At 34.5% G+C, this 72,089-nt stretch overlaps 1 protein-coding gene across 2 annotated transcripts; it reads left to right on the plus strand.

Moving 5' to 3' along the window:
- Positions 1-13,797: 13,797 nt before the first annotated feature.
- LOC114360198 (uncharacterized) lies at positions 13,798-38,695 on the plus strand. 2 transcript variants are annotated; one of them, XR_003656486.1, is made up of 3 exons: positions 13,798-14,012; positions 36,930-37,085; positions 37,611-38,695. XR_003656486.1 is itself a non-coding variant. In XM_028314803.1 (3 exons), exons 1-3 carry the CDS (start codon positions 13,934-13,936, stop codon positions 37,743-37,745), a joined length of 318 nt encoding a protein of 105 aa, XP_028170604.1. In that variant the 5' UTR covers positions 13,798-13,933; the 3' UTR covers positions 37,746-38,695. The 2 variants fall into 2 exon arrangements, 1 of the variants encoding a protein (XP_028170604.1); XM_028314803.1 differs by having other exon boundaries at positions 36,930-37,033.
- The last annotated feature ends 33,394 nt before the right edge of the window (positions 38,696-72,089 follow it).

Below are 72,089 nucleotides of genomic sequence, written 5' to 3' on the forward strand. Positions count from 1 at the left end.
GGTGTGTTTATTAGAGCAGTTTTTTATTTATTTACTTTTAAATTAATAAAATACCTTCTTAATGTACATTTTAATGGCTTTAACAGAACCTGTTTCAGAACGATAAAAAACTCTATATCACGCAATTCATATAAAATATGGTTTACAATAATAATTGCACAACGCCTCAAAATTCATTTAGTTACTCGTATGACCGCATTGTGAAAAAACTAGTTTGATTAATGGATTAATACAAATTAGTTACGAGTCAGCGATCGTAGGTAGCGTTGGATTAAGTTATGGTCGATTCTTGATTGGTTCAATCCAAGATATAATAACCATAAATTGGCGATTTTAAATAAAAAACACATACCATAATACACTCGGGACTAATCTTTGTGATAATCACATAAATAATGAAAACAACAGATGGTGTTCCCCTCTTACAACTTTTTCGTTCCGATTTCATATTTTACAACAATAAATTGTTTGGTCCGGAAAAAAGGTAAAAAACTACAGTCGGCTCCACAAAGAGAGATACAGTTGTTAATTCGAGAGGTGGTCAGGTGGTTTTTTAATTATTTGAGATAAATATATGATAGTACTTCATTAGGGGGCCTCAGGTAATTTTGGTCGTAATAAATAATTTGGAGCGACGCTTTGTAACGAGTGTGAGAGAACGTATAATGATAGCGCGTTTTGGGAGTTTAATCTAAGGTTTAGATGAAGATAATATGTGTACGGTGTGTAACGACATGCCTACATGCGTGCGTGAATCGTCATAGATTAAGAATTAATGGTGCAGATACGCATAATTAGGGAATTTCGTACTTGCGACGTTTTGGGCGACAGCTGTGTGATTTTCTAGATTAATTTTAGGCAATTTTACTTCTAAGTTTGGTATGAATTATATTTGTAAAGTTTAGGGACAAAGGTAGCAATGGAAATATAGACTTCTTCTGAGTAAAGGTCTGACAATGTTTACAAAAACATGGCTCTACAATAGACATTAGTCACAAACTACCGAAAGAATGAATGGAAAAATGAAAAAACATACTAATTTTTATGGGGTTTTAGTTATTAATATTCCACGATTCAAAAATAATATAATTAAAATGGCAAGAACGACACCCGCTCAGATTATCCTATTGATTAGAAGAATGTTAGAACACTGATTTATCGATTTAAAATATCAAAATTAAACTTAGTCAGCTTACAAAATAGGGTCAAAACAGTAAATACTAAGCTATTTTCGTTCACGATACAGATATTCGATATTTCAGGAACATTTATAGTCTTATTGTCGTGTTTAGAATACTTTATATGTAGAGACCTTGTAACCGTTGCAGTTTGGTACCACCAAGGTTGCACTCTACTACAAGGCCGATGCTATTAGATTTGAACCAAAGTTCTAAATGTTATCTCTGATCATAAAATTCCGATCTAGGTATTGTTGTCGCGTGGATCCCGTTTTACACTCTTAAGGGTGGAGTTTCGTAAAATCCGTTCTTAGTACCTACGTTCTAAATGGAAAATCCATGCAAAATTTGAGACTCTTAGCACTTGTAGTTTCTGAGATTTGGTGATGAACGAGTGAGTCAGTCATTCAGGCAATCATAATATAGATGTTATGGGTATACTTCGAGGACTATTTTAATATCGATTTATCAGATAATACTGTATAATGCCTATCATCATCATCATCATTTCAGCCACAGGACGTCCACTGCTGAACAAAGGCCTCCCCCAATCACTTCCACATCCACATAATGCCTGTTAAAATATTATGGCAAAAACTCGGCAATTCGATATCTAAGAATTTATCAATGTGGAGTAAACTCCAGTTAAAACTGATTTTGCATATTGTAGCGTAAACAATAAGATAATGATAATAAGCAAATCAAGTAACAAGTAGAGACAATTTAGCATATTTTTATAAAATGTACAGCTACAAGCTAAAGTTGCACCTTTCATCTTTCCTAAAATAAGGTCGGTAAAGAAAATTAATTTTACTTTTTGTAATACCAAACCAAGCTCTATCGTGACGATATTAAAATATGAATCTCAACCCCAGCCGTTAGTGTATCTTACGTATATCTAGGTGCATCATCGTAGTCAGAGATTTCATTAGAATAAGGGGTGAATTCCGATGGGGTGAGATGAAAATAAATGGGAGAAGTTCCGAGTTTCACATTTAATTGTTTAAAGTTTGCCCGTGGAATGGCAAGGAGACTCAGATAGTGGCTTATAATTTTATTTAGAAGAAAATCTCAGAATTCAGACACCTTTTTTATGTATTTATTCAGTTTTAAATCTTAAAAAAGGTAGGTAATTAAATATACAGATTTATTAAATTAATGCACTGAAAGTTGACTCAAGACTGGAAACATATTTTGTGTGTTATTATGTTATACATATCTTATAATATCCTATCTCTATTACTCTCATCTTAATCTTATACACAGGAATTATAAGTCTAGTAAAAATATAAATTTTTCATGTGATTTCTTAATAACTCCCAAAACATCACCTTATAATTGAATGATTTTTACAGAAATTCTATTACTAAACCGTGACCAGCTAATAAATAATTCCTAATTAACATACGAGTAGTAATTTTAACGCACATAAACAATGGTTTTACAGTTATTAACTATAACTTAGTATATATTACTTAGTTGGTTAATAACAGACGCCCGTCATTAATAGTTATAACAAAAGGTTATTCCTGTATTCCAACCATTTTTAATGGAATACCTGCTGTGATGGTTGTAATACAAAACGACACTTATGTATAAACAGACGTTAACATCTTGCTTAAAGCCAGTTAACTATGTAGTCGTAGGTATATTGGGATGTATGTTTAGTAGAGACAATTAACAAAGAAGATTACTATCATCAGAAGCCCAAGAATACTATTTATAATCAATTATGAAATATTTGAAGGAATTGTCAAGGTTATTACCATTTAAATATAGACATTGTCTTACTTAATCACGTTTTAAAAAATGTAGAGTCAAGAAATTAAAATATTCAATAGTTTACGTAGCGCCGTTTCAAATTCCAATACGTAGAGAAATGAAAATTGTCAAGATCAGTTTGCAACTCATTCCAAATAATATTAAGCTAGATTAGACGACAAAAATCAGCACCGATTTAAATTTTCTCAGGCCATCGCCGACTACGTATTTTAAACTCCCCTGCCCGATTAGGGTGCATCCTAAAAGCTTCCAAAACGATAACTCGGAACGCAGGAATGCGTCTGACTAACATAGGCTTGATGCTACGATTTTTTCTAGTTTAACCACGCTAACGCAACGGGTTAAAGTTCATTTTTGCACGTTTCGTCTCTGCGGTAGAGCTTGTTCGTTGTAGAAATGGTAGTGTCATGGCGCCTGTGACGTCACTCGGCCAATGAGCGCGCAGCGCTACGCGACGGTAGCGCCACAGACAAGATGGCCGACAGACACTCGCTGTCGCTTTGTTGTGTTTAGGCCTAAATGTCACAGATATTTTCGTAGTTCCGTGGTTATTGTAGCATTTTTGTAGTTTTTAAATGAAACAATGAATCTTTAACTATTTTTACGTTTATTCAACAACTTCTCTTTGATGAATTAACTGTAATTTGTGTAAATATTGCTCTCCAACGCCGGTTGATGTCAATAGGTAAGTGTATTTTTTATAAATACTTGAGTTTTTCATGTTTAAACAAAAATGTTTGGATTAAAACATGCTGGGTTAGCAAAGGAAGTTCAATTATATTTTTATTCACGGGCTTTTTTATTTGGTTTGGATTGATTAAGTGTTATGGTCAATTCTAGTTAGACTTTAGTAATTAAAAGTGCAGTTTAAGATAGTAACTATTTTGCTGATTGGATTCTCAGGTGTTTATTAAAACCTATTAGTTGGCTATAACTATAGACACGTACGGTGGTTTATTTTATCTTTATGATCAACGGTGAATAGATAGCATTTATCAGCGTTTACTTAGTAAGTTTTATGTATCTTAAATAGTTTCAGTAGTTTATAACGAGTCGCATATTATGCAAAATATGGGTAATTACATAGTAGAATGGTAATGTTTGCTGCTTGTTATAAATGTGTAATTAAACAATATGAAATATTACATTAACAGTTACCTACATTACTTGAGTAAAGTTGTAGGGCTATTTATAGTGTTTATTTAGGTACTAATCGATCATACTATGTATTTTAAATCTGTAATTTTGTACCAAACTTCATTAATGTAGAGTTTTTTTTATCATCTTCATAATCTAAGCTTTATTTCTGTAGAGGTATAAAATCAATAGCACCTATGGACATAGTATTATTTTTATTACAGACTTGACTTCATGATCTAACCGATTATTCGAATACTTGAGTTTATGATAAATCGTTCATTATTATTAAATTGTTTTGAAACCGAATATTACATTGTCTCAAGAACATTGGTGTCTCTACCTGTGGAGCTCATAAACAGCGACATTTAAAAACGATAATACCTTCTATCGCGTCGTATAAATTACCAATATCGCCCGTGCGTAACTCAAAACTCCAATTTATAACCTCTCTGGGAGCAATCACACCGCGTCGATTTACAACGTCCTCAGCGCCTGCGCACACAAACTTCAAAGGGCCTGAATCGCGCTGCTAAAATTCCACAGCATAATATGAGTTAACACATTGTATCTCCTTAACGCAAAATTTATTGGTTATGTGTTTGCCGCGAGAAAAATCCAAAGCATTAACCGAGACTTTTATAGTGCATGTAGACGTTTACAAGTAACAAAACCATCACTTAGTAGCTTATAACGTGTCGGAAGGTTATGCGCCTATATTTTAAGGAGATGACGTTGATAATTTCACGAAACATGCGGTAGAGCTTGAAATGGTAATTTAGTTATTAAATTGACTGAGTTCGTTGAATCCTTGACTGGTAGGACCACCCACGGCAGTAAATACCTACCTAATATACTTAAGTATTTTATTATTTCTAGGCCAAATTTAATTTCTTCACTGGTCAATTGTCATCTGCTGATAAATTTTTCTTTGTCTGTAGGTAGGTATGTTGGAATTGCTATAGAGTCTTCTTAAACCAGACACTCATTTATTGTATGTTGAAATCCTATTGGAATTTAACACAGGGTGTTTTTTCTTTGTGTGTTGCCAAATCAGTAGAATAGTCATAGTTTACACCACACTGATTTATGATTTTATGACTCTGTTTAAGAACATAGGTTTTTCAATAGATATATCAACAAATTTACAGGCATACAGGGTTTGGGAAACTTTTACTTAGCTAGTAATCGTTATACTAGTTACACGCAGCTGCACTAAATAAATTGATAATTAAAACTCTATGATGATCATCATTATCATCAACATACAGTCACTTCAAACTAAACACTGTATCTTATGCAGTTACAATAGGGGCGAGTTTGCAACAACATCTAATGTGCTGTGTTCTGTACATAAAATAACCGCAAAAACAAACAGATCTGATGTCAGACCTCGTTCTACACCATTAGGCTCAGGACCGATGACGTCGCCACACAATGCGACGTGGGCGGCGGTTCGGTTCCTCGCTCGAGCAGAACGTTACCCCCCAGAATAACTAATAGCATACATTTACATCGGAAGTCATTTTTTATGTAACATGGACGTGGTTTACATATTTTATTTGATTAACTCTATTAATGTCACTCACAAGATGTGGGATTGTGTGAAAATTTTATTGAATTATAATTCAACCTGGGAAGATTGTGTTGATCACACAAAATGATTTAAATTTGTTAAAGAGGCATTTGACAGCCGTTAAGACTACAAAGTCCAAATGCCGCGGGTTCACAATTTAATAATTCTTTGTACCATACAATTTCGTACATCTTAATGTCAGAATGCCATATTCTGTGCTTGATCTTAGTCACCTTAGAAGGGAAAATTTTGTATCATAAACATTAAAATTAAATTTGTGTACCAGTGTCTTAAAGGTCTCTACAATTTATTTGAATTTGTTAATTTTTGTACAAACTTTCATCATCCATTTTCTCAACAACTAACGCACATTACTATGAGGTCACGTTACTATTCACAAACATTACTATGAGGTCTCACAGTGCGTGTGAACTGTGGACGAACAGGGTGACACACGAACCAATCACAGAGCGCTGTTCAACGCTGTGCGTTCGATTTTACTGCACTTAAGCAAGCATCGTTTGTGAATACGGGCGTAAGATCCTTAGTATTTCAGGGTTTTCTCCTTTACTCTTCCTACCACTGGATAATAATTTCCCACAAATAACAGCCACTGATAACGATCGCCAGTAATCATTTAGAGAGCTCTCTCACGGACTAACGGTTTGAGTTATGGTGCGATATGGCTCCCTTACCGCTAGTTAGGCGCCACTACGCACATAGATACGATATGATGGACTGACGCCATCGGTGTAATTATGGTGTACGAAATGCCTTGAAACATTACAGGAAGTTTGTATAATATGTAGTATGCTAAAAGAAAAGAAAAGTCTTTTTTACGTGTTGATCTTTATAATCAGTAGGTAAATAGTTTATTTAGTTATTTATTTATTTAGGGATAATTAGGTACACTGCACAATATCAATTTAGGTTACAATATGTCGATTTATAGTCTAATATAAATTAATTAGGTCGTTTTAGAACTAAAGCAAGTGTAGATTATTCGAAGATCATGAAATATTTTATGGTTAATAGTGTTTTGTACAAATTAAAACTCAATCTTTAACTTTCTATAACTGCTCTATGCTTTTATGTTTGTTAAATTGAGCAAAATGTGTGTTCAACCGATAAAGCTAAAGTTGATTTTGACTTTATCTATTTCTATTTTTTTAAAATATCTAACTTTATCGACTAGCCTGCGACATCAAGTCTTCAAGAAGACTCAAGTATTCCAAAAAACAAATATGCCATGACCTTATTCTTTCACACATTCCAACATTGATAAGAACTTAAAAACAAGTGCCGTTCGCTTATCTATTCGATCCATCGATTACTCTACTATCTACTAATCACTCATTATCTATAATCAAGTCAATTGCACCATGTTCTATGTAAATAAGGTGCATTAACAGTGAAAGGTCTATATCGAACTGGCTAGTTGCAAATTGAATAAGAATTACTGTTTATTATTATTCGACCTATAAACGTATCTCAGTATTAATGAAGTATCAGAGCAGTAAACTGTGATTGTAGATAAGGCACGAAGTGTTAATTAAATTTCTGATAATATACAGGGTGGTTCCTTAAACAAATACTGCATAAGTGATCATGGCACGTGCAGAATGTAACGTTCGTTTACAATGTTTGTATTAAAAGTCTGACTAGTTAATATACTTCATTTATGACCGAAACAATGAGAATAATATTAAGAAGTAAAATCTACATTAACAGATGCTATAATTTCTAGAATAATTTGTCTTGATAGGCCAAAATACTTCAAAATGGAAGCAACATATAAGATCGTTGGTATCAATAAAGTGGCCATGATTTTTTGATTTGAAGAATTTGATTTTGAAAACGGATTTTCCAACCAAACCTTAATTTTTTGCAAAAGACGTAACTATTCCATTTAAATTAGGCATTATTGTGCAGATTAGAATAAACTTTGAATAGTTATAAATTGGCCGCCTTGCTTATAAACTTGCAAGGAATTTGAATTAGCATAGAGCGACTAGATCTAGAAGTAACTTTTCAAATAATGTTATGGCTCCAAAGAGATCATAATTTTGCAGTGTTATTGATGGTAGACTGAAAACTTTATGCCAATTTCTTATTTTCGTGATTATATAGGATCTACTAGCATTTAAACAAGCAAATAACTTGAAATTAAATGAAGGAGCCCAATGTGTACGTATATTTCAGTTTTCCCTTCTCAAATACATATAATGTAACAATTACTATCAATTATGTAGCAGTTAAGCAAGTTATTATAATTTCGTATTTATTTATTACTCAATTCTATTGACAGTCAAATTTTTTGTCTGACTATGAGTACTTGTTTAACCTCATTCTCTAAATCTATGAATATAACCTTGTACTATTGACAAAATCATCAAAAAACCAAAGGTCATCAAACAATACCTGTCACCAAAAATCATTTCCACATTAAACCAAAAACGATCGTCTACCAGAACTTGGCTTACAACTCCGTGCGCCCTCCCCGCACACACACTATCATGCGCCCATTATTGCTATTAGAAGTCACGGCAATAAATATAAATCATCGTTTTTTGCTGGGGTGTAGTCCCACCCCATTTTTTCTATTGTTAACCCCACCCCATCGGGTGAGCAGTTGTCCGCACTCTGGTAGAGGCCATCGGAGATAGCAGTGGATGTGTGGTTTCTGTTACGTATTTTTGGTGGCTGTTACAGTTCTTTATTGATATTTTATCTTGAATATATCTTGATGCATCTGAACAAACAATGACGATGATTTTTGTGAGTAGCTGAGGCATACAATTATTATAGATTCTCATTGTCTTCCCCTTTTTCTTTAGTAAAACCTTCATAGTTGTTTCAATAATTAAATTACTCACATTCTTTTCAGAAGTTACATGAAGGTGCTTGGTTTTTTCATAAAGATACTCATAATCTTTATTATTAAAGGCTTCACGAAAGGTTTGGAGTTTGTATGTTTCGTATTAGCTAGGATCATGAAATATTCTTATATTCTGTATTTTGTACATCTAATTATGTACAGTCAATTATTTCTAACTAACTACTAAGGCTCTCCTAAAGCTCTATTATAATAAACAGCCTTCCAAAGGGCGGTTTAATACCTATTTTTCGCAGAAAGTAGAGACGCATTTACAGTTACAACAAAACGAGAATTGAGATGAAAAACATTACATTTTCTCTAATTTCCCTGCGAAACATAAGCCTGCCCCGAATGGCTCCTGTTTCGTAGAGCGTTTGCTCAGGTAGCACCTACGTCCCGCACGGGATTGGCTTACTCTTGTTAGTTTAACAAAATTGCCAGCTAGCATTTTGGAGGGTAGCAATTTCATTGTTCTATTTAAGGAAGAAAATTGTAGGGAAACTTAAATATTTTCCTAATACAACTTTTGGGTCCAACCATGAATGCAAAAAACGCTTTTTACGAGTTTTAAGCTCAAACTGAGCTTCGATTTTAAAATGTATACTTTGACTAAGACTAACTGTAACGATATAAAAAAGAAACAATAATAAAGCCTTTAACTGCAGTTAACATGACATGTGTAATTTATTTTTTGACTCGAGTAGGTACTTACATTTCTTCCACTATTGACATCATGAAAATATCATATGCTCTATAATCATCACCATGTGGGTTTAAGATAGAAAATATATTTTTTAAGTCTAAATAAGACTTCTTTCTGTCCTTAGGATTAAACTCCAGACTTCTAATTAAAGTGCTTTATTTTTTCAGCGGTACCTACACTGAATTCCAAGTGCTTTGTTTAGAATTTAAATAGATCTACCTTCTATATCTTTGTAACGGTAATTACGTATATATAGAAGGTACTAGATATAATATTCTTTGCCCAAATTACCTCCAGGGTAATATCGGAGGCACCGCAGCCGCTATCTACGCCGCTCGGCCACATTTTCCGCACGCCCCGGGCCATATAAACTCAAACGATACGCTGTCTTTTTAAAATGAAATCGTTACTACCCCGGAAAAGGCAATTTTGGTCCAACTTAAACCTAAGAAGAACCCCGGGAACATATCCAATACTCATACTAAACAAAACCTATCCCGCACTGCCCGCTATAAACTCAGAAGGTCTGAGGTAGCCTAAATCCACAATGAACGCTGGAGCCCCGAGAAATTTAATAAAAGCGTCTGCCTGCAATACAAATACCGATTTAGATGAAGGTATAAAAGCATATTATTGCCTAGAACGTAGGTATACGTATTCATATCCTCGCGTTATGACATTAAGGAGGCTGATTTACGAAAATGACGAGGGAGGCGTTGCAAAATGCTAATTTCCAAGACACAGGAACAGGTGGCGCGGGCCGTGTCGCTGGTTAATATCGACTTTTTTCTCAGAGACCACACACAGGCTTGTGGAATAAAATTATCGGTTATCTTGTAGATCGGGCGGCGGGCGAGCCTAAGCAAACTATCAAAAAACATTACGGGGTGCAAATAACAACGATCACGGTATGTAATGAAAATCTTGCATCGGGATTAGTGTCTAGTGGTGAGGCGGCGCGCGCCGAGCGCCGAGGGCGGCAATCGATGGGAGCGCGCCCCGCCGCCCAGACTGGCAGACGCCCGGCCACGGCGACCCGGACCACACGTCCCGCCCGCGCCTCACCAGCCATCCTTCAATGTTTACACATCGGACACAAGAACAGCTGACCGGTAAGTCACGTGCTTTATCTTGCCGCGCTCGCCGCGATGCGACCTCTCCGCTCGAGCCCGGTGTAATGCTGTCGTAAATAACGAATATAATGCACCCTTGCGCCCTTTCACGTCACTCTATTCATTCCGAAACAGGCTCGGAATTCTTTAGTTATCTTTACGAGTGGTGGTCCGAGCTTTTGTAATTTATCCTTTATGTGCAACAATAGCCGGTGGACAAAAGCGGACGGTTGTCGTGCGAGGATAGTAAAAAATTAAAACCTGGCTCGCTACCGGCTCGGAGGTTCGCAAAAATAATTTTCGCAAACCAATCGTGTATTCCGCAAACTCTCATTGGTCTCCGGGAACAATAGAATGTTTCGCGACAATCCGACAAAAGGTAAGGTAGTTTGTGAGACAATTTCCCTCGTCCTCTGTTCGGAATTGTACATAATTTCCGCAGTTTTGCGAGGAGGCGTTTCGGTGGCGGAACTTATGTGCTATCAGTGTTACCCTTTTCGCTTTGAAAACCCAGGCGTGTTATAAATCGGTTGCTTTATTTTATAGGTGGTGTTCCCCGAGGAGCGGCGGGTCTGGCGTTACGGCAGCGGCGGGCTTTTAAGATATTGGAAGGGACCTCGATGTGGTGTGAAAATGCCACTTTTGACTCGTAAACTCTCCTATCTGATACCGCACTTTTTGAACACTTTACACTTTTACAAATTTAACTTTTTGCAAACACATTATATTTTTTGCACATTTCCAAATCATTCACTTGCAAATTAACAATTCAAAATGTAGAGTCACACACTTATCACAAACTTAGGTTTAGAAGAACATTTCTAACATTAATCTTTGGTGTTTCAGGTACTTCTTGCTGGTTGATTCTTCAAGCTGATGAAGTTGAAGAAAAGAAGAGAAGAGAAGATTACGCGTCGCCTTCTGTACGTATACTGAATGTATCCTGAGTGCCTCATTCTTTCCGGTATACCTTCAGTATACGTAACAGAAGATGACACTAGACATCGGGAGAAGATCGTCGGGAAGATTCTTGATTCCTTTTGATTGTTTTCTTCATTGTAACTTTTACCTGTGTGTAATTGCATTGTTTTAGGATAAGTAGTAATACCTGCTATATTTGTTAAAACTTTGATTCAATGAGAACTTGTTATCTTAATATGCTCTAATTATTTTCACATTGTTTAAATATTTCAGGTTAATAAGTTTACATTTTTGTAAATATTGTATTATAACATTACATGTTTTGTCAAATTCCTATTGCATATTTCACTATTTTAACTGTGTACTTTGTAATTTGTGACTTTATCTCAATCATATCCTACCTAATTAGGAAATTGTACTTATGTATATCATTATGTGTTTTATGAATTAATAAAGATACATAAACATTTGCTGTTTTAATAATAAAACCTTTAATAGTCACAAAAGTAACTAATTAGGTAGGCTAACTTACATCTTGCTCAAGTACTTAAAAAAACAGATTGCCTTAAGAAATTTTGCAGTATTTAAATAGTTGTTACTAAGAAAAAAGTATCGAAGATAATATTTTTTTAGCTTAGAACAGATTAAAGTTATGAATTAAATATTATTTTTTCTGCGAAACTAGCTAAAGACCCATAAATTACTCCACACATATAGAAAATTAACAGTGAGTTGTAATTTGTTTAAATTATTTTTTTATCTTTAAATGTTTGTAAGTACTACGTACATCAAGCTCACTATAACAATAGTACCTTATAAGAGAGAAAATCAATAATGTTACAGTAGTAAACTTTATGGTGAAGATTAATAATTACCAATATAACAAAGGCTAACGTTAATTTTGTCCATTATAATACTAATTGTAAAAAAATATAGAAATAAAATTGAGATAAATACTTTTAATTAATTTATGTCCAAACCTGTCATTACTTCATTAATACACCGAGATGGAGCTTTGAAATTATCGGAAAATACACGAAATAAGGTAAGATATGACTTTATCAAATCCCAAGAAGTAAAAAAATACTGGGTTCTATTCCCTGAGATTATGGTGAAAACTGCCAACTTATTCATTCCGATCAAAACCTTATAAAGATAAACCTAATTAGCAAAATTCTGTAAAATTATTAACTCTAATATGCACATACAGAGTACTTGGTAATATAATTTTCCATTTCTACAACATACACTGAGAAATTATCAAAAATATGAAATACCTACCCTTGACATAGATAGCCCTATGTAAAATATTATGGTATAGCGTAATTAATGATGGCATGAAATAAAAGTTATTGGTTCGATCCAAAACTTAAAGCACATAGTTAATAAAAAAAATGATGAAGTAATTTAGCCACAAATAATTAATATACAATTATTACCATAGTTAAAAACATACTCTTAGTTATTTTATTGGAGCTAAAGTAATGATGAATATAATTTAAATAGGCTTTTAGGAGTCTCTACATTTGGGTTAAGTTATATTTAAAAGTAGCAACAAGACGTCTAAAAAACCTATAATTAAAATCATCGTTATTAATAATTTCATTTTTTTATAATTTACCGTAAAATCAACGCCTCTAGAATTATTTTTTAATAAATCGATGACAGCGCCATCTCACAAAAATCCCATGAACTTGCTGCATACGTATGCTTTTAGCGAGCTTTGAGACGCAAGCACCCATGTAAAAGCTATCATACTATGAAAGTAGTATTATGGTAATATTATTGAAAAGATTATAATAAAAATAATGTTATGGCAGATAACTATTACATACATCAGCATTACATAGTATTTTGCTACGGAAGTGACTCTACATTGAAGTACTGCATACAAATGAATACAAAAAATATTAACCAATGAATATTTATTTTAAAAAGTATGATTACCAGTCAAATTATAGTAAGTAATTTGATTCTGAATTGTATTTTGCAACTGAATGATTTTTCATAATTACAAAAACTAAGTCTAAATCATGCAACTAAAAATAATGGTATCACAAAAAATGTGGTAAGTAGGTACCATTATTTTTATTGTGGTACCTAAGTACATAGTTGATTTTATTAATAAAAATAACATCTCAGAGTTACTTCACAAATTCAGTAACTCTGTAATTTATCATTTCAAGTAATGATTTAATTTCTGTACGACTTATAAAATATAACAGCCGAGCGGTAGTCTCCTAATTTTTTAAGGATTTATGAGTACTGCTGTCATAAAAGCCAAGGTTCAAAAAGGGTTTCGACACAAAAAGGGTATTGTTTCAAAGAGAAAGTTGCCATCCCTTCCGCGTTGAGGTGACCAGGAAGAATAGAAATTGGAACAAAAAAGAGAAAGTCATTGTAAAGGTAAAAATATATTCTGGCCAATCAGAGGGCTTAGAAGAAACTTTCTAATTTCGAATTGCATTTGGCCTAGCTATTTTTGTGACATTTGTTCAGCAGATCTGAAGATGTGAACTTATAAGTTTAAATATTGTGAAATATGTAGTTACTTTGAAATAATATGTGTTTGTGAGTGATGTGTTAACCTAGAGTAATATCTTAGGTCTGTTTTTCTAAATTACTGCGGATTTTGAAGAGAAGATAATGCGCAAAATATGCGTTGGTATCCATCACGTAACTCACATAAAGAAATCAATCTGTCTAATAAACCTCAGAGAAAAAGGTCAGTAATAAAATTTTCACAACCCATTCCGTCATAGGTTAAACTCCAATCGCCCCTCGAATGTAGGGTCGATACTCATCAGCGTCCATAAACCTGAAAAGTCTACTGTCTTTAGACATGACGTAATGCATACTAATAGACGAAATACAGCCTGCAGTCTGCACGTAGCCTAAACTGGGTCAGCGCAATTTAGTTTGCATAAAACTTAACACTAATTTACATAATTCCATACATCATCTCGGTTCTTGTTCGAAAATGCTTTCTAACTAGACAAAACGCAAACTCCAACAGTATTTTGCTAACCCTACAATGCTGGCATTCAGCCATCGTTGCACGAGATCGAAAATCACCCGACTACAGATCCAGCATCTGACCACTTAGGGAGTAAGCGAGATGAATATAACATTGATCGTGCGTCTGCGAGACTCCGGTATCGAGCGGGCCGTTGTCATGACAACAGACAATGGTTTTCGGGTGCATAATATTTTAGGCTGCGTCGGGGTGCGGACTGAGGGCGCGGGGGGAGGGTAGGTCGAGAGCGGCAGCCATCTTTAAAATTATATTTCCAGTTTGGACGTACTCCTTCGATTCCAGCGCTACTTTTTCCTTCCATGAAGGGATGTAGGATACGGTAAATTTTGGATATGCTACAGCAATATTGAAAAACTTTCTTTTGGTTTGGTGAACTTCTGAACATTGAATAAAGAACAATCTCAGTTTTAAAAGCTTTGCTTTGGGACCTTCTTTTGAATTCTAGAACTACATGAAATTGTCTCAATTTCGAGTGATTTTCATAGGGATATCTACTTGTATTAATTGTGATTGACTTTCAACTATCAATAGAAATAGAAAATCGATGATCATGAAAATTTGGCATAGCTCTGAGGTAGAGGACCTTCAAGGATGAAACATAATTTACCCAAGAATAATAAATTTTATTTTTATATCGTTCGTATTATCGTATTAGTAATACAAAAGAATACCTACATTTGTTTTTAATTAAAACCAAATAATTGCATCGCTTGATTAATATCAATTTAATTGACACAAACCAAAAGAGTGTCACGAGATAAGGCTATAAAACGTTATCGTTTTATCTGCAGCATCGGCGTTTACTGTGCGAGAGTGCCTCGTCTGCGGCTCGGATTCCCTCGTAAAGCCTCCGATTAATGGCCATCCTCCGACAGAGCCTCCACCTCGATTAAGCGATATTCTACTACCTACCTGCCCTTCAGTTATTCCACAAGAAATTCCGCCAACGCAATTTCAAAGAAAAATTTTAAAAGAAAAAGTTACATTGCGTCTTCCTAGTTGAATAATCTTACCTCTTACTTTGCTGGCACGCTCCAAGATTTCACATCTGAAACAAAAAGAATATTCATTTAAAAAATGAATCTCGCCGAATTGGTACGCGTAGAAGTTTTTTGATTTTATTCTGACATTGAAAAAATACACTCGGTTAGATTAAGGCTCCGGCTGAAAATTCTAGAAATGTTAAGGCAGCTCTACATAATTTTGGATGCAAAAGTCACCCAGTTAAAACAACACAAGGGTAAAGAATTTCATATTTGTCGTGTCTCACTCGACCCCTCTCACAACACCCCGTGATCTTTCCTCCGTCCAATTTAAACGTATTACATAACACATTAGGCGTATCTCATACAGATAGCGCCTCGTAAAATAAAAGCAAAGTGGCTTGGCAGCCCCGCTGCATTGGAGGGTTAGGCTAGCGCCGAGCCAAAAAATCTCTCAAATCTCAAACCTTGTGATACACAATTTCGTGCAGATTTGCATTTGTTACTGTATTTTGTGAAAATGCCAGATCCCGGCATCGAACTTCAAAGCGAGGCTGGCTCAGCTGTCTAGACGCCCCGACCACGGTCAAAGCCCGGGCAAAAGGGCAACACGAATTGAAAGAAAAATCGAACTCTTTGTTGTGATGCTATGACATTTTCTTCGCTTATTTTTTCGGCTGTAATGAGATCGCCTAACGTAATTTCATGCGACTGCTCCAAGGCAAATGGGGGAATTCAAATGGTTTGTGGCGAGACATTATTTTCTCTTGCTAAATTAATTTTAGGACGAATTCAGTCGTTCTTCTTTGACGGCTGCTTACAGCCGAGAAAGGATAATAAATTCCATATTTGGATTAAAATGTGCTTAGCTGTGTTTGCTATTCAAGGTTTAAGCTAATTAAAATAATAACAGCAGCTGCCTATGGAATTTAATTTACCTTCGTGTTCTTAATCATAAAGTATTATTTAAAAACTACTTATTAATAAGCGTCGCTGCTAGCGCAAATAGCCTTAACTTTCAATAAAAATGAAGTTTTATAAAGCCATGATAAGGCTAAAACACAATAAAAGATATGAATGCTCACGTATTTGCAGTCAGAAAACCTGTACATATGTAAACGTGGTAGGAAAAAATCAATATAATTTATTCAAAATGGGCCCCAACGTCGTTCCTTGCACGACCCCAGTCTGGGAAATATGTTCCGGATAATACTTCCCATAAGGAACACTTTAAAACACCTGATGCTACATTTTTGCTATTGTGGGGATGACGACTTGTGTTTTTTTTGTAACTTTACGTAATGTGAATTTAAAAGATTTCCCTTTTTAATTTAGTTACAAGTTTTCTGGTGGTCGCCACTCAAGAACTTTCCTGCCCCAGCGGCCGTCAGCTCTTCGAGCTATGTGCCCCGCCTACTGCCACTTGATTTTAGCGATTCTGCGGGCTATGTCAGTCACTCTGGTTCTCCTACGGATCTCCTCATTTCTGATTCGATCACGCAGGGAGCTGCTAGAAGCTGGATCGAGCTGAATCGAGCTGGAAGACGTAGCGTGGGCAGGCCTCCCACTAGGTGGACCGACGATCTGGTGAAGGTCGCGGGAAGTACCTGGATGCAAGCGGCGCAGGACCGGTCTTTGTGGAAATCCTTGGGGGAGGCCTCTGTCCAGCAGTGGACGTCTTTCGGCTGAAACGAACGAACGAACGAACAAGTTTTCTGAAGGTTCCTTATGATATTGTAGAGCTCTGTTCCCTTTTTTAATTTAAAATAAAATTAACTTCACTGACTAAAATGATATCATAGTAATCATCAAAAGCGTAATAGTCAAGTAACTACTAAAAGTAAGAGAATTTTTTGACCATATAATAACGATTTTCCATGTCGTTTATAACTTTAAATTTCGGCCTAAAGGCTGTAAAACAAGTAGCTCTATAATTACTAAGTTTCAGGCGCGCGTACTTATCTTGTTATAGATCGCAATAGCTATGTTACTGTTGGAATTTAAAGCATTTTTATAATTAGGCAATCATTATGTATAACAACCAGTCTGAGTTGAGGATATACAGACAGACCCTAGTTGAATACATAATTGTATAATATCATTATATCCATAACAATGAATATTGATTCTTTCATAAATCAATGTTTTATCGCCATATCATCACGTCATGCGCCGTTCCACATTCTGAACATAATCACTCCCTTTAATTAGATTTAATTAGCACCTGTTTTCAGCTATTAGCTTATTAGAATACTCTCCTTGTTTACCCGAGCGGTCTAATTATGGTAATCTCAAAATAAAGTTATGCGACACTTGTAAGGGACCGACCCCAGCGGACGACATTTAGCGCACTCACCCTCCGTCCCTTACAACTATAGGTATAGGTATTCATATAACCGAATATGTTTTTGATACGGGAACCGTCGGGATATCTAGCGGATTTGGTATTGTAATCCACGGAGCGGTAGTAAGTGACGTTTTGATAATTATCACGAGACGACGTCAATTAATGTTTGTTGTTGAGTTTTGGTTGTATTTTGAATGAAAAGGAGCTTAAAAATAGAGTCAAACTTAAGTTTGGGCAGACGTAAGATGGCAGCGTAATTTAACTTTTTTTTATCCATGACAAGGAAGGTATTTGACCGCAATCGCACCTGGTGAACTAAAAATTTCAAAACTGAACTGATCACAGAGTTCAATTAATTCTCGAAAGAGATTCATAGGTTGAGAGGCGTGATCAATACGGGCCTGAACATACATACGTTTTATATCTCAAAGTACCTAATATCGAGCATTGAGAGCTAAGATCCGATCAGACATCTAAAGTTAAAAGTCATGCAAACACGCATCAGAAGGTGAATTACCTACAGACAACAGCATATCAGATTTGACATTTTGTTGCATTTTAGCACCTATTCCAACTACATTTAAGACACTGCAGTGTTTAGCTTAATAAGCCGTTGTTTGTACATACAGTAGCCTCATGAGCTCCCCAAACAAAAACAAACCGGGACCACACATCGTAACGCAACGCACTTAATACTTTCATCCCGAATTAACATTTTGGAATAAACTCGCTTCTTAAAGCATTTATTACACGTGCAAATCTTTTCATAAATATTCATACTGTTGATAAGTTTATTCGCGCATTTCTCCTTGGAACGGGTTCATGACGGCTTAATAAGTTTACCGAATTTGTGTGTTTGGTGGAGGCTTAAGACGCGCCCATACTACCCGCAGTGCAATGGAAGTACACATGCTAATAAATTTCAGACATTTTATATGGACGTTCGACCTACAAGCGAGGAGCGCCCTCGAGTGTCGTGGTCCTCGCTCGAGTCTACGTGGGCCTTTACTTTTTCGCTGATAACCAAATACACATTTAGTACATAATAAAAAGATACATATTTGGACTTCGATCTCAGAATATAGGTACAGACCACCACAACAAACTGAAACCTGTAACATCTTCATGCCTTTGTTATAGGAGCTATTTTTCAAGAAAATGTAGGCAGTCTCTCAGTTGTCGACTGTACGATTTACCAGACATGAAATACTATCAGTTCAACTTCACCTTAACATTTTAAACGCAACTTTACAATAATCCACGGTGAATTTTTCATAAAGCGTTAACATGACAATAAATAGGAATAAGTTACACGGTATTTTGACAAGTAAATTACATTATTAATGACCAATTTAAAGTCAATGTCAACACGCAAGTTCATGTTTTATAGATACGCAATTCTGACGGTGGACTAAAAATAAATTATTTATTTGACAGATGGGGATAAATAACTATGTATAAGAAAATGTTACTAACATCTGATAGAGATTGGTGTTACCAGTAAATAATGGATTTTTAAATTAGATAGCAATATTAATGCATGTTTATGACTTTGGAAAGTATTTTCCCACCTTCTTTTGTCAAAATAAATATAAATAGTAATGTTTATTTTAATACCTTAGTAAGAAAGAGTAAAAGCTGTAAAAAATTATGTTGAATATCCAAGGGAAAAGTAACTAAGTACCTTTTACTGACTTACACAAATTTTAGTTTAGAGTGCTTATTACTATTAGTAGGTACAAAATATTACATAATACAACATAACATATTATGTTGTACTATGTAATATTTTGTAGGTAATGTGTTATTACTATTTTTGCAAACAGGTGTATTTTTTCAGTCGGTAATTTTAATTAAAAACTTGACTTTTTAAGTCAAAAGTTGTTTTAATTTTCTAAGGAAAGAAAAGCTCTTATAAAATAATATCGGCTTATGTGTTATTTACTTAAATATAACATTCAAAATATATATGTACTTCCAACAGGACATAGCACAAGGAAGAACATACAAAGACCCAACATATACCAAACCAAACATATATATATATATATATATATATATATTCCCAAACCGATTTCCTATGCTAACTACACTACAATGTTTTCCATACGCTTCCTAGAAGCTCTGTCAAACAACCTCACGTATGTTTGTGTTAGTACAACATACTATATGTATATGTTTAGGTCTGGAGACTCTCATTCAAAATATAGCGGGCGCGTGGCGAATATGAAGCAGGTACGGTCGGCAAATAGCGTTTGCAAATTGCCTCCGAGAAATGTGGGAATATTTTTCCCTTTTATGCTAACCATCCTATGTTGGGGGTCACAATAAGTGGAATACTTGAATGAAAATAACATGGAGTGGAAAATGTACACTGAAATTTACAAGTCGCTCGTAAGCGTAGGTTTTCAGTTGTTTTTACATAGTGAAACTAGGTTTTACCTTTGAATTTTTTCCTTCCATTCTGGTAGTTCAAGCTTTCATTCTGGGATCTAATTTCCTGTCCCCTAAATCTGTGTAGCTAGAAGTACAGACTTACAAACCTCAACATTTTCTTAATAATTAAGAAAATTAAGAATAGCATTCATTTACAGTCCATGATGATTATGTTTATCTAAACAATCAAAGCGAAACGTGAATTCGAAATGGCCAAATTTAAATGACCAATGGGGATGTTGCCTGGGTCAAAAAGCAAGAGTTTTAATTAGTCCGTCAGTTAACTTATAAAAAAATACTCTACACGTATTTTTCACTTTTTCAAACTAATGAAAAAAAGAGATAAAGCGTCCCAAAGTTCATAAGAAGAGGCCCGTGACGTCAACGCTTGCTTAAAAATGCCGCACGTTGTGACGTCGTGCGCAACTTCAACGCACCATAACTATGTAATTATTTGTTAGATTGACAAATAAAAATATATGTGTCCAATATTTTTTGATATTAAACATTACGGACTAAAAAAATTTTTTTAGGCAACTAGCCTATTAAAATCCATTAATCACAATCAATTGCTTACGAGCCATTCTATTCTGTCCAATAAAGCCCAAAACAGATACTGCGTAGGCGAGGTTACAAGGATCGCATTATAAAATAATGTCTATGTGTAGTAGCAGTAACACAAAAAAAAATCCTAGAAATTTCTTAACTAGCAAGTCTCTTATATTGCTGAATCGTAAAAGTTCAATCAATCAGTTACAGGCATTAAAACGACATTAGACAACAATATTACATACTTTATTGACATTACAGGCTAACTTACCTACTGCATCGCGCGCATATCGTGTGGGCTCTCTACGTCGTAACCCAATATACTTCATATTAAATACATACAATTACATAGACGACATTTATTTAAGCATTTGCCCTTTAAAGTCCAAGTCGGTACGTGTAAAATACCATGTTGAATGGTTAATGAAATGTCATGCAGACGCTCGCTGTAAAGGGCACTCTGATATTGCCTCTCACCGGCACATGGTTTGTGTCTAATATTATTTAGAAACACATAACTTTGGCTCGATGATTTGAATAAGCGCTTCGTGTAACCTATGAAACGTTACATAAAACATTGTATCTAATGCAAGTCTTACTAATTATTACATGAGCAATTTGTTAGTGCAAATATATTTGAGTGCACACATAAATTTCGTTGCCTTCCTCTTTGCAAATCGAAATCGTAACGAAGACAGACAGACATGTAGTTTATCTCCCAATAATAGTGCCAGTATTTATACATTAATAAATTAATAAAACAACGATCGAATTCTACTGATATGCCTGTCATTTGTTTGCTGTAATAAAAAACCTAAATTCTTTTGTTTTTCCTGTCACTCGATATGTATATAGAGTAGATAGCTATCAAATATCTACCTACACAAACCTGTATGAAGCGTGGGCAGGTCCGTATCATTCTTACATCTGTGATAGTTTTCCGTTTGTATTGTATTTTTTTCTCATTTCGACGATATCTCTGGCCGTTCTCATCTTTTTTGTTGACGGTACGACGATGGGTCCGCTAGATAGCATATGCAGATAACTCAAGTCTGATAGACGCCACGTCCATATGATAGAAAAATCTAATCGTAATTATAAGATTCGACGCAAAAGTAATTCCTATACCTATTGCTGCGAAGCAAGCTCTTTTGCCAATTTTTTTGTACTTTTCAGAATCGTCAGTGAAACCAAGACATGAAACACCTACTAAGTTTAGGCATATATTTACTTACCACCCAATAGTCATACCTACCAGTTAGCATTTGGCACCTCCCTGCAGACTTCAAGTCTGCCTTTTCAGCAGGCAACAATTTTCTTACTGAAAACCGTTCTTTTGCAGTCAAACCTATAATCGCCTTTTTTCAAGTTCTTGCTCAAAGTCAATGGAAAATGCTTGAAGTTTTCTAAACTGTATGCCTATTGCTACGAGATGAGAAGCCATTCTTTAGGCATAGAATTAAAAATATGCCATGCGGTATGCATCTGTCAGGCTAGCTAGTCTATGACTGGCGTATAACACAAATTGTGACCCTTGTTCCATCCACCAAATTGGGTGAATTTGAACGCGAAATTTTAACACTATGGCTTTGTAAGCGTGCCCTTGCGGTGCTCTGACATTGTTCTTAGTATTGCTAGATTATTAGCTGTTATATTGTTGAAATTACAAATGCAAATAGTAAGGACAATGTAGACCTTTTGCGGGTGAGCCTTAGGTAACTTATTGATTAGCTTTCAGTTGTAAAAATATCAACTTTGTATGCTACTATTTTCGTAGCAAATTCGTAGCATAGGACACGTGAATTTCCTTTAGTACTTCTTCGAATTATTTCTACTTTCCATTTCAGATTGTTACTAAAACTAAAACTAATTTAAAAGAACCACCATATTAATGCCCTACTACCATCGATTGACGAATTATAAAAATACTTAACGTACGAAGTCAAGGCCCGTTGAGGCCCGTAGATTCATTGCCCTCCTACCTCGTAAACTTGCGTTTTATCTTCGGAATTTATCTCCAATCTATTAGCTGCCTTATCGCCTATAAAACAAAATCTGTTTTAGTCAGCTCGCGCTAATACGTCATTCTGGTTTCGGAGTTATTAGTAAGTAGCCGCACCGCACCGGGCCTGATGACAGCGAGACCACAAGAATCGCTACGACGAATAATCGCTACACGTTTTATAGGTCGTAATTGTTGTCATAAAATGGTAACAAAAGTTGTTTTTACGTTCAGCACGAGAGGCGTGTTTATCATCCCGTAGTAACCAGTCTGACTTACACGACGATTATGGGAAACTTTATGACGTTTTAATTGTTTCACGCGGTTTTAGGGGTTTTCACACGTTTTTTGAGGTAGGTCAGCGACTTTGATGATGCAATAAAAGTTTTTTCTTCAAATAAACGTTTAGTCATTCACGTGGCGTCACGAACGTTGCTATATTAAAGTGCTTTACGCACTTTAATTTTGCATTCCGCGTCGGTATACGATAATGCCTAAGTTATACGCAGAAAGGATGAAGGGAATATATTAAAATATTTAATTAAGGTTCGAGCGAAACAGGCTTCGCGAACGTACCATCTGCAGGGGCTCGATGTGGCGTTTCCTCGTACAAACCACGACCGGAATAAAACGACTCTAATCAAAACCCTATATTGTGCGTAATGCGTATTCAACGATTACTGTGAGGTTGAAATTATAAATTCTACGTGACGCCCGTATAGGTATAAGAATACGTACATCGTTCTGGGGCATATTTGTAAAGCTAAGCGCTGTCTCCAACTATACTGAAAATTGCGTTCCAAACTGTGACTAAACCTTGTCTGTGTTTACTCCAAAGTAATTTTCTTAGAACGTGCTAACACATCCAAGGCCGCACGTGATGAAATTTATAAAACCGAGTGCGACCTTTAAATTTTAGAAACAAGTGAGCGATGAGAAAAAGTGCTAGATATAAATAGAATGTCTCATTCCAAGGGTGTGGGGAACGCGTTTACGTATGCCTGCACCGAGCAGCGGATCGATCGCTCAACAGACTAAAGCTGGTTTACACAGTTAGGGTTATTTTCCGATTTGTAGGCGTAGTTCGACCGTCCTCGGCGCCGGCTGACTCACTGCGGCCGATTGTTCGACACTAAACGTCCATAGAACTGGTAACTCAAGCATTTTATGATCGACTTTAATAATAAATGGGGCGTTGCGTAATACCTCCAGCTCCAGCTACCAACGTTTGACCCAACCTTTGTGGTTCTACGCCAACGTTTGGCGTGTAGTTATGAATCGTGAGCACGTCTCTTAAGTTACTAACCGATCGCAGCCGGCGCTACCGTACACCGCCATCAATCCCAACAGAACGATAAACGTAAATAATCCTGGTCGTTAATTCAACAACTCTGCGACTTGCTGCCTTTTTTAACTATAAACAATTCCTGCCGCTCGTTAACAAGAAAGATGAGCTCTAACATCTTCGTTTATGGACAGTAAAAAGTATGGACAATAAAGTGTTGGCACGCGTCGTGCGTTTGCGACAATCCGCCATAGAGTCTTTGGCGGACAGCGGAATCGTTTGATTTTAAATCGTTTCAGGATTTCAATTTACTCAAAAGCAGAGTTGCAGAAATGAGGTTTTTGTAATGCTGAAAATAATATATTGTATAAGCTTATAACCTTCTAGGGGTTAGCTCTTAGCAGTTTACCAAATTAATTAAAAAGCAACGAATTTTAGGTACTTACTTACATTATCTACGAGTACATGATATGGAGGTAGCTCATGACATTGATATAATTAATAACTACTTGGAGTTATTATAATAATTATTTTATATCATTTATTTCTGATAATTTGTGATGAAAACAATTAAAAACTTGATCTTTAATAAATTCTTGCTATCAGTGTTGGTAATAAGCATTCTGTGTAAACTTAAATTAAAGATAATGCTCTTTATAGAGTTCACTAATTAAGGAAAGTAATTAAAATACTTAAAGGTATTATAGAATACTTATATGCTCATAAAAGCCGGTGGCATTCTTGTGAATTCCGAATAAAAGAAATGCTTGTGTCTTTTTATTATTTCGGTCTGTTAATCTGGCCTTTTGGTTTACAACTGAAATGTCATTTAATCATTTTATTACGAAACATATTTTGTTAAGTCTGTTATTTATTATGACAATAACGTGTGTAAATACTTGTTTTGTTGGTAAAAACTCTTATAGAAGTTGAATAAAGCTGCTTAACTTATAAATTATTTTATATTTCATAATTAGGTATATCTTCAATTATTGTGCTTAAGGGAGGTGCCTGGATGCAAGTGGCGCAGGACCGGTCTTTGTGGAATTCCTTGGGGGAGGCCTTTGTCCAGCAGTGGACGTCTTTCGGCTGAAACGAACGAACGAATAAAGAGGTATTATTCATGTTTGAAATTGTGAATTAAATACCTATCACTATTAGGTAGAGCTATAATATCCTCATTTCACTTGATCACCACTTTTAAAGCAGGATCTTGACAGTAACATTCTGCGAATAATATAGATAATAATACAAAACTCTTCCTGAAACAGTTACAGACACTTAACTTTATCTTTCACGTTTTGTATAATTTATGCGCATTTGCCATAACTAATTGTAATTTATTTTACTGCTCATGATGTATAATTGCTCTCCGTAACATGACCATAAGTTTTTTGCAGTTCCAGAAATTATTACATATGTCTCTTTCTTTTATTTTCATTTGGAGTATAAGATACTTTAAGAGAGATTAAAGTGAAATTATCTAGATAAGATTCTTATTTGTTTAGCTTTTGGCAGAGCAGAATTAGAATTAAAAACTTGTTGAGATATTTATCTGCGATTGAAATATTTCAATACCTATTCCGTTCCGTTTATTTTTTAAAGAAAATTTTGGCCTGAATGAGCTGAAATAAGTTGCGCATGCATTAAGATAATGAAATCTACATTGGCAGAACTGTGTTACTTTTTTAAACTATAATTTTTGAAGATTGAGTTTCTCTAGATTAGCCCGATTAGTTAAATAAACTTAAATTTAAAAAGTTAACACTACAGTGAGTCTAGGATCATTGTAATTTAAAATAGCTTTAGTGTATTTTTAGCGCTCTACAGTCACATGTTTTATATAATAAATAGATAATCATACGAGGTACTTTACTGTATATTTTCAAACCTGAGAATACAAGAGCAAGGGAAATGAATTTCACTTATCTCTTGATACTTTGACTTAAAAATAAGTCCGCTATAAAATCCTCTTACAAACAACTAAATCACCTTCGAACGGTAATCCTATGTTTTCGTTCAGCGAACGCCACAACACATACGCGTTGATACGGTAGGTATCCGATCAGGTAGGGATCGAGTATAAATAGGTAAGGAGCGTAAATAGAAGCGATTGTATCGACTGAGCCACGTCCAATCGATATATCCAAACTCCGAACCATACAATCCTAAATACAATCACAATCCACGCGAATACAGAACGAAGTAACAAGAAAATAAAGCGGAGAATCGTTTGCGGACTCCAATGGAATGCCAGTCTTAACGGGAGCTCACTCACGCTCGCACNCATTATCTACGAGTACATGATATGGAGGTAGCTCATGACATTGATATAATTAATAACTACTTGGAGTTATTATAATAATTATTTAATATCATTTATTTCTGATAATTTGTGATAAAAACAATTAAATACTTGATCTTTAATAAATTCTTACTATCAGCGTTGGTAATAAGCATTCTGTGTAAACTTAAATTAAAGATAATGCTCTTTATAGAGTTCACTAATTAAGGAAAGTAATTAAAATACTTAAAGATATTTTAGAATACAAGCTCATAAAAGCCGGTGGTATTCTTGTGAATTCCGAATAAAATAAATGGTTGTGTCTTTTTATTCTTTAGGTCTGTTAATCTGGCCTTTTGGTTTACAACTGAAATGTCATTTAATCATTAATTTTATTACGAAACATATTTTGTTAAGGCTGTTATTTATTATGACAATAACGTGTGTAAATACTTGTTTTGTTTGTAAAAACTCTTATATAAGTTGAATAAAGCTGCTTAACTTATAAATGTTAACTATTATTTTATATTTCATAATTAGGTAATATCTTCAATTATTGTGCTTATGGGAGGTGCCTGGATGCGAGCGGCGCAGGACCGGTCTTTGTGGAAATCCTTGGGGGAGGCCTTTGTCCAGCAGTGGACGTCTTTCAGCTGAAACGAACGAACGATTGTGCTTGATCTTTTGTCAGTTAAATACACCTAAGTAATATTTATCAAGGAGGTATTAATCATGTTTGAAATTGTGAATTAAGTACCTTTACTATTAGGTAGAGCTATATCCTCATTTCACTTGATCACCACTTTTAAAATAGGACCTTGACTGTAACATTCTGCGAATAGATAATAATACAAAACTCTTCCTGAAACAGTTACAGACACTTAATTTTATCTTTCACGTTTTGTATAATTTATGCGCATTTGCCATAACTAATTGTAATTTATTTTACTGCTCATGATGTATAATTGCTCTCCGTAACATGACCATAAGTTCTTTTACAGTTTCAGAAATTAATATGTCTCTTTCTTTTATTTTCATTTGAAGTGGAACAACAAGAGGGTTAGTAAAATTATAAAGATGCACTGCATAATTTATGCATATATTTTTGTACTATTAGATGCTTTTAATAAAATTATAATTATAAATTTTGCGGTTGAAATTCCTTCCGTTCCGTTTATTTTCAAAGAAAATTTTGGCCTAAATGAGCAAAATAAGTTGCGCATGCATTTAGATAATGAAATCTACTTTAGCAGAACTGTGTTATTTTTTTAAATTATAATTTTTGAAGATTGAGTTCCTCTAGCTAGATTATCCCGAGTAGTTAGTTAAACGAAAATTTAAAGAGTTAACACAAAAGAACATCCAAGATCATCGTAATTTTATATAACTTTTGTAGATAAATTTTACTGAATTGCTACAGTCTCCTTTTCAGCGTTACTTAATGGTGACAGAGCAACTTTTAACCCATAATTAAGCAAAATTTAGAAGGATTCAAGATGTTTTATATAATAAATCGATAATCAATCATACGTAGAGGTACTAAACCGATATTTTAAAACCCGAGAATACAAGAGCAAGGGAAATGAATTTAACTTATCTCTTGGTACTTCGACTTAAAAATAAGTCCGCTATAAAATCCTCTTACAAACAACTAAATCACCTTCGAACGGTAATCCTATGTTTTCGTTCAGCGAACGCCACAACACATACGCGTTGATACGGTAGGTATCCGATCAGGTAGGGATCGAGTATAAATAGGTAAGGAGCGTAAATAGAAGCGATTGTATCGACTGAGCCACGTCCAATCGATATATCCAAACTCCGAACCGTACAATCCTAAATACAATCACAATCCACGCCAATACAGAACGAAATAACTAGAAAATAAAGCGGAGAATCGTTTGTGGACTCCAATGGAATGCCAGTCTTAACGGGAGCTCACTCACGCTCGCACGAAGATAGTTAAAAGTTAAATACTACACGTTAGAGGTTTCTTAATCAAACTAATGGAAACAAGAGTTTAGGGTCCGCTTGTAATTTGTTTTGGATGCCATTGTTGCGATGGAATTGAAGATGGCAAATGGCGGATTGGGAATAGAATGCCTTTGTGGTCAGTCTTTTGGGACGAAAAATACACATGTAGTTACATGAATTGACAAACAGTCATATTCCCACTTTATTCTGAAATATCGTGTATCTTTTATACAAGTAAATGTTAAAGTAGGTATCGTAAATTCTTCCAAAGCTATTAATGTTATGAGAAGTATTCCAAATACTTTCGTTAATGCATCGAAGACAGTACTCGACCTCGCTTCCGCAGCGAGTTTGTGTGTAAACAGCTCATCGATAGTACCATTACGAATATTTTATCGAAATCGCTCGTTCGTAATCGCTTTCAGCCCTGCAATCTTCATAGCGAGAAGGTTGAAATTGCCTTGATCGGATGGAGACCAGTTGCTATGTCTTTATAGAATGGTCATTCGTTTGCGTCATGAACTCTGTAGTCAGTAAAGGGATAATTTTGCTCACTATTTCACATACAGTTGCTACATCAAATATTACGTAATGCATGTTGTTAGCGCGATTGAAACTATATTGAAATTAGCATGGCAGTAATTAATAGTACTTTATTGGCATATGCACGATAAGAAGTGACATCTACCGCTTTTATTAAGGTATTAAATAAATTAATATCAGGATTAGAAGTTTTTACTATTTTATATTAAGATTAATCGCACCGAGTTCAAAAACCAATACAAACACAAATTATGGTCGGTCCATACTAATGGAATAGTATTGATATATGAATATACATAGTTCATTTTAGTGAAGCTCTTAGTACTAACCATGAAGAAGATTGATTTTATGTGTCAGTTTTTATCGAGTACCTATCCGATTTATCAAATCTGAAAACAAGAGCCGATAAAAATAAAAAACAAACAGAAAATTGAAAAGCTTTGTTGCAGCATACATACATATAAAAACAACCAATTTAACCTTACTTTTGAATTGCTGTTTGTAAAGAAAATAAAAGACGTTACCATTAATACAAAACAAGTCGCCCAACACGCCACCTATATCGCCCTATTTATCATTATAAAACATAAATATTTCAGTGCGACTATTCATTATGTAGATCCACCCCGATAAATATTTTAGTTTCGACCCGACTTACCCGGGGTGAGCGGGGCGAATGGGTAAAGTTGGACGAGGGTGAACTCTTAAATAAAATCTTAAAACTTTATCTTTTACTTTGATAAGGCATTTCGGGGACTCCATTACTGGTGCTGTTGGCGAATACTTTTGGGAAAGTTATTGCTGGAATGGGAAATGTTGGGAAAAAATCATTGCTTCCCTGAATCTGTTTTTGGGTTGATGATTTGGCGGAGTTGTTGCTTATTTTGATGTTAAATGCTAAAGTGAATCATGAATAATTTAAAATATTGATGAAAGCAAGTTGATTATTAACACCTGCAATGGCTTAATTAAAATTTAATACCCTGAAAGTATAATTTGACAACAAAATAATACTCTTTGGTCTCTACATTTTTTTCGGTAGAAATCAATAATTTATTCGTATGACTAACAATGAATTTTCGAAGAAAGAATTTACACCTTTATCCTCCTTTCTAACATGTGCTTCCATTTAATAAGGCCACTGAAAAATTGAAAACCTTTTTACTTTGTACAACAATATAAAACTTTATTGCCCACGTAATTACGTAACGAGTCAAAAGTGGTACCGTTTCAAAACACTTTAAAAATACAGGCAAGAGAATTACAATTCTTTTACGATCAGATTTTATAGCATTTTTATCGGTTTTCAATTGCCTTCGGCTGACAATCCGATACGTGTAAATTCTAGCAAAATATGTATGCGAAGACTGCAAAGCTATTAAAATGCAAATGGAAACTTAATTTACTAAACATTATAGAGGCTGTAAGGCTCTGCCCTGGACACTCATCTGGCTCCCAGCGAGTTTTAGCATAAATCATCAATGGATTCTCGTAATAAAATTCTCATTTAATATTTTTAACTTGACAATTCATTAAGCAAAATAACTCATCCACCCTAATTCGAATTCAACGTTCATTCACAAAGGAAAAAAAACTGACTGCCGGAAAATGAGAATAAGGAAACGAGAAGTGAGCCGAATTTTTATTAAAGCGCACGACAAAAATGTAGATTAGCCATACATTTGTGTTAATTTGGGCGTTCCTTGTCAATATCCTCGCAGATTTCAGGCGAAATGAAATCATTAGCGACATCTGTCGTAAGTAAATAAGTAAGCACCTATTACTCGACCGATACGAATAATGTCATATTCTGTAGGCATTTTAAAATCACCAGTGCTTTGAGTTTGTATGCAAATATATTTGGATATTATCAAAATTACGAAATTAGGCGTCCCAAAGAGTCCCGGTCTGATTAAAGAAGGGACCGATTCCTACGTATAATCGGCCGATTAGTTACACGTGTCGACGTAGCTTTCGTTATATTTATCGCTCACATTTTTCCGACCGCCGAGTTTTTCTTAATAATATTTATCCAATATACACAATCAGTGCCGCCTCATCACTTATGAAAAATCGTTTCTCTCAGCGTCCTCTATAAAAAACTCATTCCAAATTAAAATTAAGGTCTAGTGTAACTAAAGAAAAGGAGCTCATATTTTCTCGTAGAAATTCATTCAAGAATATATTTTAGATGTAGAGGGTAAGGTTGCGTTTTCTTTGTGCGTTGATGTGTTTACAGCTTATTTGAAATTATTGTGTGTTGTTGAAAGAGCTTGTTTTTCAAGATCCATTTTGTATGGCGGTTCTAGCCAACGCATAGCGGTGGAGAACAAAACACACGATATTTTAGTCGTTAGGTAAAGTGTTAATAGGCGTATAAAGACCGGCTGAAGTTGCGACCGACTGCATTATTTAACCGTATTGTGTTTGATAGATTGTTCATAGATTTAAACACATGGTCCGTACAAAATTTGTTTTGGGCATAAATATTGTAGGTATAATGCTTTTGACGACCCTTTTTAAATAATATTTTTGGGCCGTGACCATATTTTTAATTTAAAGAATATTATTATCGTTTTGTCATACCAAATAAATAAAGACTCTTCTTATTTTTTGTGATCTCTACCTAAACTTTAGTTAGGTATTTAGAATACTGGAAGCCAGCTATTTTGTAAAATATTTAAATAAATAAGCATATTGATTTCTTTACCGTTACCTAAAAAATATTTAAATGACAATAGAAATAAGTAATGTTAAGTAATGCAATGATGTTATTTATTAACACTTAATTGGGTTTAAACATAAAATACCTATTTAAACAATTGTGACAAATTGATTTCCCAACTGTACTTTGTCCTTACCTTCGATTTAGTTATTTTACTAAGAAGGTATGAATAAGCAGGTACATAATTGAATATAAAGTCCATTATATTACAGATTAAGAAGCAAGTCCGGTTGGTATAAAGTTCATGGACAGGCAAAATATTATTGTAAGTATCTGACGGACAGTCATATTTTAAGAATATCCGTATTTGCATAAAGAGAAGTTTAACTTTTAAGTCATTTTTGTTTTAGTGGCCGATCTAGGGTTTTAATACAAGTATCTCTACTTTTGTCTATACTAATATTATAACAAAGAAAGATTTGATTGTTTGTTGAATAGGCCCCGAAACACTCTTTTAATACCATTAGAATACTACATTATTTTTTATAAACATACCTAGATGGTACGAAGTTCGCCGGGTCAGCTGTGTCTAGAATATTGAGAAAAACATAAAGTGAGGTAAATAACATATGAAATAAAATCAATATTCGTCACTTACTCTGGGACATTATTGCAAAGTAATTATTGAAATTGTAATGTCAGTTAAGTATTCACTCTTTTACTTTATTGCAGTATTTGTAACCCTAATCCAAATGAGTTCCTGCAAAAATATAGTAAGTCGTGGTAGAACTAGTGAAAAATAGTTGCATGTAACTACTATGCTATGTAATGCTATAATGTTCCTCGGGATTACTCCACGACTGGCGGTCCATTAACATCAAGCGTTATGGAGCCATCTTGGACCCCAGGCTCACTCGGCGTTCTATAAAAGGAGCCCATAAAATTACATTATTATGTGTTAATAATTCCAAAAGAAACAACCCCTCGATGATAAACTAAAAACATCATTATCGGTCGCATGCGGTAAATCTTTATTGATGTTTGTGTAATTATCGATTCGATCGCAATCGTTGCTGCCCAAGTAGCTTAATTTTTGATTCGCGTGCCCAAACTGCCCGAGCTTCGTCATAGCTAAACTAAAAAGTTGTTTCACGGTTTATTTCGCGATGTCCAAAACGTATCTTTAGAAACGGCTTTCTTTATCTGATCTCACATTGCCATCTTCTTTAATCTCTTAACTTTTTAACGATTTTGATAAAATTTAAACGTATGTCGAATTCCACGCAAAGGTTGCGCACCTTTTTGGTTATCAAAGGCATAAATCATATCAATTTATTGATATTTTCTTACAGCAGAAGGTCGAAATGATTTCGTGCGGATGGCACTACCTACAGTATGTTTAAAAAGGCATATAATATCAGTTGTCTCGTAAAATCAGTACGTAATAGCGGGTCTCGATTATCAAACCTGTTCCTGGTCGCACAGGGAGTAGGTATTTCAGTAGATTAAGATTACACTTGACACTTCATTAACGTACCTAAAATACAGTAATGTAAACATTTTCCCCTTCTTTATTTGGTTAGAGTTTCGCGCTGTAAAGTGTGTACATGATTATGTGAGCTTTATACATTCCTTAAACCTTACATTTTAGGGTCTTTTGTTGGGTACAGACAAACACAATTTGAAAATCTATACATTTATTTAAAACGTTTTATTATGAGTAACTTCACTTCAACAATTTTCATGTGTATTTTTATAATAAAGTAACATCACATAAGGATAAACTATTTTACTTTATAAATTAAGCAGCTATGTAAGTGGGTATTTACCTAGTTGTGTTTAAATTAAATTTGTAACTGACTATGAAGTTATTATGTTGCATTCAACGTAAAAGATGACACAAGTTATTTGTATTCCTGTAAATAATTACCACCATTCATTATTTTGCAATTTTAAAGTCAATTATGAATGTAACATTAGTAAAATGTGTTAGTTTATTATATTTGTTTTATGCAATGATAAAATAATCTAAATAAGTGTAGGCAGTATTTAATAATAATCAAAACGTCTTAATTAAACTTCATACACTCGTTATGTATTACTGATGTCTATTTAAACAAGCGGTTAGACACAAAATATATTCATTAATTATATCTTTAACACAGGTGTAGTTTTTTACATAGAACATATTCGTTTTTATTTTAGGTACTTACCTTTTAGAACGGTATGAAGAAAATAAATTATTCTATATTCGATCAAGTAAATAAAAAAGAAATCAGAATTAAAAATGATGATAGAAAGATATAATTTTGTCCTTTACGCAGAAAATGGAAAATGCTGAATCTGTTTAGATTTTCTCTTGAGTACGATTTCAACTGTGTTTTATGAACTTTTAAAACTTTTTACATTAAATAATCAACTATTCTAAAATTGGTTAATATTTCAAACAAACTGGATCGTTACAGTCAAGTTCTGGTTACTCCATCGCGTCGTAATCAAAGGATTACTTAATTAATCGTCATAACACGTGACATCTCATCTCAAACATCGGTAGTCGTCATAAAACTAAGTCCAGTTTACAAATACGAGCCTAAGTTACGCCAACCCCGCCAATGTTTGCTGACCAATCAAGTACCACACTTTACTGCACCGCGCCGGCCGTAACTTACTACAACGGGCACTGCCTCTCCACTAATGGGACAGCAAGGTTTTACTGTCAAATGTTGCCAGAAGAAAAATTCAGCCCGACCCAGCGGTCGTCAGAGCCCAATAAACATCGCAAAAATAACCCCCAACTTGAAATATTTGTGTGGACGTGTGATCTTCTCTTTTTAACGCGCGCGGGGTGAAATATACGCTATTGGGTTGACAACCCTCAAAGCGAACGTGTATTTATATGGCAATTGAAAGAGATTTTAGCATGAGAAACGTTGTCAAAGCGCGTATTTACAGCAACATGCTCCAGTTTTCGTGTTGCGTTTAAAAATAATTTTCAGCGTCTGAAAATATCAATTAATAAAACGGACTTTATTATTCGTTTGTCAACTGTTAGGTACTGATTTAAGCAATATTCTTTCATGTCCCTACGTTATTTCCCTTTGGTTTATAAAATAAATGTCAATCTTTAAAAAGATACGACGTGAAAAATTTGTAACAGTCTAAAAATAACAAGAGCGTACAGATAAAATAAACAACGGAGTGATGTCATTAACTGTCAAAGTGTCGTAAATGTCACGATAAGTTAATGTTAAAACCTATGTCAACACTTGTTAAAATAGGGACGCGAGTGAGTTTTAGGCGCCACACAGACAATGGCGATGTACATCTGAGTTTTAATAAACAAAATTGTATGATAGTATTTAACAATTCTGTACAGGACAGGGTGAAATTATTTTGATTTTATTACAGCGAGTATTTCTGGTGTTTTTGGTCTACAGGAGTTACATACGTTTTCCGTGTTCACTGTTAGACCTGTCGTCCTCAGACATGGGAGAGTGTCGAAATGAGTGAGAGAGACGTTGCTAGTGAAAAGATACGGGAAATGTAAACGTGGCGCTTCTAACTCTGATATTTTTATAAAAGAGGAAAGTTATGAAGTACCTAGATAGGTCTGTACGGCTAGCACGAAAAACTTTCGAGTTCGAATCGTTTGCGTATTCGAATCGCCATCAAAAGATTTAGTACGAAAACTACAACAGCGCCTTTGTGTACGTGTCGTAAAGTGAACTTAGTATGAGAAATGGTTGCACGAAACTTATTTTGAGAATCAAAATTGTCACGTTATCGTTTAATTCGAAGGTTGAGTATCGAATTTTTTTCAAATACGCAAACGATTCGAAGATGAAAGTTGTTCATGCTAGAGGTACTGTAGATAATTATTTCTCGTTGTAAAAAAAGGAAGACTAAAAGATGTCAAAGTTTTATTACGGTAAATTTGATGTACGTATCAGCATATTCGGGAAATTTCGTTAAAGCTTATTAAATTACTTTCAGGATTATTTGCCTTTCCCGGCTTAAGTTGTGGAGTTTTAGATTGACAGGAGAAATCAACGCTCTTGACACTAAAATGGCGTTAAGGTAACACTTAAAAATATTAATTTGTCTTTTTTGTCAGACGTGACTTTCAGTTTGAAAAGCAATAGGTAGTATTTTAGGTAAAAATATAAAAAATACAATCTTTATAAAGTTTTATAATGTCATTCGTGTGGGGTGAGCCTTAGAACTAAGTGTAATAAGGTCTGCTTGCACTACGCTACCGAGTCCTTAAATCAATTGAAACATTGTTGTTCAACCGACGGCAATCAGAATACACGCACTTTAAGTTGTTGTTGACGCGTACAATTAGTTGTTATGTTGTTCAAAACGTTTGAATAGCTCAATAAATGTTTGTGTTTGTAGGTATTTCTACTACTGTAATACTTGAACCTGATATTAGCACTTGCTTGCTTAATGAGGCAATTACTGTAAAGTGTTATTAATTAATGAGGGTTTACGCGAATGAAAAATCCGCCAGATGGCAATACGTAGATGTGAGGTCCAAATGCTGCATGATTGGTTATTTTTGACATGACATTGACAGATATGTCAAAATCCACCAATCACGCAGCAGTCAGACCCCACATCCACGTCCCGCCATCTAGCGGATCTTTCATTCACGAAAACCCTCATTTCATTAAGTTTTGACTTAAAAGCATGAGGAATCGATTTGTATTTCTGAATGAAATTCTCGTTGTAGCGGAAATAATCTTATAATCCTAATATACGGTTAAATCTAAATATATCGCGTCGTGTATTGTCAAACTATATTGTCAATATAGTTCCGTGTCATCATAACCGTATCGTATATCGCTTTACGACCGTTACCTAATTGACTTTCTAATTGAAAATCAACTGCCTTTTATATTAAAGAGGCCTTGTCAGGAACACCGTGGAACTGTCGGGGAGCGGTCAAGTTCGAGTTTTAAGAAGAATTAAGAAAGCAGTTGGGTTCTGTTTAAAGCCATTGCTTGATGAAGGCGATTGTTTTGGTTAGATTCTGTCTCATCATCCGTTATTTGTAATATGACTTAAATATATGTCTATTATTTTGTTCCGTACTTAGCACTTCGCTTTTTTTTCATTATCAGCGAAAACTAATATTTCCTCACGTTTCTTATGTACGGTCTTATCTTTTTAGTGGTCTTGATAGAGTTGCAGCCACCGTTATTTCCGGATGATTAAAACAGCAATACTAACCGCATGAGCAATATAATATGACTTCGATAATTCCCGTTTCTTTAAACCTAATCATTCCATGCGAATATAATCTTTACGAGATTTAAGATAGATATTACTGTATTGAAATTAATTAAAAAAAATACAACAAAATCCATTAAAAACCTCTCTAAAATCAGCAGTTAATTTATCCCAAAATTACGGAACTCCAACAAAGATGTTCTAAATACGTCCTACGCGTGTAAAAAAGTGCCTATAAAACTCGTATCTTAAGTGTATTCAGTAAGAAAATAAATGCATAGAAAAATTCTTTCTTGTTATAGGAAAGGCTAGAGGGCCCGCACGTCGCGCCTGCCTACATATTTTATTGACCCTGCCTGCTATACAGGGTGGGGGAGAAGACAGATTCGTTCGAAGATATTTGATGATAAATTCTTGATTAAAGATGGTTTGTAAGTCGACCGAAATTGTTGGTCTCCGTAAGTACCTTATAAGGATGTAAAGGGTATTTTTAGAGCTTTTACTACTTTTAGTTTCATATTTAAGCGCCACAGGCATTTGCACAATGATCATACCTAAGGCGAGTTGCACCACCTAACTTTGACCGTAACTTTAACGATAACCGGTGTTTTTGTATGGAGTTTGACAGATTTTTGACGTTTGTCAAAGTTAAAGTAAGATGGTACAACCCAGCCTAAGTATATTACATACATTTTCGTGTAAGTCTACATATTAAAAAGAGCTTACCTAACTAAAAACTTTACTGCTATTGTAATGGTGTTAAAAACCTAATAAATGAAGTATTGTTGCAATAAATACATTTACTGTGCAAAATTGCATGCTTACTTACACTTAAAACTACGTATTTTTCAGAAAAACCTACATAATAAATGTTTTTTGCCTTTTTCGAGTGTTTCAGAAGGTATTTTTAAAAGGTAATTTTAACTATGCAGTTACAAAGAGTGTACTATTCTGCATTAAGCAGTCTCGTTCGTTTGTTCCAGATACATTGTACAGCATCAGCGTTATCCCGAGACACATCCGTCCCCGTCACCCCGTGTTGCACCCCGCAGTACTTTACGGCGTATCAGTCGGTGCGGTATTCCCAAACTGCACTTCAGAGCTCCCGGCCGGCATAAAGAACAGCACACATAGACAACGCACCGCAACACACATACTACATTACGTCACACACACGTAAAATACACTCTCTCGCAAAAATCTCCTTGCTAAATTTCTCCTCACACAAAACTTCTCAAAGGTCAACCGTACACCTAAATTTTCTCTCCAACTGTACAAGTGTATTTTAGTGTGTATTACGCACCGATGCCCGAATTCGGAACACGTAACGTATGTTTTAGGCGAATTTCTTGGCCTATTTATGAGATGCAATGTATGTGTGTCAGTTTTATAGCGGCCATTTTGAAATTTTATCCGCTGTACAATGTTTATGTTTAATAAAAGAAGGTGTGAATCTTTGAGTATGATATCGAAATGTGATTTGTTCTTACATTATTTTCGTTTTCATGAAAATACTTAACGAGATAACCCTTTTGGTGATGTGCGTCAATGAATGATAGTATAATTAGTGTAAAGCAGTTAAAATAATTACCTTCTTAATGAATACGACTTAATAAGGTAATGCGATTAAAAGAAAATACGTATTCAATATTCATTTTATGCAAATTTAAAGGTAAAGGTCTCCTCAACAACAGCCTTAATTAATCCTCAATTAGAAGTTTGTGACCGAATGTAAACAATTAGGCATTTAATAGATTAACATTCAGTTTACCCACATTTTTTGCCTATTATTTCAAAACTAAGTCTAAAAACGACTCTATTCTATTCTTGTCTTTAATTTGGCAACTCTTTGTAAGTAGATTTAGTTAAATAATCCGAATATCTTTAATAATTTAGTTACACAGCGTCCATTTCGAGTAACAACGCTAAGATTAAGTTTCTCGTTGCCAGATGTGCCGACTGCGGTAGCTCTAAATAATATTGTAAAGGTCATCGCTCATTTAACAGCACCATTTATATCTCGATGAAACAACAGAATTCAGTTATGTGTTGTCAAATGAAATAAAAAGAGTTGTGGAGTCTGATCTTTTGGCAAGATTGGGAATTAAAATGTAATTATTTTATCTGCTATCAAAATTTTATCTTGAAATCGTATTTATTTATAACTGAAGTAATTTATGGCACGGACAAGGTTAGTTTAGAAATTAACTTAATATTTTTGCTGAAATTGTATTTTTTTTCTGTAAAATTTTTATCCGACAGAAAAGCTACTTGATACCTATCTCTAGTTTTTTTTTCAGTAAATGTTTACTCATCATTCTTTTTTTTCCTTAAAAAATTATAGTGTTAAAAATTTCAGCAGATAAAAAGGGTTATAAAAAGTATTTTACGTAACTATATCGTTCTCTTTCGCAATACCGATGTAGAGTTGCATGAGCGGTGACCTTAACTCTACCGTCACTGCGCATTCGGCAGGGTGCATTCGCTACACAAATGGGAGGGGGTGACTATAAACAACTTTCTATTTGTTGTCGGTTCTATTTTGTGTTGTTTGTACTCATTCGTTATTTGAAAATGCTGTTTAAACGTGTTGTTGCTTATGTTTAAATTATAGTCATTTGTTTCATGTTTATATGATGTAAATATTCATTTGTTTTTATTTAAGTAGTTTTTAAACATAGCAAGATTTCATTTGTTCATTCTTTTATTATCAGATACTTTTGTCATTTGTTTTTAATTCAAAATGAGAGCGACAGAGCGAACTTTCATTTGCTTATTTTCAATATTTAACTACTTAAGTTTATTATTTTGTCACGACTTCTTACACAAGTGCTTTAAGTTTTTAACTTAGCTCAGTTTACACTAGAAACAGATAGTACTGGTACATTATTTACCCAGCTACTCTAAGTTATCTCATTTACGGCTGTACAATCTTGGATTTCATAGCGAACACTAATTTTAGTAATGCAATTTCAATGTTATGTTCTCATAATGATATTAGCGTAGAATCTATTCGTGTGCCAAAGGATTTGCACTTATCTGGTTATAACAGCATTATGTATGACGTTGTAAAATTTTGTAAAAATATGTATTTTTTTTATAGAATTGTCTAGAGGTTTAGATGTTTATTGTTTTGTTGATTACTTATTTTTATATCTTTATATATGTTAATAATCAAATATTTTATTTTAAGGACCAATATGTGAAAAATAATGAGAAACAAATGCTAGTTGATACTTATGACTGTTTTTACTCGATGTTACTTATTCATAATGTAATAATTCTAAAAGTTTTATTTACAAGTATTTTACATTCCTTTAAGAGAATATACAGGGTGTTAGGTAAATGGGTATAGGGGANAGCGGACTCTCCCTTATGAGCCTACACTAGCCCATGTTAACATGGTCATATAAATGGTATGGTGAAGTCAGAAATTTGATATCATCATTTTAATTTTTTTAATTTTCATACTTAATAAATTTTATAAAAATCCGATTTGTATGAAAATTAAAATTATTAAAATAAAGATATCAATTTTCTGACTTCACCATACCATTTATATGACCATGTTAACATGGGCTAGTGTCGGCTCATATACCCATTTACCTAACACCCTGTATAAGATTATGCTAAGTGTAAGTTTATTACTTGATATTTTAATTTATTATGTAATGCATTATTGTAACTGTGTTTATTCAAGGTACATACTGTTTACATCAGAAAATATTGATAGGATTTTTTCTAAGTGTTATTTATATTTATTTGAGTAGTTAACCAGCATTGTATCAAAGTATTACGCATACAGCGTCATAAATGCCTGCATTTTAACACTTAACACTGCAACTGTGGTTTATTCTTATAGCCAATAAACTTTATAAGTAAATATCATGTTATTCGTCCTCATGATGCCCTATAAAAGCAATACTTATCAATTTACTTGTGTACCGATAAAATAAAACATTTATGTGAGTGCNCTAGCACTTACTTGCTTAATTACTGTTAAGTATTATTAATTGATTATGTTTTGACTTTAAAGTATGAGGAATTGACGTGTATTTCTGAATGGGATTCTTCGTTGAAACGGAAATAATCTTATAATCCTAATATACGGTAAAATCCAAATATATCGCGTCGTGTATTGTCAAACTATATTGTCAATATAGTTCCGTGTCATCATAACCGTATCGTATATCGCTTTATGACCGTTACGTAATTGACTTTCTAATTGAAAATCAACTGCCTTTTATATTAAAGAGGCCTTGTCAGGAACACCGTGGAACTGTCGGGGAGCGGTCAAGTTCGAGTTTTAAGAAGATCACCAGAAAGTTGTTGGGTTCTGTTTAAAGCCATTGCTTGATGAAGGCGATTGTTTTTGGTTAGATTCTGTTTTAGTAGCATCCGTTATTTGTTATGTGACTTAAAGAAACCTCAATTATTCTATCCTTATCAGTGAAGACTAATATTTCTTCATGTTTCTTATTTAGGTTTATCTTTTTAGTGGTATTGATAGAGTTGCAGCCACCGTTATTTCAGGCTGATTCAAACAGCAATGTTAGCAATTTAATATGACTTCGATAATTCCCATTTTCTATAGACCTGATCGTTCGTTCGTTCGTTTCAGCCGAAAGACGTCCACTGCTGGACAAAGGCCTCCCCCAAGGATTTCCACAAAGACCGGTCCTGCGCCGCTTGCATCCAGGTACTTCCCGCGACCTTCACCAGATCGTCGGTCCACCTAGTGGGAGGCCTGCCCACGCTACGTCTTCCAGCTCGTGGTCGCCACTCAAGAACTTTTCTGCCCCAGCGGCCATCATCTCTTCGAGCTATGAATTACCTGATCATTCCGTGCGATTTATTTTAGTTTTTTTTCAGTGTACTTTAAATAAATAACAAAAAACTTTACAAGAAAATTTCAATACGACCAATTCCATTAAAAAACCTCTCTAAAATCAGCAGTTCATTTATCCCAAAATTACGGAACTCCAACAAAGATGTTCTAAATACGTCCTACGCGTGTAAAAAAGTGCCTATAAAACTCGTATCTTAAGTGTATTCAGTAAGAAAATAAATGCATAGAAAAATTCTTTCTTGTTATAGGAAAGGCTAGAGGGCCCGCACGTCGCGCCTGCCTACATATTTTATTGACCCTGCCTGCTATACAAGGTGGGGGAGAAGACAGATTCGTTCGAAGATAAGTATTCGATGATAAATCCTGGATTAAAGATGGTTTGTAAGTGTGAGCGAAATGGTTGGCCTCTCTTGTGGTTTCAGATTCTTACGAAACGGGTTTATGATCAACGCTACAAATAAAAATAAATATGAAATACTTATCTGAAAATCCTTTATTGTAATATAAACCTTTAATTTCGAATATTGACTGTAAAAAGAGTATGTAACAGCTCGATAATACTGAATTTCAGAATAGTGTACCTAATGTTAAGAAAGGTTAAATTTATTTAGGTGGAATGAACTTCGACTGTATTAGTTACTGCAAGGCTAGTAACATTATTCCCGTTCGTTTGTTCCAGGTACATTGTACAGCATCAGCGTTATCCCGAGACACATCCGTCCCCGTCACCCCGTGTTGCACCCCGCAGTACTTTACGGCGTATCAGTCGGTGCGGTATTCCCAAACTGCACTTCAGAGCTCCCGGCCGGCATAAAGAACAGCACACATAGACAACGCACCGCAACACATACCACACACGTCACACACACGTAAAATACACTCTTTCGCAAAAATCTCCTTGCTAAATTTCGCCTCACACAAAACTTCTCAAAGGTCAACCGTACACCTAAATTTTCTCTCCAACTGTACAAATGTATTTTAGTGTGTATTACGCACCGATGCCCGAATTCGGAACACGTAACGTATGTTTTAGGCGAATTTCTTGGCCTATTTATGAGATGCAATGTATGTGTGTCAGTTTTATAGCGGCCATTTTGAAATTTTATCCGCTGTACAATGTTTATGTTTAATAAAAGAAGGTGTGAATCTTTGAGTATGATATCGAAATGTGATTTCTTCTTACATTATTTTCGTTTTCATGAAAATACTTAACGAGATAACTTTTTTGGTGATGTGCGTCAATGAATGATAGTATAATAAGTGTAAAGCAGTTAAAATAATTACCTTCTTAATGAATACGACTTAATAAGGCAATGCGATTAAAAGAAAATACGTTTTCAATATTCATTTTATGTAAATTAAAAGTTAAAGGTCTCCTCAACAACAGCCTTAATTAATCCTCAATTAGCAGTTTGTGACTGAATGTAAACAATTAGGCATTTAATAAATACATTCAGTTTACCCACATTTTTTGTCTATTATGTCAAAACTAAGTCTAACAACTACTCTATTCTATTCTTGTCTTTAATTTGGCAACTCTTTGTAAGTAGATTTAGGTTAAATAATCCGAATATCTTTAATAATTTAGTTACAGAGCGTCCATTTCGAGTAACAACGCTAAGATTAAGTTTCTCGTTGCCAGATGTGCCGACTGCGGTAGCTCTAAATAATATTGTAAAGGTCATCGCTCATTTAACATCACCATTTATATCTCGATGAAACAAAAGAATTCAGTTATGTGTTATCAAATGAAATAAAAAGAGTTGTGGATTCTGATCTTTTGGCAAGATTGGGAATTAAAATGTAATTATTTTATCTGCTATCAAAATTTTATCTTGAATTCGTATTTATTTATAACTGAAGTAATTTATGGCACGGACAAGGTTAGTTTAGAAAATAACCATATTTCCTGAAATTGTTTTTTTTTTCTGTAAAATTTTTATCCGACAGAAAATCTGCTTGATATCTTTTTTTTCAGTAAATGTTTAGTTTACCCATCATTTTTATTTTTACACAGAGAAGTTCCTTTAAAAATTATTATGTTAAAAATTTCAGTAAAAAGGGTTATAAAAAGTATTACATATAATAACAATATCGATCTCTTTCGCAATACCGAGGTAGAGTTGCATGAGCGGTGACCTTAACTCTACCGTCACTGCGCATTCGGCGGGGTGCATTCGCTATACAAATGGGAGGGGGTGACTATAAACAACTTTCTATTTGTTGTCGGTTCTAATTTTGTGTTGTTTGTACTCATTCGTTATTTGAAAATGCTTTTTAAACGTGTTGTTGCTTATGTTTAAATTATAGAGTCATTTGTTTCATGTTGCTTATTCATTTGTTTTTCATTCAATTCATTTTGAATTAAGAACAAACTATATTAAATTAAACGTACATTTCATTTGTTTATTCTTTATTATTAAAATTCTTGAGTCATTTGTTTTTAATTCAAAATGAGAGCGACAGAGCGAACTTTCATTTGTTTATTTTCAATATTTAACTACTTATGTTTATTATTTTGTCACGATTTCTTAAACAAGTGCTTTAAGTTTTTAACTTAGCTCAGTTTACACTAGAAACAGATAGTACTGGTACATTATTTACCCAGCTACTCTAAGTTATCTCATTTACGGCCGTACAATCTTGGATTTCATAGCGAACACTAATTTTAGTAATGCAATTTCAGCGTTATATTCTCATAATGATATTAGCGTAGAATCTATTCGTGTGCCAAGGGATTTGCACTTATCTGGTTATAATAGCATTATGTATGACGTTGTAAAATTATGTGAAATATGCATTTTTTATAAAATTGTTTATAGTATGTTTATTGAAAGAAAGAAAGAAAGAAAAATGTTTATTCAGTATCATCGACAATACACTTGCAATATTGTTCTTTTTTATTACTTATTTTAATTACTTTGTATTTAATATTTTAAGTACTATGTGAAAAACAATAATAATACAAAATGCTAGTTGATAAGACTGATTTTATTCGATGTTACTTATTAATAATGTAATAATTCTAAAAGTTTTCTTTACAAGTATCTTAAATTAAATTCCTATAAGAAAATATTATAAGATTATGTTAATTTTAAGTTTATAACTTGCTATTTTAAGTTATTATGTAATGCATTATTGTAACTGCGTTTATTCAAGGTGCTGTTAACATCAGAAAACATTGATAGGATTTTTTCTAAGTGTGATTAATATTGATTTTGAGTAGTTAACCAACACTGTATCAAAATATGACGCATACAGCGTCATAAATGCTTGCATTTTAACACTTAACACCACAACTGTGGTTTATTCTTATAGCCAATAAACTTTATAAGTAAATATCATGTTATTCGTCCTCTTGATGCCCTATAAAAGCAATACTTATCAATTTACTTGTGTACCGATAAAATAAAACATTTAAGTGAGTGCAATCATTTCATATTCTCCTTTCTGAATACTGATCCGGCTAGATACCCAAATCCGACAGAACTATGTACTTATTTACTGTTTCAATCGGCCAGCATATTCGAAACTCGACAAAATCAGAGTTTAAATTGTTCGTTTTACGATTATCGTGTACTTCGATGGTAGGTACCTTTTGAATACAAATTTGTGACTTTGGAATACTCACGCGAACCGCTCTACAATGATCCCACATGCGAAATTCAACCTTAAAATTATGATCATAGAAATAGAATTGTTTTAATGGAAACCCACGGACTCACCTTACATATAGGTCCAGATAACTTTACATGATAGTAACAAAGTACATATTTTAAGAGCAATATCGTCGATTCAGTGGAAATAGTAAATAGTAGATATACAGAAATTGATCGACAAATCGTTGTACAGTTTGTACATTCAAAGAAAGTAAATGACATGGTACAGTCGATAAAACTCGTGAATAGTGGTTTTCGATTATTTTCTGACGGTGGCATAACTTTGAACGTTAAATGGTGGGTTTATTAAGTACTGTCATTGGCACAATACCCGCGATGGGGTTTACCCAACGGCCTTCTAGAGCGCAAGTTATTTATGAAGAGAATAACTTCTGTTGAATTTCGGGGACTGCCTCACTAAGCAGAATTATAATTTCGTAAAATTACAAAATACAGTGAAAAAGCATTGTTGTCTTAAGTTAAAGTAAGATATTTATTGAATTCTTAAGTGAAATCTCAAGTCATACAGAAAAGAAATAAAAATGTATTACAAAAGATTGTATTGTAAAAAACTTATTTCAATTGCCGTTTAAATATTACAGTATTTTAAAGCTCCTACCGTTCTGCCATAATAATATGTCTTTAAACATATTATGCTGTAACAAATTTATCCACTTACCTACACTTCTGAGTCGTGTAGCCATTGAATGTCACCGTCAGAATGGCTGGTTGCCTATGTCATTTAGCTATGATCATACAAATATTAGTACTNTTTAGTACTTATCTATGTTACAAAGCTTACAAACATTAGTATTCACACCATAATAATATAGGAAATAGGATTAGAAGAAAAACTGCATTAATTATAATATTCAGTGTTGTAATCAAATATTTTATATTTAACTAAAATAATTAACCAGCCGACTGTACAATGAGATAATTGTTCCACGTAGCAAATCGATAGCGTTTTTATTTAAATAGTTTGATGCATATCTTGTATGGGATAGCGATATAAATGGCCGCGGCCATACATACGGGCCATACACTTGGCCATAACGGCCTCCCGAATAACGCGTGATCGATACAATGTTGCCATAAGCAATCGATTTCGTCTTTTGATTGCTGAGAAATCGATTTACCAGCGTAGAAGTGCGCATTATCGGCGCGAGAATCGATTCATAACCGATTGACTACCGCATTTGTGATTACTATTGATTTTTTTTTGGATTGCTGAGGTGGGAGGAAAGAGGACGATTAAGGTTAGAGTATCTGAACGTTAAGGTTCCGTATAATATAGGAATTTAACTTTTATTTGTTGTTATATTTAATAAAAATAACGCTTAAAGGAATCCTATGGAGAATTATTTATAAGTCATATTATAACGACCAATCATTTGCTGATCCCTTTGCTCCTGGTAATTTATAAAAAGTCAAGTAAGTCAATTTATAACAACTTCAAATAATTTATCACAATTATATCTAAGAGATAAAGTCACCGATTATCACCTTACTTAGTCTGTAAGAGAGCGTATGACACAACTAGGTACATAAATGATATGAGCTTTTTCAGGAACCGGTAAAATGTCTTTTAGACTTATTTTTTAATTATTCTACTGATCAAATCAGGAATATGAGGTTTTCAGACAGTATTCTAACTTTTTCAGCGGTTGATGCCTAAGCCTATCAATAGGTGAGAACTTTCAGAGCACTATTGTTCAGATGACTCTATTATAGCGAGCTCTACTACTTACTTAAAGGTGCAAGTTGAAACAGCATGACGGTGAGCGATGAGAAAAAATAGAGTAAGTAGCTAATCAAATTACCTTTAGATTTTTTGGAAATCACAAATTACAAGGTGACTGAAAAAGGTGATCAATAAATAGAACAAAATTTTATTTATTTGCATAGTTTAATTTGAAATAATTAAGCAGCATCATCAAACGTTTCTCTCATCCTACTGAATAGTTCATTTTTTTCCAGCATTAAGTAACTAAAATTTATTGAGATAGTTAGATCAAAATAATTGTGTCCAAAGTGTTTTAAATTTGAATGTAGTCTAATTTATATCAAAACTGTGTATTGAAGATCAGTTTCAATTGCTGTTAAGTACCTACATGAATTATTAATTCGGTACTGGCTGTAGGTATCAACATGCCTCAAAACTACATAATACCTAGGTAAGTAATATTTTGTTTTATTTGGTTCTTATTTTAGTTGAAACCAACCTACCGTAACAAAATTTATTCATAGTGATAAGAGACCTCACCTAGTGAACTAGTTATCTTTATCAGTAGAAACAACTTATTAACATTACAAACAAAATAAATCTTTCTTTATTAGAGACGGTTAAATATTCAAGCTGTAAAACTATCAAAATCATGGCTAAAGAAATTAAAATATTTGAAAGTTTTCAGCGGTTATTCCTATCTCTACTGGCAATATCCAATTCTTATAACGCAGTTTTTTGTAACTTCGAATCATTTAACAAAAAGATATTAATTTTGGAAGTCAATATTTTAATTTTACTTATTAGTTTTTTATTGAAACTGTTCAATAAATATTCATAAGTGATCGTCTGAAGTGAGATGACAATATTTTAATACTTTTATTTCCTTACATTCTAAAAAGAGAGTAAAAGTTGCAATGTCTACTTCAGTCTCTATCCGCTACCTATCGTAATTCGTAAAAATATGTCAAAAGAATAATAAATTATACAAAATTAAAACATTTAAGCAATAAATTAATTAAACATTTAAAATGTAGAGTCATAAAAATTTCATTCGTACTACGATGGATTTCTTTCTGATTTAAAATATTTCGTAGTGATTTTAACAACCGCATTGAAGAAATAAAAAAAAAGCTGTAACCTATTTCAACGTAATTTATTACCAAATCAGCTGTTTTTCCTGATAAATTACGAGCATGAATACACCGCCATCTAGTAAGGATGAGTCGAACTACGCTTCCATCAACGCCATCTATACAGAATTCTATGAAACTAACTTATCACGCACAAACACATGCAAAACTACTCCCGTGCTGTTCTCTCGCATGTATAATGAGCGAGACAAGAGTACGCTGCAAGATGTCTGCCAAATTGGCTTTTAAGCGGTGCCGCGCGTTGATTGGTCAGTTCGCGTAATGGAAAAGTAGTTTTTTGGGATTTGACCAATCACGTCTCGCGAGGCGTTTGCTAAGCAGGCGGCCATGGCGTTTTAGGCGGGGCATTGCCCTAGGTCCTCCTTTATATTCCTGACGTATGCAGTCATTTGAGTTATGGATCATGGCGTAGGAATACGTATCTCTTAAGAATTCCGCTGAGTTTTGCTCTCGTTGTAATATTATTAGATAAAGATGATGCGTCGGTTGAGTAATATGTATTTGAACCATACATACCTACATTGTAGGTCGATAATAAATCATTGAACCGAAGATGTTTTATGATAAATGTTCATGATTTTTTCAGGTTGGTAATAATAGGTCTTATTGCTAACTATTCAGTTAAAGATATCTAATTTAAACAAGAGATTTTAAACCAATTTGTTTTGCTTTATCACCTTATCAGAAATAAAATAAGATTTTTCTTAGGCATTATACCTAGGTACTTATTTTATTTACATTACAAAACAAGGGAAATTGACAATTAATCATAGAGGTTAATTGGTAAAAAACGACGAAAACTTCTGCTATTTGCTATAAAACCTTTAAAAAGGAGAGAGATAGACTACACTTTAGCATCTCCAAAGGAACCACACGAAAGGATATCAATAACAGCACGCAATCAAAACAACCACAAATCCATTCACGCCGCATTTTTACGATCAATAAAAATAGTTTTACAACCGCAAACAAAAAAACTGTACGCTTGAAAAATGACTTAGCGCCGGACTTTATAGTTCGCGCTCGTAAACATAACGTAAACTGAATGGGGCATCCCAATTATATTGCATTAAAACGACGCTCATTGACGAAAATTTTATTAACACAATGTTGGAAACAACAGGTGACCGTAGGTTTTACGATCAGCTGGCGCGTGGCACGCCGTAAAACGACGTCGAATCGTAAAATCGTAAGAGCGCTCGAATTGCCCCTAATAGAACATTATAGTCCGGATGACGTGTTAAGTTTTATGTGATTTTCAGTGTGGACACGTCTTTATGAATTGAGATCGGCTCGTCTGTGACCGTTAAAAAGATCGTGGCGGGACTGACGACTATTTCGAAACGTTTTGAAGCTCTTAAATTTAACGGCCGATATTGTCAACACCTTCTATTATTTACCCTATTTATCAATTTTATTGTCCTTTTTGGGTAGGTAGGTACACAATTATGACGAATAACCATTCATTATGGTATCAAATTACTTTTTACTAGCAAAGAATTTGAACACGTTTCGTTCGTTTTAGATTCCCTGATTCCAAGAGGAAGGCATTATAAGTTACTTAGGTACGTAAAATGTACTTATTTTGATAACTAATCAAAAGAGCGTAGTTTGAGGTCTCAAGTATTAATTAATTTGTTAACTAAAACTCTCCGTAATGAAATAAAATTATAACTTTAGGAACTTTACTCAAACATACTTAAGTAAATCAGAATGAACGTTTTTAGTTAAAATTTATAAAAATATTTTCTTTACCCTTTGAGGAATTAAGACCAGCTATGTCTATAAATCTCTGGGTGCTTTTTAGATGCCTTTTCGTGCCTAGATCATTACGAAATTATGCCTTTGTTTCCCAATTTCTGGAAACAGAAAAGGCGAAGGACGCCCCGGCAAAATGTCCAACATTCATTATAACACCCTCGTGCCCGAGGCAGACCCCTATCTTATTATCTTTCCGCTGATTCCATACCGGTTCCTCGCAGGGTTGTCATGCTCATACATGCATAAAAACAAGCCAAGAGGCCAAGAGCTTCCTCGTTGTGGATAAAAAAAAACGAACATAATTTCTAACGCCCTGAAATTCGTAGAGCTTGAGCTTTTCAGCAATTCACGAAAAAGAGCGATTTGCACAACTTTAATACAAGAAACAAAAATAAACTTGCCTTTCCAAATTTCAGATTGCATAAGATTGGTAATTCATTTATGGGAAAATGTATTAAATTCTTTAANTTTTGAAACGTTTTGAAGCTATTAATTTAACGGCCGATATTGTCAACACGTCCTATTATTTACTTACTCTATCTATCAATTTTATTATCCTTTTCGGGTAGGTACTTACACAATTATGACGAATAACCATTTATTACCTACAATGGTATCAAAATACTTTTTACCTGCTAAGAAATTTTAACACTTTTCGTTTATTGCCTTATTTTGTCGTCTCGTTCGTTTTAGGTTCCCTGATTCCAAGAGGAAGGCATTAGATGGTTGGTAAGTACCTAAAGTACACTCTAAGCGTTAATCAAAAGGGCTCAGTTTGAGGTTTCAAGTAAGTACTTAGGTATTTTGTTAACTAAAACTTTCCCTATGAAATAAAATTATAGACAATGTTACTTAAATAAACCATTACTTTATTTAACCTTACTAATAAACCATAAGGTTTTCTTCACCCTTTTAGGAATTAAGATCAGCTATGTCCATAAATCTCTAGGTGCTTTTTAGATGCCTTTTCGTGCCTAGATCATTACCAAATTATGCCTTTGTTTCCCAATTTCTGGAAACAGAAAAGGCGAAGGACGCCCCGGCAAAATGTCCAACATTCATTATAACACCCTCGTGCCCGGGGCAGACCCCTATCTTATTATCTTTCCGCTGATTCCATACCGGTTCCTCGCAGGGTTGTCATGCTCATACGTGCATAAAAACAAGCCAAGAGGCCAAGAGCTTCCTCGTTGTGGATAAAAAAAAACGAACATAATTTCTAACGCCCTGAAATTCGTAGAGCTTGAGCTTTTCAGCAATTCACGAAAAAGAGCGATTTGCACAACTTTAATACAAGAAACAAAAATAAACTTGCCTTTCCAAATTTCAGATTGCATAAGATTGGTAATTCATTTATGGGAAAATGTATTAAATTCTTTAATAAATTACCACAAACTGTTGTAGAACTACCCATTCATAAATTCAAAGCACATATTAAAAGTACCTTAATGAAAAAGGGCTACTATAAAGTCGATGATTATTTAAAAGATAAAAATGTTTGGGATACGTTACTGCCTAGCTCGCATAAATATTTATAACTTTGTACATTTTAAAGCATGTAAACCTTTGAAAAAGAGGCTGACAATAGTGACTGAGTTTCTTGCGCTGCTTCTTCTCAGCACTGGCCCATTTATTGTCCTGAAGCAGTGGTAGGGTTAATACTGGGACGTGTAAAAGTGCTTTTTTTAAGCCTATTTACAGAAATAAATGAGTTTTTAGAGTTTTTAGTTTTTTAGTTTTACTGGCAATTTGATATTAAACATTCTTGTTATTTTAGTTCATAAAGAACTTGTGATAGAACTGGGCAGTTGACCGAAGTAAAAATAGTGGGTATTTTTGTTTTCTTTGATATTATATAAAACCATTTTGCATTAATTCCGGATATAGTGTAGTGAAAAGTTTGGCGAGACACTAAGTACCTACCTAATTTATTATTCTAGAGCGGATTAGTGAAAATAAAAAAGGTACCTTGCTATCAAATCTTAAGGCGCCTCTACTGTAGGTACCTATTGAAAGTAAGTATTTCACTTTGTTATAACTATTTATAATATGTTCTAAGGCTAGAGGGGATAAAAAGAGATAGAAACAAGTTTTCACGGTACGTTTACGTTTGGATTGAGGAAACACTAAACCTGGTCAACTCATATAGGATAATGATCTCTTCGCAAATTAAAGCTATGAAAGACTTTTATTTAAAAATTTAAATAAATATTTAGCCACTGGCAACCATGCCACACACGCTGGGCCCGATTGTGTTATGAATCGGGCATACATTCCCCGATACTCGTACTTTGCCTTCGATTGGATTGCTCAAAAATGCTCCATGCTGAGTATGGAAAAGAAAGCTGGAACTTCTTGGAGTAATATCACATTTCAAAGTATTTTATGGAATGGAGACGTTACTTACAAATATGGCAGTGTACAGTGTAGTAAGTATCATAAATGTATGGTATATTTAAAGCGGATGAGAGAAGATTGTGTTTTTGGAGATTACATTTATTGACATACTTAATTTTCGAAGAGTCTGTATTGTTTCATATAATGTCAATCAAGCAATGAATTCAATGGTAACCTTGAAATTCAGCACCAAACAGATGCACTGTAGTTAAAGAATACCTTTACATAAATGTGACTGGATACTCCAAGTATTTATTATCCTAAAATTACAGAAATTGACACAAAACACTGCTCTACTCTGTTACATTTTCTCACGGTTACAAACCTCAAAATTAATTTGAGTTTGTTTATCGAATCATACCTAAAAAAGAGCAAATAATATTCATTATTAATTTAATGTCATTACCTGATCCAAACCAAAAGGCCATGACCACATCATCCGTATTCTTTATGCACCTGGAACAAAATACACAGCAATGTCAATACATCCGACATTTTATGCATCCGCGTTGTATCTCGAATATCCCTTTTAGGTAAGCTCGCTTATGCCGAAGCTTACGAGTACATGATCACACAATCTTTGTATTGCATTACGTACATGTACGTACAAGTTGACTTTTATATGATAACTAGCTGACCCGGCGAACTTTGTTCCGCCTTAATGGCAATAAATAAGCAAACTTTTTTTTTAATTTCGAACGGGATAAAAAGTATCCTATGTCCTTCTCCTGGCTCTAAACTACCTCCCTGTCAATTTTCAGCTAAATCGGTTCAGCCGTTCTTGAGTTATAAGCGAAGTAACTAACACGACTTTCTTTTATATATATAGATAGAGATGCGTGTTGGTAAATATGTTTCATTTCTTTTATAAAAATATTCAGCAAAAAGTAGCCATAATAATGTACGGTTATTCATTTGACTAGCGAAGTGGAGCAGCTTTTTGAATTTCAAAATTGTTTACTGAAGCCATACTGAAGCAAAAACTACTCATCAATAACGAAAATGGTTGACATTTTGAAAATAAAATACCAAGCAATTATAAACTTGCCTTGTAAATGTATTTAAATAAGTTACTTACAATAAATTACTTGGGGACAAAAAGTACTGTTTATTTATAAGTAAACATAATAAACTATCGATACACGTCGTATATCTTACGGAATGTGTTTTATGGCATCGATTCGTTTTATTATTATGATAATTTTTAAGATAAAATATGGAGGTATTTACACGACAAAAACGTAATTTTTGGGATGTTTTACGTTAAATCACGTAACACGTAGATTTATAAACAAAACAAACGAAAACACAATTTGTTTGTAAAATAAACAAAAGCTAAGCGAACACCTGACTCTACATTTATCTGCCTAGGGATTTGCGACTGGGTTTTTAAATATGCAAAACAAATGAAGTCTAGAAGATTAAAAGCACCCATAATACTAATTTAAAAGTCTGAGTGAAGCAAAAATGCAAAATATTTTAGAAATACACACAGATAGTGCAACTTTTTGTGTATCATCCACTATGAATACACGTTTTTACGCTAATTCTACGATTCTGCGCTATCATTAGACCAGTTAATTTATTGGTCGTGCATTTTGTAAACCAGTCAGCCGTAACAGATAGGGTACTTTGAATTAAGAGATCGCTAAGCCCACCCACTTTTGGCTTCTGAAAATCAAACTAACATACCTTTTAGCACAGATAACTATTTATGTAACTATGCAAATACTCCTCATTCAGCCTTTAGAACACATTTCCTTTTACGTAAGCTGCGATCATCTCTAGACTTGTAGAGTCTGTAGAGACTCTATCATCTCTGTAATAACCATAACTGTCTCATCATGCATGAATGACGCGAATCCTACGCGGTCTTGATCTAGTATGATTAAGGAAATCGTGGACCTGTCACCTGTCAACCGTCTGCCGCTTGTCTACCGTCAACGAGCATAAAAATAACCAGCTCGTATGAACATGCATGTGCGGTCGTTAAATGACGCGCGTAGAGTTTGGGGGTCCGTGGTGCGATAGAAATATTGGGGGGTCGATGACCGGGCGTAGGGGGTCTGTTGAGTAAATAAATTAGTCGCAAACTAACCAGTACCTAACTATTCTACAGTGTTTAAAAATATACTCTAACGTATATTTAAGCACACCTCTAAAACACTTGACCACTACTCAAGATTTTTTAATTTTGCAGAGATCGATTTAAAACTCGTCATTAGTAGCTATTTATTTATTTTATGAAAACATTATTATATGTAGAAAGATAGACATTCTCATATACTTACCTAGGTATCTGGTGATATTTTTGTAACATCAAATAAAATCCTGTAAAAAAAAACTGAAATATTTTTAATATGAGCTGATTATGATTGACAAATTGTTTTTATTTTAAATTTTAAACACACATTTAATAAAAGTGGCTTCTTACTTTAACATTTTCAAATAAGCTTACAAACTCAGTACCTATACAATTCGGACACTTTTCCAGCGAAAGAAAAGTACGGAACCCCAACCCGCTCCTTGCTCGCTCCCCGACTTTTTATAACAGCATTTATAGCTGTTGTGAAACATAATGGCACACTTGAACTTGAGGTGCTAGTGACACCATTTGATACATCGTAGTATTTTATTGTTTCGCTCAATGGACGGAATTTTACGAGCTCGTAATCTGACGCGAGTCTACATAAACTACGTCACGATGACTCATTTGAATGCTGGGCAACTTTCAATTTCAACGCCCCAACACGCAACTATGTGAATTCAAATATATTTTGTAAGCAAATCAAACGGTATCTATAGTTTGTAAAAGCAAAAGCATGGAGAATGGAAATTGGCTTCATTGACGTTGAACACGACGAACTCGTTCGAGATTTTCAAATTACGCTACTCACGTGAATATTTTTACAGCAATCAAAAGACCAAGGCTTTAAAACCACAAATGTAATCTGAGTAAAAAGCAATCGAGTCACTCGTGCTTTTATTTCAATAGGTATTCGTACCAGACGTTTATTATCTCAAGTGTAAATAACATCTGATATCGCGTACATAATTAAATACAATATTCCGAGATATTGACTCGGCCCAGCATACTTATTTATGAATTGTTCTAGCTGGCCTGGATGGAGGTTTCGTCCCGACCCTCTTATCTATGTTTGATAACATTTCTCCCAGCGGTGCCTTCGCAAAGGGAAAAATCGGTCCCTATTCGGCCTCAGGAACTCAAATTTGCATTACGTTCATACATTTTCCCTTTTACCTTTTTTGGGAAGCAAATAATAGGTGGGATGCATCTGGGTCCGTATTAAGGTACATTTTTTATTCGTTTGGCTTTGGTAAATATTTTTGTTATTACCGTATGTCTCTTGAGGACCAACGGAGGGTCCCGATAGGAAATTGGGTAAGTAACATTGTATTATTGAGTAACTTCTGCGCATCAATATTTACGAGGTTTTAGTTGTGTGTTATTCCTGTCAGTTTCGTTATAGGTAATCAAGATCGTAAGCTATTTGTTTGAGTAGAAAAATGGGAAAAGTTTCCTTATTATTCGCGTTGACTCAACCGTCATATTGGATCGACGGAAGACATTTATTACATACTAATAGAACAGGATTACATAAACGTATTCTTGTTTGAAAAAGATTAGTGAAATGAAGCTGTAAAAATGGAATAACTTAACCCCCGTCGAGTATTGAACCCTTAACCTCACGTATACCTACACCGGTTGCCTGTAGATTAGAATCACGATTTGCATATAGATTTTATAGACATGAAATCCTAGTGGAATGCTAGGCAGTTTGTTTAATCCAACTAAGATAATACTGCGACTACAGTAAATGTAAAATAATTTTCAAGAAGGATTTGCGTGCGACTGAAATGCATAAAATACCTAAACTTCAAAATGTAGTCGCATCCCCACGGCTCCGTATATTGCCCAATTTTAATCAACCAACACGAAACGAACTCTCTAAATGCATAAAATGCAATATTAACACCGTTTCTGCATTACGCATATTCCGAAAACCTCTTAAATGCGTGAATAAAATCGTGAAGATTATGTGACAGGGATTCGTGACCTTACTTTCAAGTATCTTGACTTTTCCAAACAGGTCTCTATAAAAATTTCACGTTCTTTACGTACTTTTGGTTTGTTTCGTGTTTTAGCCGAACACTATAATGTTATCTTTCAAGATGGGCGCCGCGATTGCACGAGTGCTAGCGTCAGCATAAAAACAACATTTTATACCACCATCAGCAGGTTTTGCTTTCTCAGACGTTTTTTGTGGATTTTATCGGCCTTTATGCTTATTAATGGAAGGCTTGTAATGAAAGCTCTTTTAAACTGTAGGTGTTCGTGGCAGTATTGAATACTCTTGAATACATAAGACTAATGCAAAAAAAATAGGCTTTGTTGAAAAATAAGCATCCATTTTAAGAGAAAACATAACTCATAATTTAATGTAAAAAGTCCCAATAATATTACATCCTATTTAATTAGATGATAAACTTTATTACATAGTACTACATAACAGTATCACATATTAAACAATCAAACACTCTTTTACATTAGGTAAAGCTTGTCTATATTCACACGTATGCCCTTTCAACTATCTATTACGTACTTACCACTTAATTAACTTTAAGTTATACCTATCCAATAAGTTAACATTGATACCCATAAAACCTTACAATATCGAACTAATTAATCGTATCACTTTTTAATCCGATCGTGCTCATAAAATTGCTACAACAGATCAAAGGACCGTATCTATCATACCATAACAAGATCCAATGAATACAAAAATAGACACATGCTGTCGGTACATCAAAGGAGTGCAGGAAATGCATTCCCAACCCGGCACCATCGAGGATGACATTCGTATGGCATAGAAATCATCCCGTCTGGAACACGCCCTTAGGAGCTCGTCTGTAGAACATGCGAAAAGCAATAGTGTTGTGGAGCTGTCGACATTTTTAATGTTATCGACACAACACTGTAGTTTTATCGCAGAGACGCTTGCCCTACCCTCTTTACTTAAGCTTGCTTCTGAAAAAGTCTTGCGATAGTACGAAAGAAATGGGTGCTCTCTAAATGATAATATACCTACAGTCTTCAGTAAAATAACTTAAATAACTTGCAATAACTACTGCAAATGTAATGTACCCAAATTTATGCACAATAAATTATTTGATTGATTGATTGATAAAAGTTTATAGTACAGTAATTTCACAAAAACTAAGAATTAAGGTACATATAAAATACTTAAAGTACCTATTTGGCACAATGGTTTTATAAAAATGTATTGTACGATTTTCAACAAAACAGACCTCTATTTAAAGCTTCATTCAAACGGATGTACCTACTTATAGTTCTGGGCAGTTAAATTTTCAAATTAATTGTAATTAAAATGCATTATTTGTTGAAAAATAAAAATGTAATATCAGAAATAAGGATGTTCGGATTTACTTTAGATATTGATAAGTGAAAATGCTGAAAATTGTATTTTTCTCATTTTTCCCCTGTCGATTGTCGACACAGGAGCATCCCTAAAAACTACACTAGCTAGAAAGAAAGTAATGGGGTTTACTTCGGATTTACTCGCTGTATATGCAAATTTTCTTTGTAAAGGTCCGTTATTGCTTATGGAAAAAGTTTTGTCGTCTACCTAAATGGGAATTGGGTTTTTGTTTCCTAAATAATGTTGGATGTCGTTGGGTAAACGGATTCACTGGATTAAGATGAAAATTGCTTTATTTACAATTTAGAAAGATTTTTGGAGCCAGTCTGAAACGAGAGGAAGTTTTTGTTTTTAACAAAATGTAATTTAGAAACCGATATAAGTTAAACATAATGTAGTCGTTTGGACTACATTTAATTAATGGAAACTGCAAACCTTGTTCCAGAAAAACTTTAACTTTCAAAAGGTTTATTCCGCATAGATTAGTTTAACAAGCAATTTGTCGTTTAAAAACAATTGCGCAAAATCAACGGCGAAACGGCTTGTAAAATCTGCATTTTTGGTGAACAACGGGACGATTTAAATGGTGATTCAGGAATGTCCAAAGAAGGTGTGAACTGGAGGCAAGTGGTCGCAAATTGGGGTGAATGCACCCAGAACCACTTGAGGGCGGAAACTTGAAGTGACGCCGAATAACATTACTTAGTTTATGTTAGAGCTTGGACTTGGATGATTCTCAACGATGTTTTTGAGGAAACACGTTTTTCAGGACTGAAAACTGCACGTCAGAATATAATTTTTTGTCGCAGAATCACACTTCAGCTACACGATTACACAGTTTTCACCTGTTTGTGCCGTAGTTTTTACGTTTATTATTATAAGTCAATACATATACATACACTATTGCCTAAGTACGAGTACCTACATGAATAAAAATCCCTAAACTATTTGATTCTAAGAGACTGTAAACCGAAAATATATAAAATATAATGTAAAATTTACATAAAACGTTAACCTTTGTTGTTTCGAACAACCTTATACTCTAGTGGGCGTAACTAATCTGTGCTCCCATTACAACGCTTCAGACACCGCAGCTAATCCATAGACAAAGGTCTCTAAGACCGACCATAAACAATCTTTAACCTCTGCCATCGACAACAAATAGAATGTAGTCCAAATCAAAGGTTTGTTGTTGCAGACAAAGGGGCTTTCAGTTTCGAAATAGAGTATAGAGTAACAAGCACTTGTTAATACTAGTTCTATATTAAAACACGAGGTTGGCCGCTAGCCAGTTAGTTATAAGATGGATGTGACCACTAATACTAGGGACTTCACTTAGCAGTCAATAGACCCATGTGCGTATTTTTATATTTCTGTTTACGTAACATTCGTTATGCGTAGGTACTAGAAGCGATTAAAGTTCAGTAACACCTGATGATGACAACGGATTGGAAAAGAAGGTAGGTGTGGCTGAATTAAGCTCACCATAATTTGGGTTAGTTTCAGATTTAAGTATTAATATTATAATAATGAATACCATATCATAGTGGACAATCGAGGTAATGCAACCCCGCTTTATCACGCTAAAACTTTAAAAAACAAAAATTCCAATTAAACTTTTAATTGAAATTTATTTAATAAGTGCCATAAAATTAGAAAAAAAATAATGTTAATACAATGTTAACATTACATAGTGTGACGCAGATGTTTCTTTAGTCAATAGTTTTAGTAGTTGCNGAAATGAAGTTTAGAACTATGCTTTTAAATGGTAATATAGTATAGTAATATTGGTGGGAAGTGGGGATGCATACGTTTGAAAGTGCTTGTCGCGGGTGGGTCGATTTTTATGATGACCAGTGTAACATGTATAGTAAAAAACACAAATGGCAATTTTTTAACTACAATTTTATTTAATCGGTACCGTAAAATATAAATATAAAGTATTCAAAAACAATATTAACATAATGATTTTTGTAATATCTTTTTTGAAAATTGTAATTTGTCATGCATGTGTTTAAATAAATAAACAAATTACATTACATAGTGTAACGCAAATGTTTCTTTAGTCAATAGTTTTGGTAGTTGCATTGTACGCCGGGGATTAGAGTACCAGGGGCAACAGACTGGTTCCAAAATGAAAGATAATGAGTAGATTACGTACTCACGAGTGTATTTACACTGTTTTTAACATTTTTCCACTATCTCGTCGTTATTAGTGTGAAATGTGAGAATTCCAAGCCGCGGTACGATTTATATACATTTTCACCTACATTTAGTGAGACAATGTAACGCATGTGGGTGATGTGATGTAGGGAAGGTTTTGTTTATGTAATTGCTTGTTAAAGATGCAAATAAATTATCTTTATGTGCGTAACTTTATTAACAACGAAGGTAGAAACCGCCTACTGTTTTATTTGACTTTTATTGTTGTATCAAAATTACTGTGCACTTTTGGTAAAAGTACGAGTGCTTATATGGTTGTATTGTTCATCTTATATTATAAATTACTCCTGCCTAAAATGTATTTACAGTACAGTTATTTTTACTTTAAAATAAAAACTTTTCATTTTGTATCACACACAATTTATACATTTCGTTTTCCGAAACATTTATGAATGAAAAAGTGGGTGTTTATATTTTTATTTTAAGACTCTACCATAAAGAAATGGGTTAGTAGTCAAATCTAGTATTTCCTACGTGTCTCTTGAGCCTTTAGAAGTCGGTGATTGTGCAACTTTGGCCTTCCTCCAATTTGGCTCGGGTCTTTGCCAATCGCTTGATTTGACAATAATTCTCCGGGGATTGCCGGGAATTCGTATTTTTCTTGTCAAGAATAAAATGTTTGACTAAAGAAATGGAAACGATTCCAAAAAACTTTAGTTTTTTGGCTTTATAAAAATGTCTGACATTCACAAAATGTTTGTCCACAATTTCGATGTTCCCGTTATTATTTCGTTACGTCATCGTGATAAATATGAGGATTTAAGCAAAATGAAATCTGTTTTATTCACCAGTGTTTCTATACAAACAAATGGCAAGTGCTGAGAAGAAACGCCGGAACAAACTATTAGTAGGTAGGTACTAAAAGTAAACTCGCTTACTTATTGCAACTTAACCGACCTTTACAAGTGTAAATCGTCCTAAATAGTCACTAAACAGGCCATTGTCCATTCTAGAACCTTCAAACCAATTGAGGCGGCATCAAAACAAGCACGTAGCCTATCAACGGCGCATTGATCCACAACACGTTCTCATAGAAAGCCCCACTCATGGCAGTTCTCAGGCTATTCTAATTTGGCCCATCCCTTCTAATGAACCACGTCTTACTAATTTGATGAGAAAACAATCGAATGATTACGAATTGAAAGTAAGAAGAGTCAAAATGTGCGTACCTAATTGGAATTCATGGACATGAAGTAGACTTCGGTAGCTTTGTAATGTTACTAATAAAGAGATAATGTTAAAAATAAGAAGGATAGATTTTTATGCCTTACGAAATTTCATAAGAAATATTTTCGACGCACGATGAAACGTAAATTTTATTATGAATCATCATTTTTATGGTCTTATTAATTTTATTTTAATTACATTTTACTCTGAAAAATCAATTTTTATCTGCTCGTAGGTAAGCTATCTTTTTCTAAATCAAACGTTTTTCTCATTTCAATTTAACCTTTCCGATTCCACGCGCCAACTCCTGCGTGTTAAACACTCATTATACAACAATGTTATAGTTAACAATAGAACTGTTTTATAACCGTCATCACACACATTCAAATTAATTTACCTCCACGGGGGCGGTAATTAACGTAATAGGATTACGACAATGAACAATAAGGATTGTTTCAATGTTGTGATTTAATTATTTTTTATTCGGTTTTTAATGGCACAATTGATTTATATTTCATGCTGTAATGTTATTTACTCCTGTCGAATTATCATGATAATTAGTTATAGGGCATTTCGGTCAAGTACATAATAAATTGTTAGAAAGGTGTCCGATTTTTATGATAATGTATTTAAATATGAATATGAGTATGAATAATTTACATAAAGATGTGTGTTTTCAGGAGTTAAAAGCTCAAAATATGTAACGTGGAATTCCTTAGGTATATTTTGAGGACATGATTCGGCGGTGGCATTTAACGTGTTTTTGGACCATTATAAACAAAACTGCCTTTTGCTAAATATCAGATTTTATTTATATCAGCAGTAACAGTACAGTATTAATTGAATAAACGGTACATAACAACAATCACATTGTTTCTAGATCAAATGGATCGTACTGTATAAATAAATATAAATATAAATAAATATCTTTGGACAATCTCACACAGCGCCATCTAGCCCCAAAGTAAGCAATTAATATGCTTGTGTTATGGGTGCTAGCTTAGCGGATATACTACGTATATACTTTTTTTTTTTTTTTAAATACATACATATTATACATAGTAACACCCAGACCCGTCACAGAAATTAAAATTCATCATTTCAATTTCTGCCCGGCCGGGAATCGAACCCGGGACCTCTCGGCATAGTAGTCCGTTCTGAACCACTACACCAAACGGCCGACTAATATAAATCTACTATGTATTTGATTTGACGAAGCCATATTTCTTATGATCTATGGGCGGCGGGTAAATATCTTTCTTGTATTCGTATCAATGATTCGCAAAGACATCTCCATTAGTTATTCTGATAAAAACCATCGTAAGTCAATAGATAATGCCTAATTTATTCTGACAGGATGGTAACCAACGAGACCCGTTCAATTGAATCAACCTTGGGGATAGATGAGAACTGGCTTCAGAAAAACATTGGGTAGACTTATTTGTGTGTTATTCTCATTCTCTTGTTTTCTTTCTTAAGGTTTGTTTATTAGATGTGGCCTGTTTTATTGTGGAAATAATATGAAAGAATAAATAATGGAATTTACTATTTCAGAAAGAAAAGTTTTTGAAGAAAACTAGACTAGGAAAATTTATAACCTGATTTCTGTTTGAAATAATCGAATAGTTTTTGATTTCTTTCCAGGACATGCTTGCCGGTCAGATCTACTACCGCTAAAGTAAATGGGCTTGCAGCCGTCACACTACGCAACACAAACTTTAGTCCATATTATTATTTATCTGATTTGTCTATTTTTGATCATGATCGTCAAAATCAAATGGATTGAAATTATTCATAACAATGTAAGCCATATTCATGAACAAAATGTGTCATCGAAGATTGTAGCAAACAAAATTGTCGTTCTCGGCGATGACCCATATTAAAGGGTGGTTGTAATACTACAAAAAGCAAATGTTGGAAGGATCAGCGAGGGATAGCATAAATAAGAGGAAAAATAGCATTACCTATTCGATGGCGGCAGTTCCCATGTATGAAAAAACAAGATCTTATGAATGGTCACGAAAATATTTCATCACAAAGTAGCTCCACAATCACCATTAGCTTTTACGACTTATGTCCGCACTTAGTTATCACTTCTGATAATTTTGACTCTAATATTCCATGTTTAACTACACTTTTTACGTTATCGAAAAAGTTAACTTTTTGCTCTGTATCCCAGTAAAAATGTTCTCGGAATGACTAAAGCATGCAACTGGTGTAATGCGCAGCATTGACATCATAAAAACCAACTCTATTCATAGGAACAAAAGTTGCGTAACACAGCTATTGTCTTCCGCATATCAAAAAACACCTTACCCCGTCCTCCAATTGCCCTTTTGTTCATCATTTATAAAGAAACTGAAAGTGCATTGTTAAATCACTGGCCGTTTTTACTTTTTGCCGACATTTTTAGTGCAGCCATAAAAATTTAGAGCATAAACAAAAAAATGAGAACCCTTCCGCGTTACAACAATTACACGTCAAGGTATGGATCAGTTTAAAGTTACAGGTGACTTAGTGAAGGTGGTTTCCTTATTGTGATAATGTGACTGTTTGTCTTCTTCGTGGTTTTTAATTGCTTTCTTTTATAAGCAATCATTGATTTATTGCTGTGGAGAGAGGAACAATAATAGGTGAGGCTGACCGTGAAATCAAAATTTCTTCCTGCATTCGTCCTTTAGCTCTTGTTAAAGGCAGTACAGTACACCTACATAACTTTAGCATGTTCTGAATCGTTTGTAACTACGAGTAAGATATTGTAAATTATACACCTACATAAAGACTACAACGCCACAAGAGCATTAAGTGTGGGCAGCGAACCAGTCATCAGAGCAATAATCTTGAAATGAACTCGTGGGTGCAGTATCATCTCGTCCTAATAAACATCAATTCTCTTGTCAGCTGATTATATTTCACCGACATCATTCTTTTACAAATAAGATTTGCCATAAAACATTCAGCGTCGATGTGAAGTGAATTTGAAAGTGATAAATGGGACTCTATCATTCAAATTTTATCTTCCATACAGCCGAGAATCTAAGCATAAATCGCGTACGTGCCCCAATAAAGACAATGTCTGGAAATGTTTCTTGCAATTTCATATCGTCTTGTACAATTCTCTCGTATTATGGCCCAATGTTTGCCCCATACCTCCAAAGGTATACACATTTGGCTCGTATTTGCCGAGTCTGTCGCACAATATTTGTCGAACGTGCCAACCGACGTGTCAAATGTCACATAACAAGGCGTGACACGTCGCCACCAGCTACAATTTCAGTTATTACATGTGTTCTGCTGCAGATAATCGCGTCGTCTTTTCTTTTTGGGCCAATAAAGCGTTGATTACCGCGCGCAAGACGCTGCGCCAATTGTTGGTAGCCAAATAGTGCCTGTGGGGTGCCGATAACACCAATGAGTCTAACAAACGCAGCGTATTCTCTAATCCGAGCCTGTCAATTGTTTGTCCGGTTTAATCCCACCCCCGTGGATTCTTTGTCTTTATCGTAATAGTCAAGCGGAAAAGGATTTTGTTTAAGTTTCCCCAAAAGACTTATTTACCTTAGTTAATGCGACAAAACATGCAAATGTCCGCTCCCAAAATTGGACGGGGATTCAAACTTTACCTACCAGTCTCAGGTCTGTTGTTAGCGGCTGGAGAAGAAAATATCTGCTGTAACTTAGTCATTGAACTTTGAACTCTATCACAGGCTCATCTGGTAGAATAAAGGTTGGAAGTGAATATTTTTCGGATACATTTTTGGGTGATAAATTCTTTGTAAAATATGCCAGTATTTGCGGATTCGACATGTATCGAGCTGTACTCGAATACGAGAGGTGTTTGCAATCGATACCAAATGATATTATTCCGGATTTTGGATAATGCGATTCGAACAAGCCAAGTAAGCCTCGCTTGGCAACTCCGAGTTAAGTATGAAAGTTTTGATAACATTCTAAAGTCCCGGACTAATCCGGGTAGATAGGAAACTTCATGAATAACCCAATTTCACTGCTTCAGTCAACTGTAAAGCGGTTATGATTTAATCTCATCTGAATCTGTTTACGAAATTGTTGTCTAGCGGAGAATAGGTTTTATGTAATTATATTATGGTTTTAATTATAACTAGCCTAAATACATATTAACTTGACAATCGAGACTGGCAACTTTTACTTTTGACAATCATATTAAAATACTCGTTTATTACGAGTAAAATAACATTTCATTTGTCAAGTTTGTTACATGATCAAATTCTAATCACACAAACTCATTACTTTAAATGCGCGATTACCCGCGATATCTAATTAAAATAATATGCAAATTGAAAACCAAAGAATTTTAATTTGTTTGTTTGTGTATAAAATATAATATTAATATTCAAAATGCATTAACTTACACTTAATTTTGAACTGAGGTTGCGATAAGTGCGGATAAATTTTGTAAAGTGTAGAAATTATGGATCCTATAACGATGCGATACACGGCCAACTCGCATGTTCGAACGGCCTGCTTCCAAGCACAGCCGCCATAAAATGTATGATGAATATAGACAAGCCCTCGCGTGTTGGTTACCGTTGCGTCCCCACTCCCAAGGGCTGAGCGATACCATAATCTACAAACCAATATTACCAGACCTCCCGCCCCTCTCTCTAACCCTACAACTACAGACTACAACAACGCAATCCGTATCGTCTCAAAGTCCTCACCAAACTGGTCGGGTTTATCAGATCGAACTGGGGTTCACTGCACCATTTTTAAAAATCGAACATTCGAAAATGGCCGACGTTTTTTCAACTTTGTAATCAAATCCCTAATTTCACGGGCAAAGGCATCATGTTTCAATCCGCCCCGAAGTTTTTAATAGAGCCAAATTTTAATTGGAGAATCATTCCCAAATTAAAGATTTGGATCTGATGACTCTATACCCGTTGTAAATAATGTAAATATATTAGTAGCGGTTGTGCAGATCCGATTATGCTGCATTTAAATGCATTGCAAAGTCGCGGTCCCGTTAGTGCATCTCAGCGTGAAACGAAAATTATTTGACGTTGATCACAGGAGGTGCTTTCAGGACCACCTGCTTGACACATGATCGTTGGAAATACCAATTTATGTACGGATAAGACGCGATATTGCGAATAAATTCACAGTTTTTATAATACGTATCGAATCATCGACTTATAGGTACGACATGTGAAAGGACGTAACTGCCGAGCTGTTTGTAACGTTGGTAATCATAATTTAATTCTTCGGACGTGTACTGACATTCGTTTAGCTGATATTGTCTCGTAATTCTGAAATTATTATACTAGAAATATCCTTACGTCAAGTGTTATAAGTTATATTCGTCTGACACGAATTTTTTATGACTTAATTATTGTTTCAGTAGGCAGCGGTCTAAAGAATAATAATTACGCTTTTGTTAACATGCTTTCAGTTTTCTATTTTGTTTTACTGCTAAAGTTACTTTAATTTTTGTAATCAGAGAATATGGAAGCATATTTAGGGTAGTGACAGTAGCTTTGAATAAAATATTTCTTGAAATAAAATTTCTTTCTTGCAAGCACAAACCTAATCAACTCAAAAGCTTCTCTTAATTGGTGCCAAAATAAACTAATTTGGCAAGCATTCTCCAATTAGAAGGGGTAGCTCGTTTGTAGCATTGGTCCCGTTTTCTGTATTAGACACTAATTACACTTACTTGAGATTGGTTTAATCTTCGGAAGCCAACTGGAGTCTCAAGAGGCCCAAATTAATTTAAAGAACAGAACAATAACGCCACGTTATGATTACAAGTCTAAAATTAGCTGACGATGAATTCTCTTCCGTATACCGAGGGTCATAAGGTTGGTAGACTTGGTAGGCTCTAATTTGGATGTTGTTAATAAGTTGGCGTAGGTGCTAAAGTTGACTATCCAGCTGGGCCCATACTGGGCACGAACAGATGCCCCCAACGACTTGTTTGCTATATTGTTATGGAGCCGAAATTATTTGTCGGATAATTGTTTTGCCAACTCATTCCGCTTCTAATTTACCCTACGTTTCTGGTTTCCAAATTAATTTCGATTAATTAATTTTGTAACTCGTTACTTACCCTGTAGGTATTGGACCTTTAGGTATGTTTTTCGTTCCCTTTGCTGTGTGAATAAAAGATGTGGATATTGCGTACCCCAGTAGACATACACCTGTAAATATTTTCTTAGCCAATCTGCTTTACTGGAAATAACAAATGAAGGCGTCAACCCTCCAATGCTGAACGCATGAGATATAAAATGTTCTTTGGGGTCTAAATTCAACCTGGGAGATTTGAGACGGCGAAAAGGTCTGGGTATTGGGAAGGTTAAAAGGTAGACTGTAGTTATTCCCCGTTGAGAGGTATTCCTTAATTACTGGTTTCTCCTGAAAGAGCAAACTTGACGTGATTTAAGGAGCAAGTGAAAAGCGGAAAATTATTTTAAAAAAAAGTATTAGAATTGTGGGAAAACATATCTGTAACATTTTTTGTCATTTGATTTTCATGACAAAACAGTCGAGTATTCAAATGCGTATTCAAAATAATATACTTAAATAATCACCATCATTTCCTTCTATTTTCTGCTCGTATTATGAAATAACGGAAAATCTACAAAGTCAATTCGTAAACACATACATATTTTCAAGCTGCTTCGGGTGCAGTTAAGAAATAACATTTGTAAATATTTTCATACATCACACATCAAAGCCATACGGCGGCTACGGACCATATGAATACTTATATTAAATAATAAATAAGCTCCCTTTCCATATTTACTAATGTTTAACTAAAATCGCTACATCTTTTAACTCGATACCAAGCTAAAAAGAGCAAACCACTCGGATATGTGCAAAGGCACAAGGGATGAGGGTTCCGGGCCCAACGCGGTGGACCGCGCCGTCTAGCCGCAGTTACTATACTTCTCTTTGTATTACAAACATACAACAAGCATGTACATTTGTTTCGTGAAACCTGCAGGGAAAAATATGTCTTCTTATCTGAACTTTTAGTTACTTAAACCAACAGGAGACTTTTAAAGTGTTACCTATTACAAAACCGAACAAAAAACAAGTAAAATTAACAAGCAGCTCGCTACAAATAATTTTCATATTTAGACAGAGTTTCGTTTCTTTTTCGGGTAATTTTATGCAGAACTGTTTATTTTTCTCCAAAATTGAGACAATCTTGAAATACCAAAAGAGACAGCGTCAATGTACTAGAAATAAGACACACGAATGGTGAAGGGTTGGTTTTATTTCTCCAGTAAATATTTATTGTATGTGTAAAGGCAAGAAATTGTTGGTTTCGTTGTTTGATAAGAGGAAAATACGTGTCTATATTACATACCTACCTAAGAGTTCGCCAAAATATAAGCTTGGTTATCATTTTAGTTCAAAATCTATGATAATTTTTCAATGCTATGCTGTAGGTAGCTTTTCTCGTTAGAAGTTTTAAAAATGTTCAACCATATTAATTTCTAGGTCTTATCATTGAAATACTATGTGCTTCAGAATGTCATACTCATATTTCATACCTACAAAGTATTTAACATGTCAAATATTAAATTTCCATAACGCAATTAATGCAGGACTAAATTGAATAATTTATTCATAATTTGAATAATTTATACGAGACTACATTGATTAGATTTGATCTACAATGAGTTACGAGAGGTATTCATGTTCAGAATATTCTAAACGAAAACCTACAACACGCGATCAACTTTGATTGGATGGCTCAAAAAGAAAATATCAGCAGGATTAAGATAAGTTCAGTTGAAGGCGTGAGATTAGACATTTTTGTTGCAAAATAGGTGCTATTACGGTTGCATTAGATGCCATATAATTTGCTTTAAATCGATTCATTGGTATACAGAATGTCTAAAAATTAGCACGTCACACTGACACTGGAGGTAGCCGAGTCTAAGACGCATCGAACAAGCTTAATATGTCCACAGAAAAGATTCATAAGTTTTAAGATATGACCAATTTTATTTATTAATTTCCATAGAAAAGTTTGATGAGTTTTGAAATATGACTCATATAAGTTATTTTAAAAAATGGACTTAATATAAGTACTTGTTAGATGCGTCTTAAGCTCATTTACCTCTGGTGTCAGTGTGATGTGCAAATGGGTGTCCCATTTGCAAGTGCAAATGGGACACCCTGTATGTTTGAATTTTGAAGTCTACACACTAAACTCTTTGTAATGCCAACCAAGCGCAATCAGATCACGTCCTAGCTAAATGCAGAAACTGGATAACGCAAATCGAAGAGCGCCATCAAATTCTCATCTCTATTCACTGAGATTCTACAAAGACAATATCATTTTGGAACATCGGAACCGTGATTTGGTAAATTCGGGTATTCGCATGCGAATCTTTGGCGGTGCAACGTGAGGTTGTAACGAACCGGTGCAAGCTTAAGGGGATTTATAAGGGGCGACGGGGAGCAGATCAATATCCAATCACGGATGGATATTCGGGGAAAGGTCCCACCCAATTATGCTGGATAAGTAGCAGGAAAAACCTACCTCGACCCTATACCTGAGTAAGGGAATATAAAGCTGGGACTAACCTTCCGAAAATATGTTAGGCTAAGCAAAAAAGAACAAGAAAAATGTTATATTTCTTTCAAGTATCACGTAATCTAATAAGTAGTTATTTGTTTACAAAACTTCTTGAAAAATAGTCACTACAGTATGCGCACTTTTGATGCTTAATTAATTTTGCATATTTAAAATTTTAGGCTTTCCTTATGATTTTAAATTAAAACTCAAGTTAAATTGATCAAAGATAGAGTCACTAAACGTACTATTAGGAACTTCGACTAGCGATCGCAACGCCTCCTCTATGCTCACTATTTTACAATTTTCAAAATTGAATCTTTGCCCCGTTTGTCGTCTATTGTAAATCCCCGTCCAAGGGGCGGGTCCCTAATGCCCCAGGGGGTCTGGGGCTGTAAGCTGGATGCCTGCCACAAGGTAGGATGTGCTCCAGTCCTTTGCTATTTTGTGCAATGCGTTTTATGTAAATTCGATGCAGTTAGTTTAGTCTGGCAAAGCTAGATTACCTTGTTCTTTCTACAAGCCATAGCTACCTCTTCAAAATCTTTCGGAACTAAATTGTTTGAGTCTTTATTTCGTTCGCCGAAAGCAGATATTTGAAGTGCTTACACAGCTTGTTTTTAACAGTCAGCCGTTTTGATCTTATTTATTGTTCTAACGTGACTTACAAAGTAGAGTGGTTACTTTAGTTAGGCTGACTAAACAAGAAAGCCTTTTCTTTTTGGTAGTTTCAGTGAGTTACGATAGAAATAATTACTTTTAATGTGTGACTAAGAGCAAAGCCGTCCTTAACCCTTGTTTCGAGCTCAATAATGCTAAAAGGTTTTTAAGAAACAAGTCATAGAATTATTAACTTTTACATACATACATGGATACATTCAACGCGTCTACATTTTACTTGTTATCAACAGGGCGTGATTTATTATTTGATAGCCCAATGTGTACTTTCTAGCGTTAAGATTTTCTATCTAAAAAAAGTTATTGTTTCAGTTTTCGTCATTCGTTCAACTTAATATAAAGGGTGAAGTGCTACGCGGCTTACATAAGACGGTCGTAAGGGCCATGCCCAAAATATAGATGCTAATGCAATTGACAGCGTAAATAATAATAAAGTGCTTAGGTTACGATGCCGTGCGCGAATCTGACAACTGAGACTCTTCGGACCATGTTTTCGGTCGGACATATTTTTTCGCAATCTTTTTTCTTAATCTGTTTTGGGCCAAACGCAATTTGTTAAACGATAAGCTGTTGGGCGTATTCTCACACAGCTTAAATGCGATGTTTAAGGCCCGAACGTTTATTTTGGATTGTAATGGTGTAGTTTCTTGTTTCAATTATCGTACTTCTTCGGAGTGCCTAATTTCGGCGGCGATTGGTTATGGGTATTTTTTATTTGTTGAAATAAAAGCTCTAACCTTTATTGAGTGTTTATCTTTACCTACTCTTTATTCTATAGTAGAAAATCTCTCTATACATAGGAATGCGTGGTCACCACAGTAAAAGTACATAGAGCAGTACATAACCGAGGTTAATGCGTGTCTCTGGCCCATTAGTGGGTATCAATGAAAGGCCGAGATTTACGACCCCGTCGTATGTAAATGTGTCGAGTGCCTAGCGAGCCAGTGATGTCCGGAGCTTTCGATTTGAAGCAGAATCGATTTTTTGTGATGCTAAACGATCTTATCCGATTCGCGTGAGGCGTCTAGCGTGATCGTGAATCAGCGCTCGCACATGAATCGATCATTTTGTGACGTTAGACGATTTTATCCGAATCGCGTGAGGTGTCTAGCACGAATCAGTGTGCGTACCTCCTATAGTTTTCTCAAAGCATACCATAGATTTTTCTCAATTAACTAATCGCTTTTATTTGCACGGCAATCTCTTGCTCGAGTCAATGAGTTTGAATAACTCATTGACTCGAGCTTTCTCCTTGGAATATCAATTGATTGATTTTGTGCATAATATATCCATCGATTTTATTCAAATCGCATCGTTGCATAGCATGACAGGTTAGCATATCAAGCGTAGGCGAATCGCTTTTTATTTTCTTTTTTTTATAAATTGTCCTAATTATTTATTGTAATCAAAAATCTCTCGAGCTTTTTTAGTGACGCAAAAAATAACTTCTACAATTTTCTTTTGAACCAAATCCGAATCGATTGGGAAGTCGGTCAGTCTATCGAATAGTCACATCACTATCACTTTACTATCTAATTGAAATATTCGGAGCGTATATCAGCTATCGGCGACAGACTGAGGTTACTCGGCGATAAGCACGGCGTGCGTGTGAACGCGGATGCCACGGAAATAATAAACTTATGATTAAATATTGGTTTGTTTACATCCATTTGTGAATAGATAAAGCGAAATAGGGGTAGAGTTGTATGTGTATGTTGTTTAATTTAAAGTAGATACCTACGACATGCCGAAGTTAGATGCACATTGCTTTATTCTCTTATATTCTTTCGACAGTAGGTATATTAAAGGTAACA

The sequence above is a fragment of the Ostrinia furnacalis genome, unplaced genomic scaffold (assembly GCF_004193835.3).
Source record: "Ostrinia furnacalis isolate ACB-3 unplaced genomic scaffold, ASM419383v2 OfSCF4915, whole genome shotgun sequence".
Lineage (NCBI taxonomy): Eukaryota > Metazoa > Arthropoda > Insecta > Lepidoptera > Crambidae > Ostrinia > Ostrinia furnacalis.

Coding starts and splice junctions, on each gene's coding strand:
- LOC114360198 (XM_028314803.1), top strand. CDS start 13,934: ATGCGCAAAATATGCGTTGGTATCCATCACGTAACTCACATAAAGAAA. Junction 14,013..36,929: donor AATAAACCTCAGAGAAAAAG/GTCAGTAATAAA, acceptor TTCTTGTTATAG/GAAAGGCTAGAGGGCCCGCA. Junction 37,034..37,610: donor TCGTTCGAAGATATTTGATG/ATAAATTCTTGA, acceptor CGTTTGTTCCAG/ATACATTGTACAGCATCAGC.